The sequence below is a fragment of the Oryzias latipes genome, chromosome 21, assembly GCF_002234675.1.
Source record: "Oryzias latipes chromosome 21, ASM223467v1".
NCBI lineage: Eukaryota > Metazoa > Chordata > Actinopteri > Beloniformes > Adrianichthyidae > Oryzias > Oryzias latipes.
Window position 1 is genome coordinate 12,524,185 of NC_019879.2, and position 71,659 is coordinate 12,595,843.

At 40.3% G+C, this 71,659-nt stretch overlaps 3 protein-coding genes and 1 long non-coding RNA gene across 6 annotated transcripts in view; 1 reads left to right on the forward strand and 3 right to left on the reverse strand.

Annotated features, from left to right (window-relative positions):
- The window catches only part of efhc2 (EF-hand domain containing 2), a 16,436-nt gene extending 3,930 nt beyond the window's left edge, over positions 1-12,506 (reverse strand). The window contains exons 1-12 of one of the 3 annotated variants that reach the window (XM_004081636.4): positions 12,313-12,495; positions 8,532-8,720; positions 8,319-8,451; positions 8,001-8,224; positions 7,549-7,800; positions 7,349-7,456; positions 5,019-5,157; positions 4,492-4,657; positions 4,242-4,372; positions 3,611-3,795; positions 3,366-3,499; positions 1,564-1,758 (exon numbers count right to left, since the gene is read on the reverse strand). In XM_004081636.4, the coding sequence (XP_004081684.1) occupies positions 1,564-1,758; positions 3,366-3,499; positions 3,611-3,795; positions 4,242-4,372; positions 4,492-4,657; positions 5,019-5,157; positions 7,349-7,456; positions 7,549-7,800; positions 8,001-8,224; positions 8,319-8,451; positions 8,532-8,720; positions 12,313-12,357 (1,901 nt within the window). In that variant the 5' untranslated portion in view covers positions 12,358-12,495. Of the gene's footprint in view, positions 1-1,563; positions 1,759-3,365; positions 3,500-3,610; positions 3,796-4,241; positions 4,373-4,491; positions 4,658-5,018; positions 5,158-7,348; positions 7,457-7,548; positions 7,801-8,000; positions 8,225-8,318; positions 8,452-8,531; positions 8,721-12,312 lie in introns of all 3 variants that reach the window. The other 2 variants (XM_011489499.3, XM_020713163.2) reach the window with 2 other exon arrangements.
- A 756-nt stretch (positions 12,507-13,262) lies between these two features.
- fundc1 (FUN14 domain containing 1) lies at positions 13,263-18,942 on the reverse strand. Its single transcript, XM_004081608.4, has 5 exons — positions 18,813-18,942; positions 18,259-18,412; positions 16,660-16,735; positions 16,466-16,594; positions 13,263-14,031 (listed from the first exon to the last, which is right to left on the reverse strand). The coding sequence occupies exons 1-5, from the start codon at positions 18,829-18,831 to the stop codon at positions 13,954-13,956; spliced, it is 456 nt and encodes a 151-aa protein (XP_004081656.1). The 5' UTR covers positions 18,832-18,942; the 3' UTR covers positions 13,263-13,953.
- Positions 18,943-32,356: 13,414 nt separating this feature from the next.
- LOC111946742 lies at positions 32,357-33,658 on the forward strand. The gene is made up of 3 exons (XR_002872484.1): positions 32,357-32,536; positions 32,915-32,976; positions 33,619-33,658. It is a non-coding gene; the product is annotated as an uncharacterized LOC111946742 (long non-coding RNA).
- Positions 33,659-37,071: 3,413 nt separating this feature from the next.
- Positions 37,072-59,529, reverse strand: LOC101168409 (frizzled related protein). Its single transcript, XM_011489500.3, has 8 exons — positions 59,171-59,529; positions 53,239-53,487; positions 43,028-43,063; positions 41,433-41,492; positions 41,043-41,105; positions 39,741-39,945; positions 38,374-38,437; positions 37,072-37,882 (listed from the first exon to the last, which is right to left on the reverse strand). The coding sequence occupies exons 1-8, from the start codon at positions 59,376-59,378 to the stop codon at positions 37,823-37,825; spliced, it is 945 nt and encodes a 314-aa protein (XP_011487802.1). The 5' UTR covers positions 59,379-59,529; the 3' UTR covers positions 37,072-37,822.
- Positions 59,530-71,659: the final 12,130 nt, after the last annotated feature.

Below are 71,659 nucleotides of genomic sequence, written 5' to 3' on the forward strand. Positions count from 1 at the left end.
ACCACACCCAGTCCAAGACTAATTCTACCTTACAGCTTCATTTATTCATCAAGATGTGGATGAACAGAGACCATTAAACATGAGTTAAGAGGAAAAATTAGAGTGTACTTACAAATTACATGTGGATAATTTATCAAAAGTAAAAATGTATATTTAAGCAGTTGGTCTGGAGACACATTAGTGTTGATCTTTGCTGCTATTTGTGTATACTGGAAGTGTTACTCTAAAACTGTTTGTGGTCCATTATTCCTCACTCAAAATAATATTCACAGACTGATAAAACCGACTGATTGATAAAACACCTGCCAGTTGTTGCAGGCGAGCGCATTTCTTCCCAGGGTCAGGTGGGCTGGAGCTCAGAGAAGAAACAGAGAATCCCTACAGCTACATCATGGACTGAACAGACTTCAGCCAGAAGGCTGATTGTTGAGGTTCATGACCGTACAAATTTAAAAAGACAGAAAGATATTTGTTTGGAGAAGTTGAAAGGAAAACTTTTTCAAAGACGAGACCAGCTTTCAAAGTGTTTGGCCAAAAATGCTCAGTGTCTCATTAGTGGACAGCCAGGATTTCAGAACAAAAGGAGGAAAACTGAAAAATAAACTGCATGCATGCACTGCTTTTTGGTATAAATATTTAGAAGGGAGGAAGGACTCCAAAGAAACATGTCCTTCCTAAATGAGGCTTCATTGGTTGAATGTTGAGACAACCAAAACCTGCCACATGCTGCTGTATTGGCTGCTTCACTGTTGGAGATTCCTTCTTCCAGAAGTTCAGAACGTCGTACCAAAAAACCCCAGCAAAGAAGAAGGTGATTTGGGAGTGGAGGGAGGGAGGCAAAATCACATTTAGAGATTCAGCAAAATTTGAATCATAACCTTTACACCATGTTAACTGTACTTATATCAAGATTTAAAAAACACACAAGCCATTGTAAGTTCCCTACAAGAAGTCAGGATTAGTTCCCACGGTAACCAAAACAGATAGAATGGAGAGTTCCTTTAATTAACTGAAGATTCTGGTTTAGTGTCAGCAGAACTAATTGATTCCCCCTTTAGTCTCATTTTTCCAGTTGATATTTTAATGGTGGTCTCAAAGAAGGAGTGCAGAATTGTTTTTATCCTCAGTTGTTTTCCCAGAGCATTGTTGTCATGCCATCTTAATTTAAAGAACAATGTGCAGTAAATGAGGTTGTCAACAGCGCCGTTAACAGATGCGTCAGTGTGGCGCTGCGTGTTCCAGCTGTCCATGCTAGCTAAGCTGCAGACCTCCTGAAAGCACACAGAGAAAAGTAGAACAGAGAGGAACGCAGAGATGAAGGAGGGTGTGTGTGTTTACGTCCTCCAGAACAACATGCTGGTCTTCTGCGTCCATCTGGTTCCACTTTTTCCTTCATGTAAACTTGAATTAAATCCTGCTCTGAGGAACAGCGCCACTGGCCTCATGATTGATTTACAGTTGTGGAGCAATTACCCTGTTTTTGTGTTGGTGAGTGTTCTGTGGTGAAAACATTTATCCTCACACTAAAAGGCACGTGAGTGACGCTGTGTGCACATCACTTACTTGAGTGGGTCCTGTTTGTTAAAGGCTAGGGTCAGGCTTTGGAAGTCATCGTAAAGCTTTCTCCTGAGTGTGTCCTGTGCCACGGCCAACATCAAGGCCACATCATCCTCAGGCTGCTGCTGCTCGGAGAAAGTTCTACCCAGAACCAGCACCTCGTGGTCCACAAGACCACAGTCTAGATCCATCAGCATATTCCTAGGCATAGAAGCACAGAAAGAAATTTGCACAGAAAATCTGAGACAAAACTAAATTATATTCAGTTTCATTTGTATTCAGGTTGCAGATTCTTTCAGTATTTTAATCAGGGATGGGGGATATGGACAAAAAATAAAATGTCCCATTTTTTTCCAGACCAAATTCAGTGTCCAACTTCAATGTTTTTTGTCTCCTTCCTTTTACTCTTTAACAAACATGACAAATGACGGGATATATTTGACTGTTTTATTTCAGGGTCTCTTTTGGAAGTTGGTCTGAATTCAAAGTGCAATGAAATACAAGCTGTCATAGGTTTGTGAGCTGCCGCTAGCTTGAGCATCTCTCAGAGAGCTGCCCTTTATCTTCTTGACAGAAGGCTTCTGTTTCAGGTGTGGAAAAAAATTTGCAGTACTCCCTCTTTTGGTAACAACAGCCTTCACAACAACAGCCTACAGCAAGCTATTTGTAGCGTCAAGTATGAAATCGCAAAACTAAACCAGTTCCATAGAACTGGGACTTAGAACCTGAACACACCATTGTACACTATACGCTCTGTTTAAATCCTGAGATTGGTGTTCCACTTGATTTTTCTCCAATGACAAAGCTATTCTTGGTTGTTTTCCATGCTAACCGCAGGCTTCCTCGTTCAACAAAACACAGGCGGTTAGTGTCTTTGCTCTCACGACTTTGAAGTCAAGATATTAGAATTACCTATTAGGTTTTTTTTTTTTTTTTTTTTGTGAGTAAACAGATTTATATTAAAAGGATTAAAGCGCTCATTGTGGTAAATGTGGTAAAGCTTTTCTTATATGAGCAGGGTCATCTGACATTAGTCAGTTCAGTTGTTTAGAAACCTGAATGAAATTTGGCTTTTGGTTAAGCACCTTAAGCACATTTTTATTATTTTTTAGTTCCTGTATTGGCAGGTCTGTTTAGAGCCGATAATACCATTTTTTTCTGACTGACATTAGCAGGCAACTTTTTACAGTTCCTACAATGGAAAAACTGAATCTGAAAAAAAAAAACTTGTTTAATAAAGTTGTCTTACTTTCTGTCTTGCAAGAAAAATAATCCTTTCAAGAAAGTTTTTCAATAGAAAATAGTTTGAGAAAATATGTATTGGCGACTAGAAGTTTTCTATTAAACAAACAAATTCTTTTTCTACCACATTTTGTGTCTTTAAACTCTGATGTGAAGGTTATCTGTTTATCTTTTATGTTAGTAGGTGTCTTCAGCTTCCTTTCATCACTTTGAACTGAGCCATGGATCGTAGATAATCTTAATGTCCAATCTCCTCTTTGTTAATGATGAACACAAACTTAACCCCTTGATGCCTTCATTTATGTCCAGCTATGAAAAAAATACTTTCATGTAGATGCCAAACTAATTTAGTCTTCAAGCTGTAGTGATTTGATGCATCAAGGGGTTAATACAGTTTACCATAATACAGCAGATCTAAGCTGTGCTGACTGTTCTGGACATTTGTTTAAAGGATTTAAAGACCCACACGAATTGTTTTCTTCTTACCTAAAAACAAGTTCCTGAAAGTGGAAAAAAGCCTTTGGTTTGGGATAGAACTGTTCAAACCCCCCTTTTTATGACTGTACCTGAATGACTCATAGGAGATTAGGCCTGTGTTGTTTGGGTCACTGAGAGTCAAAAACTTCTTGATTTCACTTTTTTTATCCTCAGGGATGGACCGCAGCTTGCTGAGGATGTTGCCTGTGTTTGCCTTGGAAAACTTTGGAGGACGACACACAAACATGTGCTCTTAAACCATAAATGGCACTTGAAAAAGATCATTTACGGAGACAAAAACCACAGCTGAGATCGAGCAAAACAAACATTATACCTCCTCTGCATGCTGCTCCATGTACTTCAGCGTGTATTCATCGGCATTCACCAGCATGAAGGTTTGCCCGCTGATATGGAGCTCAGCTCCGACATACAGATCCTGGGCCGTGTAGCGCTCAGACGGTTTGCTCTGGCCTGGCTTCTTCACAACACTACGTCTCAGAAACTTCCCCCCAGGCATACCTGTGAGAGAGATGCAACTCTAAATATGCAGCAAACCATTACTTTATATGACTGAAATCATTTTTTTTTTATCCCAGCATTGCCGTTTACATTTTCTTGGCAGCAGTATGTATCATACAGATGAGACAGGTAAAGAATATTGAGGTTTTCTAAGAAAACTTTTTTTGTACTGGCTCACTCCTTGACATTTCTGTCTCCGTCCAGCTGCACCTCACAGGTTAAACACTGACTGTGATGGGAAGGAGCACAGTTCACTTTAAGAACCAAACAATTGGTTTTCAAATTGCATCTCACTTAAATCTGTTGACTGAACCCTAGTATTGTATGTCATCAACCAACTAAAAGTCTGCCAATTCCGCAGAGTTCTAGAGCTGAACTCCAGAAGTCAGAGCCAGAAACGTGCACTCAAAGTATTTGTGGAGCCGCTGTTCTGCAGACGGTGGTACCTGAGCTCTTCAGTGAGAGTTCGTAAACACTCATGGTACCATCACAGGGGTAGAAGGAGATGACAAATTTCCTTTTTCTTTCATTGCCGTCATCGGTCTTCATCTTGGCGCGGAACTTCAGGACAATGCTGCTAAGGCCAGAAGCATGGAGACACATCCATGGTGAGGGAGGTGGTGGGAGGGGGGTCACCTCACTCGCAGACAGAAACATTTACATGTGTGAAATAATAACAACTGTGACCCATCGCACCTGTCTTTTTCCAAAAAGGATTGCAGATCTTTCCTGGGGCGTCGCAGCTGTATGCCATAACAGGAGCTCAAGGAGTCTTCCTCTGAGCCAAAGCCATTGTAGGGGGGTAAAGTCTTTGGTGGCTTGGGGGTTGGGGGCAATTTGTACTTGACTGGAGTGAAGTCCTCTAAGAGAAAGAAGAGGGATAGAATAAAAAAAATTAACAAAAAATAAACTTTCATGGTTTTATGGTGTTTTGGAGAGCACATAAAACATTTTAAGATCTGTATCTGAAGATATGCCTGCTTTCTCTGATCTCTAAAATTATTCTGAGGCGTTTGAGGTGGGAATGTGAAGTGTTCCTGCCCCCTGGTGTTCACAGAAGGTAGTACATTATGTAAACTGCACTTTAAGAACAGGTCAGGAAGCAATCAATTTGAAATGATAAATATGCATTTATAACCTAATGATTTTTAAGCTTAATGTAAACAATTTTTAGCTTTTGTAGTAATTGAGCATCTCAGCCTCTGGAGCTGCAGGAGCCTCACCTATGCCATATTTGAAACGATAGTGTTGTTTGGTGAACTCATCACAGTCAGCGATGACAACTCTTCTGCCCCACACATTCACTTCCCCACCAATACGAAGGTCACAGTCCTTGTAAAAGTCCTGTTTTACAGCTCCGGTCTGCAGGAAAGGAACAGAGCAAAGACAGGACCAGTCAGTGAGAACAACCTGCATTCAGAGCAACTTCTTGATGTTTCTGACATGCATGAACCTCCTCTGAGGTGCAACAGATACAAGATCTCGTAAGGTTCTGAAAACGGGCTCAGTGATTTTTCTTTTTGTTTGAGTTGTGTTGCATTATTCAGAATAAACAAACATCAACATCTAGAGATTTTCAGCTTAAGATCACTGTTCAAAGCTATTTTCAAGTTGATTTATTATTGTCTGCAAAAGCATTCCAGTGGAATAAAATCAGTTTGATGGCTTCATGATGCAGACACTTCTTGTCATTTTTGCTGTTAAGAGCTAAACAGGAAGTTGTGGGAGGAAACCTGAAAACGTTGGACGGGTTTATTCAGACATTTTACTAAGCTCTAACAAAAATTAGCAGCAAAGACTGCAAAGAATTTAAGGTCAATACCGATTTTCAATTAAACAGCAAACAGCAGTGCTTTTGATTTGTAGAGAGTATGTCTGGGATTTTAAGTGACTCTTCATAAGTTATGTTATTCATATAGCAGAAGTCTAAATTGAGTGTTTGAAATAATCCAAATGCACTATGAAAATGATACCTGACTTCCATAGGTCACCGTAGATGGTCACCTGCTCTGGATTTAGTTTCTTCTTTCCACAGTCGCCCAATTACATCCTCAATACAGAGGAATATACTTAAAACTCTTTGACTTGTTTGTTTTAATGACTTTGATCCAGGCCATGTTATAATACAGTAAAGAGAATTTAGAATTATTCAGATGATCTAAAATTATTTAGAAAAAAGGAATCTTAAATAATTTGCGGTGAATTGATTGCGGTGAATTGATTGTGGTTTGCTTTATGTGATCAAGTTAGATATTTCTTGTGTTCTTTGTGTGGCGTCTTGAGATGACAAAAGTGTTGAACTGGGGCTTTGTAAAAGAATTTGACTCAAATTTCATTTTTTTGTTAACTTTAAAAATAATGTCTGCTTTTTTGTTGAGTTTTATACAGCTGTATTGAGCTGGGAGAATTTCACTCCTCATAAAACAGAATTTGATGGATTTTGTGGAAAAAAAGGAAGATAGTCAAGAGCTCTCCCACTTTCGGCCTAAAATACATTAATGTGAGAAGAAGAGAGACATTCAGCAGTAATATTTGACCGTGAAACAACTCATCATTTCTTCATACCTTTAGATATGTTTTCAATTGAATTGAAATATACTGTTTTCTCCGGGAACTCTGGCTTCCTAAAACAGCCAAAAAACATGCTTCAAAGGTTAATAGGTGATTTCTAAAAAAAAGTGTCACATAGGTGTGAATTTGTGTTTCGTTGCGTGATTCTGTGATAAACAGTGGCACCCTGCTTTTCTCAAACAGTTGCCGGGATAGGCTCCAGCAACCATGTTCCTCTATAGGGGACAAAATGGGAGAATGAATGGAAAGATAGATGTATGGAGGGAGATATGGATGGGAGGCTGGATGGAGGGATGGATGGATGAATGTAATGATGGATGGATGCAGAGAAGTGTGGATGGATAGAGAGATGGATGAACGGATAGATCAATGGCTTGATGGATGGATGGATGGATGGATGGATGGATGGATGGATGAATGTAATGATGGATGGAGGGAGATATGGATGAATGAAATGATGGAAGGATGCACGGAAGAGTGGATGGATAGAGGGTTGGATGGATAGAGGGATGGATGGATGGATGAATGAATAGATCAATGGCTGGATGGATGGTGAGTGAATGAAATGATGGAAGGATTCATGGAAGTGTGGATGGATAGAGGGATGGATGCATATATAAATAGATTGAAGGCTGGATGGATGGGTGAGTGGATGGATGGATGGATGAATGGATGAATATAATGGTGGGTTGATGCATGGAAGGGTAGATGGATGGATAAATAGCTGGAGGGATGGATGAAGGGATAGATGGTAGATCGAAGGCTGGATGGATGGTGAGTGGATGGACGGATGGATGGATGAATGCAATGATGGATAAATGGATGGAGATAAATATTGTATTAACCAGTGAAATTGAGAAGTTTAAGTTAGCAGTAGAATAATATCTTGTGTGGAGGACAACAACTCTTTAAGATCCCTTGCTGACAGCTCCGAAAACATCCCATTGTTTGTATTTAAACGCTCGATTTAAGGCAGACCTACTTTGAGCCTATCCGCCATGAAGCGATTCCCCAGACCATCTGAGCCCAAAACGTTGAGCAATATGGATTCTGTGTCTCCTCCCAGCTGGTCAACCTGAGCAGGAAGACTCTGCCACCAGACATTAAACAAATTAGATGAATCAAACACAGAACATATCACAAACAGCTGCTCTTCATCACGCATCTTCATCTTTTTATCACCTTGGGTAGTTTTCTGCGCTGCAGGAATTTGACAGCAGATTTATTTCCCGCCTTTGCGGACGTCACCTCATGGATCTGAATGGTGTCATCAAACAGGAAGTAGTGCAGAATGAGTTCTCGTGGCTTTGCAGAAGGGTTTTCTTGGTCATTCCAGAAGCAGTAAAAGCGAAGCACTTGGCGGTCATAATCCAGGAACTGCCTCAGCTTGTTGTTTTTCTCATAAGGCGGAATTGGGTTTGTATTCTTCTCAAACTGAAAAATATTTGAAAAACAATACCATGTAAGGGAAAAAAACAAATCAAAAGCAACTTTTAGTGTTTTGACCAAGATCAAGAACTCAGAAAAAAGATCTAAAGATGGATTTCTAGAGAGCTTAGTTTGACAGTAATGACGGATGTTAGTCCCTGTGTTGATATTAACTGTATTGTTTATGTCGCTGCATGGTGGTTCACCTGTTGCCGCTGTCTGCTGTATGGATCATCTGGAACTGGAGCAGGATCATTCAGCTGCACCCCAAGTCTGGTGAGGAAGTTCCTCGTGAAGGTGTCACAGTTGGTCAGGGTGAAGGTCCGAGAGTAGAACACCACCTGCTGGTTGATGTTGAAATGGAACACCTTGTAGTATTGGTCATCATTTGGAGGAGGGAGGGGAATGCGATGGCGATAAATGAGTGTGCCTGCAATGCGACAAACGCAGAGGAGCTCATGTTATTTCAGCGTATCATTGAGGCTGTTTCATTTCAAATCTGATCCACCAGACACCACAGACACCTTGAGGGATGCCGCTGTTCTTGCACACTGGCTCCACCACCTTGATGGTATCATCCTCTGGATAGAAGTAGACTTTACACTTTCTAATCTGGTAGGGCTCCTTCTCCTGAAAGTAAGCCTCAAAGCAAAGAACCTATAGAGACACACGAATGGACAAATGTTGAAAATAATCAGGTTTTGTCACAGAGAACCATAAACGTCTTATTAATCTACCTGTTTGTCAAAGGCCAACCATGACGGGACGTGACTGCCATCTACTTTGGGATACACAGAATGTGCTGCTTTTATCTTCTGGCCTGGTAAAGGCTCTCCTCCAATCCCTGGCTTCTCCAGCCCCACCAGCTTGGGCAAACCCTCAACAAGGGCAAAGTGTTGGGATTTGTGGAACCTCTCCCTCCCCAGCTGCGTAATGCAACAAAACAAATCATTTCTTAACATCCATCACAAAAGCAGCAGAGCTGGAGGACAAAAATAGTGAGGAGTTTGAATTCTGAAGAGAAATGTGACGGATTGCAGTATTTTATATACAACCCCATGTAATCACCTCACAAAATGCATGGCATTTAGCAAACCCTGTTCACTGTTACATCATTTAATAATTACTTCTTAATTCAATTCACTCCAGTTCATTATGTTGCTGCACTTCTCTGTTCTTGTCATGAAAATTGATTTGAAACACGGAAGCTGACGTCAGAAACAGCAGAAAATCAGATACAATATATTTATGCGTTAACCAAGAAAATGTGAATAATTGTTGTTCACTTCTGTGACTTAACAATGAGCCTTAACCTTAAAGACCCACTCCACTAACTTAAAACAGATAAACATTTTGTGTTTTTCTGGCATTTTGCTGATAATTGAAGACAAATATACAGAAAATTGAGCTTAAAATTACATTTCTGAGTTTTTCTTTATTCAAATAGTTGTGCATCAGGACCAAACAAAAAATGCAGTTTCAAAAAAGACTATATTTGCGTTATAGAATACGCTGAGCGAGCCACAAGCTCCCTGCTCCGCTCCATTCTGATCCACTTTTAGACAAATAGATCCATGCACATTTTTGTTTTCCTTGTCTCAGCTGCAGTCTGGCTCTAAACTGTACGGCTGATAACTTCAACATTGCTCGCCATTTTTGTTGCACCACTAATGTTAAGTTGGGGTTGTGAGGGGCCTTTAAGCTAGTGGGAAAGTATGTAAACTGAGAGCTCTCAACAATGAGGAGGGTAAGGTGGGCTGGGTTACTCCAACTGTCCCAGACATACGTTTTTAATGAACTCCCTGTAAACTTTATTAAACAATAACAATGTTTTTTATTTTGGCTAAAAACAGCATAATCATAATTAATCACTAGGAATGCTCTTACAATAGATCGAAAGATGATCGGAGTGGGACTTTAAAATTGTATGGACAGCACCAACACATTTCCTAAAAGAAGTATAATTTAGAAGTACAAGTACCTGAATATTGAGAAAGAAAAAGACTAGTGACTCCACTACATCTCTACAAAGGTGCACAGCTTGCTCCCCCGTTGACAGCCACCTTAACGTGGTGGGGGAGTTTGAGAGCTCGAGTGATCCCAGGAGCTAGGCTGTCTGGGGCTTAAGACCCTGATAGGGTCTCTCATGGCAGACAGGTCCTGGGTGACGGGTCAGACATAGAGCGGTTCAGAAGCCCCTGATGAAGAGTAATACCAAGGAGTCAATTACATCGCCCGGATTGGTGTCACCGGGGCCCCACTCTGGAGCCAAGCCTGGGGTTGGGGCTCGTAGGCGAGCGCCTGGTGACCGGGGCTCTTCCCACGGACCCCGGTCGGGCTCAGCCCAAAGGAGCAAAATGGGACCACTCTCCCATGTGCCCACCACCCGTAGGAGACCTCAAAAGGGGCCGGTGCAATGTTGCTTGGGTGGCAGTCAAAGGCGGGTGCCTCGGCGGCCCAAACCCCCGTCATGGAACTTGGCTTTTGGGACATGGAACGTCACCTCTCTGGGAGGGAAGGAGCCGGAGCTTGTGGGAGAGGTTGACAGGTACCATCAAGATATAGTAAGGCTCACCTCCATACATAGCATGGGCTCTGAAACTCAGTCCTTAGAGAGGGGTTGGACTGTCTACCACTCTGGAGTTGCTCATGGTGAGAGGCGGCGGGCTGCTGTGGGCTTACTCGTGAGTCCCCATCTCAGCCGCCAAGTGTTGGAGTTCACCCTAGTGGACGAGAGGGTCATGTCCTCCACCTTCGGGTGGGGGACAGGTCTCTGACTGTGGTTTGGGCTTACGTGCCGAACAGCAGTTTAGAGAGCCCGGCCTTGTGTCCAGTACCCCTCTCGAAGGGGTACCCCAATGGGGGACTCTATTGTCCTCCTGGGGGCCTTCAATGCCCACGTGGGCAATAACAGTGTGACCTGGAGGGCAAGATTGGTAGGAATGGTCTCCCTTATCTTAACCCGACCGGTGTTTAGCTATTGGACTTCTGTGCTCGTAAGTTTGTCCATAACAAACACCATGTTGGAGCACAAGGGTGTCCATCAATACACGTGGCATCAGAACACCCTAGGCAGGAGGTCAATTATCGACTTTGTAGTTGTATCAGGAGATACAAGACCTTTGGCCTCGTGTCTTGGACACTTGGGTAAAGAGAGGGGCAGAGCTGTCAACCGATCACTACCTGGTGTTGAGTTGGATTCGCTGGCGGGGAAGGAGGCCGCAAAGACTTGGGAGACCCAAACGCACTGTGAGGGACTGCTGGGAACATCTGGCTGAGCCCTCCGTTAGTGAAGTCTTTTACTCCCACATCCGGGAGAACCTCAAACAGATACCGAGGGAGGTTGAGGACATTGAGTCCGAGTGGACCAAGTTTTCCACTTCCATTGTCTCTGCCGCTGCTCGAAGCTGTGGTCGCAAGGTCTCTGGTGCCGGTGCGGCGGCAACCCCCGAACCCGTGGTGGACACCGGAAGTAAGGGATGCCGTCAAGCTGAAGAAAGAGTCATACCAAGCCTGGCTGGCTGGTGCACAGCTTGACATGCATACCCAGCACCACAGTGAAGGATGATCCTGCCTGATCTTGAACCAGCAACCTTCCAGAGGTCCACATAATTAACCCTTTAATCACCGCTAGTTTGTCAAAACTACTATAATCATCTTTTCTTTAGCTGTTTTTGAAAATTCATATTTTAAAATGATACAAGTTCCCTTCAGTTTCAATGTAACTGAACAAAATTTTAAAAAATAAATGTTTTAACCAAGAAAATCTTTTTTTAATGTATTAATCCAACCATTATCACACAGGAAGGTCATAAAAAGCCAGCTCTTGTTGACCAACTGCGTTGTGTGAGTAAGAGGTCAACACATGTGTCCATTGTAATGTAAACACACATGTATCTCCATGAGTCCTTTCTTTCCTATGGCATGGAGAGCCTCCAAACAAAAAACTATGACCCAGTAGGACTTTGACTTTTCCTAATCGTGTGTATATTTTGTTCTCACGTTGTTTTATCATTTTAATTTTTTTTAAATGCAATAGAGATCTGAGTATTTATACCCCGATTGACCGTAGCAGTCAAATTGGTTCCATGTTTTTTTTTTACAGGGGGTTTCAGATTTCACAACATTTTCTTAATTTTTTCTCCTAGCTTTTTGTTTGTTTGTTTATGCTCTCTGAAACCAACATAGTTTTCTTTTTAACCCAAGAGAAACAAAAGTGAAAAATAATAAAAAGACAGGGGATGCCATGAACTGGAGAAGGCCTGATAAGATGAATATTAGGCTGCAATATTTTGGTAACAGTGGAATTACATCTTTTCATTTAGCATCCTGGTGTGTTTTTACTTATTACTACCTCTTATAAGTATCATAATCCAGATTGTATACAAATAACGCCAAGCGGTCAACATGACTGCCTTGGTCGTCAGTAGTACTGTAGTGGAATTCCTTAACCGAGTGCTTAACCATCGCGTTTGACTCTGAAGTCGAGCCAAAACTTTCAGACATGAATCCACTTACATGAAGATCGAATGAATTTCCGGGTAGAAACGGTAAAGACGACATGACGACGACAGGAACGAAGCGCTTTTCTTTCTAGAAGCTGCGGTGGGCAGAAGCCTGCTGTCCGTTGTTGCCGGTTGCTATGGAAACGTCAACTGTTGCTATGGCTCATAACGAACGTGTATGGTATATTTAAATGCGCACAAAAACAAAACAAAAACTAAAAGATAAAGGAAAGAAAGAAAACTGACGTTAAAGATCCATTCATGTATTGATTTTCTAAACCAGTTTTGGTCCCTTCCGGGGTCAGGGGGCTGCCGGAGCATAACGCCGCCACTCGTGGGCGAAGGCAGGGGACATCCTGGACAGGGCGCTAGTCTGTGCAGAGCCAGTTTAAGTTCCACACTAACCTTGTTTTGAGCCACTGTAAAAAAATGTTCACATTGGTAATTTGTAAAGATTCTGCTGTTTAAAAAAAACAAAACGTGTTATTTTCTAGGGCTTACAGATAAGCCTCCGCTGATATCCCATCATTCCATTGTTTACACTCTCTCTTCCACTAGCTTACAACCCCTCACAGTCCCAAGCTAACATTACCAGTGCAATCAAAATGGCGAGCAATATTGGAGCTATTCAGCCATCACATTCCAACTCAGACGAGGAAAACAAAAACGTCCATGGATGCATTTGTCTTCAGGTGGATGCATCGGAATGAAGCAGAGCAGGGAGCTGATGGCTAGCCTTTCTACCTAATATTCTCTCTATCAAACATTTTTTCATCAGCTCCTTATTCACAACAATTTTAATAAATAAATACTCATACAACTTTAGGTTCAGTTTTCTTTACACATGTCCTGCATCATCAGAAAAATACCACAAGAACATGTTAAAAACACCAAAAACACTGGAGTGGGTCTCCAATAAAACCAAAACCTTCAGGAATGAAAAATGTAAAAGAAAAAACTTAGTTCTGTTTTTTGGAGATGTTTTATTTAGATTTATAGGTCTTCAGTCTTCATAAATTCATCATAACAACAAAAAACACAAGAGGCAGAGCAGGCAGACATGATGACCCATGTAGCACTTTACATGAATGTTCAAGCTTCCACTCTTAAGCTGACTGACGCCTGCAGATCCAATGACGATAATGGAGAACAGGGTAAAAGGGTCTCTGCCACTCACTGCAGAAACGGAGTGCAAACGTTTGGAATAATATCAGCTTGGTACAAATAAATAAATAGAAAACATTCTGGTTTACTTTGATTTTAAAATTAAATCTGTGTGACAGGAATCCTTTAGTTGAGTAAAAGTTTTGATAGTCTAAACAGGTTCCTCTTTAACTCATCCTTCCTGTAATAATGTATAACGATTAAAGTTCATGGAGAACATAAGTTGGTTAAATATGAAATCCTTAAAAATCAAACATAGTCCTTCAGCTGTCTATCATAAATACCTTCATATATCGTGCTTAAATGATGCAAAGAAAAGAAAAAAAACTGCATTTATTGTACTTTCTGAAGCAACCCCTGCCAGTGAGGAACCTTTACCCAATCATTGATCAGCTGTGTTGCTCTGTCCCGCTGACATCAAAAGCTGAAGTGAAAGTGGCCGCTTGCAGTAGAAACGCCCCAGCACTGATCTGGAGTTGAGAAGATCAGCCTAGGAAGCCAGACCCAGCAGGAACCCTCCAACGAAGCCGCTGGTCACCACAATGTTTTTCTTCACAAACTCTGTGGACTGAAAAGACACATCTTTAACTTTGCTGAATCACACGGGACTTTCCTCCATACTCAAATTAATCTAAGTGGAGCTTTATCCTAAATAATAAGGCGTACAAGCTGACTAACCGTAGAACCCCTTAGAGTTGATGATGAAGGGCTTTTCCTGCAGTTTTTCTTTAGCTGAACACCAATTAGAGTGCTGTAGTGTTAACAGTAAGCATGGTTGTAAATAAATCCCAAATCTCTGAGCTTTTTTTGGGAAGTTTGTTTTGGACTAAAGGATGAAAAAGTTGTGCTTTTTAATTTTCCAATATTTTTCAGAAGCGAGGTTAAGGAACAACCATAGACTACAAACAAGAACTTGACTGACTGACTGAGTGTGATGTCATCCATAGAAAATGGATCCAGCTAAATGAAGACAATTCAGTCGATACTTTGTTATGATATCAATGTTGCCATGTTGGAGCCAGGCAACGTCAGTAAGCTGTGCTTGGTCCAGTGAGTGGTTTCCATGGCAACCACTTTCACCAATCAGGAGTAAGCTTGCTGGCAGTCCACACCCCTGTCACTAAAAGTGGGCTCAGGAGAATCTGTCTAACGTTTTAAATGTTGGGCGTGTGGGGCCAGCATACACCACATACTTTTGAAGCATTTGATTGGTCAGTTTATGTAAGTATGTAATGCACACACTTCAAAGGCCATTGTCCCGCTTACACCATGATCACTTCCAAAAGAAATAAATTAAAATCAGTTACACTGTGACTTTAAAACCAATCATTTCTAAAGGAGCGCCAAGACTTTTTACATTTACAGTAGACAGAATAATTTAGATGAGCATAACAAATGTCTTTCCCTTAAAGGATAAAGCTTTACAGTCTACATAAACGACACCAAACACACTGCTCGGATAACGAAGGAGTGGCTTCGTAAAAAGCACTTCAAGGTCCTAGAGTGGCCTAGCCAGTCTCCAGATCTCAACCCCATAGCAAATCTTTGGAGGGAAATGAAAGTCCATGCTGCCCAGCAACATCACTGCTCTAGAGGAGATCTGCATGGGGGAATGGGCCAAAATATCAGCAACAGTTTGTGAAAACCTTGTGGAGACTTACAGAAAACGTTTGACTGCTGTCTTTGCCAACAAAGGTTATTTAACAAAGTATTAAGTTAAACTTTTGCTATTAACCAAATACCGGTATTTGTTTTCCACCAAAATTTACAAACAAATTCTTTAAAAAAAATCAGATAATCTGACTTTTTGGATTTTTATTTTGCCTCTCACAATTGAGGTTTACCTATGATGAAAGTGACAGGCCTCTGTCATCTTTTAAAGCACAAGAACTTGCACAACTGGTGGCTGACTAAATACTTGCTCAGTGGTCTTAACCATAGCAGAGTTTGAAATGTGACTGTTTGAGGTCGTGGACAGGTGTCCACTATATAGATAACGAGTTTAAACAGGTGCTATTATAACATAACGAGTGGAGGACAGAGGATCCTCTTACAGAAAAGGTACAGGTCTGTGAGAGCCAGGAATCTTGTTTGTTGGTAAAGATAGATTTCACAGCAATTATTTGGTTAGATTAAAAATAAATTAATTAGATTACTCAATTGCAGACAGGCTCAAAAATAGCCAGTTCCCAGGGAAAATTCACCACCTCAGAGTGAAGCAGCACTCTTTGATGATGAGCAAAAGTTTTATTTACAGCCTCGCAGCTAATAGTCCGTGACTGATGTAAGAATCATTTCAGCGTTTGGCGGATGAAGCAACGGAAACATGCAGCTAATTTTAACAGGATCCAGAAACAACAGGAGGATAAATCTGCTGGATTTACAGCAGAAAACAGGAAGTTCAATAAAAGTGTTGATTTACAGACAGCGGTGACATTTGATACAGACTACATACATCCTGATGCTAAGACTTCAATGTCAGACAAGATTTTCACTGACTGGACTTTAAGATGTGGCGGATAAATACAACATAAATACTGTAATGTCAATAATGCTTTTGTCTTTTTAGTTGTGTTGACATGGCGACCGTCGAAATCTTAAGGGTCTCAGCAGCTTTACATTTTGGCATAAATTACAATATGTCATAGGACTGTAAAACTGTAAACTAATTACTATTTATGATGTCTATTGGGTTTGATGAAATAAAGATTTTTAAACTCTTCTAACAAGTTAAAAACAGGGTTGCTAATCAAGATGCTTTACTTTAGGAAAACAGCAGCGACAGAGTAGAATTTTAGTATTAAATCCCTGTTCTCTATTGCTATCAAATCCGCTGAAAAAATGCCCCAGATGACTGGAAAATGAATATAAATGGCTCTTATTTTCTAAATTTTCGTGCGGAAGGACCCAAACCCCCCCACCCAGTCAATGCATTGCACCACTACCGGACTATTCTATTCTCCTAAACTTGACGTGGGCTTAAAAAAAAACAGAAAAGTTACCTTTTCAAAAATTGTGTTTAGCTCTGGAGCTGCTCTGTCCGTTTCCTTCTTCAGTTGCTTCTTAGCTTTGTTGACATCCTTCTCCACTCTCTTCCAGTCCACCTGGATGTAGCCGCTGTTGTTCGCAATCTGGACAGAGGCAGATCGATGAAACGCCACGTAAACCAAACATGTTGCTGATGGTTGGAAATTACCTGGAGGAGCAGCAGACCTCCTCCTACAGCTGTGGCTGCCACTTTTCCAACCTTCTGGAAGAGGTAACCTGCACACCTACATTCAATGCCATTAGTCATTATTTCTGCATTGTATTAATACTTTTTTGATTTGAAACAAATGAATTACACACACAGCAAAAAAATAAAATGAAGCAAATGTTCTTGCGTGACAAAGGTAAAGTTTTGATTTGTGTCCTTAATATGAGAAGCAGTCTTTACAAACAGACAAATATGTTAAAAAGCATCGTATCACAGATTTTCTGTTGCTATTCACATGGATCCAGTCGTCTACGAGTGGATACATCGTAATAGAGCAGGGAGCTTTTGGCCCAACCAGTGCATTTTCTGTCAAAAATACAATCTTTTTTTTTAATTGATTTTTTTTAGTCTGCTTCTGATTCACAACGATTAGAATAAAGAAATAATTAGAAATGTGATTTTGATCATTATGTTCTTCATACGTGTCCTCCGACATGAGAGAAATGAAATCAAACTTTATTTAAACAGCACTTTTACAACTAAGGTCACTCAAAGTGCTGTGCATAGAAATATAGTCATATTTAAAAAAAAAAAAAAAAAACGGGACAAGACAAATAAATGTCTTGTTTAAAATCCTCACACAATACCCCCCCCCCGCCCACACACACACAACATGATAAAAATGATGCAGTGTACTTTCATCGGACTGGATCTTTTACAGTTAGATTCCAAACACTGGAGTAGGGCTGCACGATATGAAGAAAACTTGCGATATGCGATATAAGTGATCAATATGGCGATAACGATATAATTTGCGGTATATAAACAAATAGAAAAATAACCAAAAACATCATTCCCATTTCATTGCAACAGTTTAAAAATTATACTCCAAATGACCCTCATCGACATAGGTGTCAATCGTCTAACATCTGATTGGTAAAGTATGGGTAGGCGTCCATCTGATTGGTCAAAACATAAACGGATTTATTTAATGCGTTAAATGCTTCAAGCTGCCATAACATTGTTTTATCACATTTTGGGTTTATGATTTATTGCGATATTCACCGTCTTTTGCGATATGCATATTGCAGAGCTGGATATTGCGATAACGATAAATTTGCGGTATATTGTGCAGGCCTACACTGGAGTGTGTTAAATGATTTTAAAAAATGGGACATTTGATAATCATTAATGGCACAATATAAGTCTTACAAACTAAAAACTTTGTTTTTTTGCAAAACACTATATTATGGAAGTAATTTGGTTTTCAAACAGTGAATATTTATACCATTTATGTCGCCTCTTTTATTTTTAAACATCTATTTGGTATACAAAGAACACTAAAGTGTCTTTTTATTTTTGATTTGTGATTTACCAGTCACATTGATTGACATTATGTTACAGGTAATATTCCTGTTATTCATGACATTATTTTGATTTTCACACTATAATAGACATACAGCTCATGGACACATCAACATGTAAACTCTAAAACCAGGAATCGAACCACCAGCCTTTAAATTGAATTAAGAAGACCAAATGATCCCAACGTGAGGTCCTTAAATGCAGCACGGTGCGTTCACGGTTCTGTATATTTACCATCCACTCGCTCCTCCGATTGCAATCTGCGTGGCAACAGAATACTTTTCTGCTATGGGACCAGAGTTCTTTCCGAAAAGACGGTTCCACCATCGTTGACGCTTGGCGTACTCGGTTAGATCCACGACCTTGTCGTAAATCTCGTCTTCCAGTTCTTCGTAAAAGAGAACATGGCAGAACCTGTTAGCCTCGCTTATAGCTATCACTTAAATCTCAAGAATGGTTGACAATATCATCTGCGTCATTCGTTCACGATAGTAGCTAAGCATACACCACTAAAAATTGGTGTCATCAAAAGTAAAAAATCCGTAATTAGCTTGATAAAAAACTTGGTAAAGTTCTCAGGAGTTAGCAGCAGACAACTGACGCTAACTAACTCTCGAAAAGGTGAACACTGATTTTAAAACCAAGCGTTTTTTCTGAAGGAGCAGTAAAGCTTTAAACCATTTAGGACAGAAGCACAACAAGTGCCCGAGGCTTTCCCTTGAGGCATAAAGCTTTACAATCCACACAAAACCTTTTCATGTGTTCGGAGTGTCTTTAGGCCTCCTTACCCTTACTGCGATTCGCCATTTTCTCGGATCTCTAGGACGTCCTCTCGTTATTTACATTTGAACGACGCTGAAGTTGGCTTCCGATTCGTTGCTTCCGATTCATGAGTGCACTAAAGGAACATTCCACAGCTTTTTTTGCACTAAGATCACTTAGAACCGGATCCTGTTCAAAAACCGCTGAACCTGGACAGCTCAAACCTGGAATAAATTAAGATTTAGATACTAAAGAATACATTAAACAGTTTCTGATTTGTGAAACAAATCTCTGATTTGTGAAAATGTGAAATAGGATGGTTTTTATCACATTTTGCGCACTGAGTCCACCTTAAACCAGGTCCGGTTCAAAAATATACATACATACATACACGCATACATACATACATACATACATACATACGTACATACATACGTACGTACATACATACACACTTACGCACACACATACACACATACATATATACATACATACATACATACATACACACACACATACATACACACACACACATACATACATACATACATTTTTTGTTTTTGATATTTGAGTGAACATGTGAATACACAATTGCAAGCACACACAGTTACACACGAAATGCATCGTATGAGATACAAATCAAGAATTATGCACACACAAATCCGGTGAGACTCTTTTCTCTCCATACTCCCGGGCTACTGGAAGAAAGTAGGCACAGTGCTGCTATCTGCTGGACAGAGGTACTGTAGTGGGAAACACTGCAGTACAGTGCAGCTGTATATTACTCAAATATAGTGTTGTTAGTGTTGTTGTGTTTTCATTTTAACTAGATCCAGAGTAAAACCTAAAAGAAAAAAATTTAACGTTTATCAAACCATGTTTAATATTTTACATTAAAATGTGAAGTAAAAAAAATAATAAGAGAGCATTACAGTAGTTACTACCCTATATCTTAATTTTTTTTACCTATTGTTGTCCATCAAGACAACGCAGTTCATTCTTCGCCACTAGAGGGCAGTGTGACACAAGGATTTTTCTGCACTTAAAAGGCCCGTCGGGGGAAAAACTGCATTTAGCCCTTGTGCTATTTTATGGGGTCAAGATGGCCATTGACGTGTTCTCCTTACCATGACAGAGGTGGATAAAGGTGGAGATGATTTCATGTAATCCATGACAACAGGGAAGATCTCAAATCATTAAAGAAAAAAGTTCAGCACAATGTCTTGTGGGGTCTAGATGACCTCACTCCCAATGTCAAAGTGCCTAGGATAGCACAAAGGTTAATAGAAATAAGTTAAAGATTGGTGTTGTCAAATAATTGCAATGATCTTTTAGATTCAGCATGAATTAAAACAGTTTACAAAAACAGTGTCAGTCAGTTTGAAGGCACTGCTTTCTAGATAAGCCTTATGAGGGATTATGCAAAACAGACTTTGGCCCTTGTAATTTGGTTATTGTTGTGTAAATTGTTGTTTTTTGTTTAAATAAATCCCAGATTACTTTTATGCCTGATGTCTTTGTGAGGGTTTTTGAGTTTTTAGGACATTTCATTTGTTTTTCTTTCCTTTGTGTTACACCATCCCCTAGACAGGGCTGTAACACAGCACCGTTTTTTTTAAACTGAGACACTTCAGACTTTTCCCAAATGGCTAAAAGCAGTGAATTAAATTAAACTAAAACCAAAACATAATTGTTTTTTCTTATATATGTCATCAGCACACTGTTAGCTTGAAACAGGCATATTTTCCATCATTAGAGGAAGTTGTTGTTCACCTTTCGGCACATCCTGTCAGGGATTCGCCACAACGAATCATCTTTCACGGATTCTCACAGGTGGTTTGGCAGAGATTTTTTTTACTGATAAATAAAGCAAAATAAAATGACCCAATAATTGGTATTTTGTGAATATAAAAATAAGCGTGAATCCATCGTGTCTGCATCTTTATTATTGTGAGATTATGTGAAACATTCGAGTCAGTTGCTGGATATAAGCAGAGCGACTTGGTTTGTGGAAACAACTGTCTCCATAAATCCAGACGTCGATGAAGACTTCTGGTTTTGTCTGTAAACAGCAGCTTCATGTTTCTTTAAAGTTGAAGGCTCTTCTTCAGTTTCTTCGCTGGCTCTTTTATCCCCAAAGAAACTTTCCAAACATGTCTTTTTGTTTGGCTTTTGTTAACTTTTAGCTTTGGGCTTATAAATTAGCTAGCACTCATAGCGAGCAGCTGCTTTATGTCACGCAACGTGGCAAGGCAGGCAGATGTGGTAAACAGAATCCAGTAGTTTTCCAAAATAAATCTTCCTTCTGAATCAGAAAACAAAAAAGTGGAAAGAGTCAAAGTTGGCGTTTGCATTTTTTTCCTGTCTGTGGCCCGGTACCAAACGGCCCTCGGACCTGTACTGGTTTGTGGCTCAATTATATTTGGCAGATAAACACTTAAAACGTACACATAGTGATATACATGTTTCTCTGTGTGACTCACAAACACAGTGTGCTCTGAACAATCATGCAAATAGAGTAAGCTTTGCTGCATTAATACACTCACTTTTCTCCTGAACAGAAATTAAGTAAATGACCTAAAGTACTTTCCATTGTGAGATCAGGACTTCTCCGTGTGTTTTGTAGGCAGTTGGAAGTCAGTACTGACGCAGCACTGGCCCATAAACAACTTACTGTGTGTTTTCTATTGTTTCATGATGTGAAATGGAGCAGCAACCCTGGCTGAAGAACTGTGGGAACCAACCCGTGAGTCCTGAGTGTGTTTGGATGATGATGTCAGAATAAAACCCTTTCTGCGTTTTGATGGCTGGAAGTCTGGCTCTGGGGGTTCAGTTGGAAAGCAGTAACCACATTTTGCTTCTTCCATCAGAATTACAAGGCCAACTAGCAGCCAGGAGCTGCTAATCAATTGTTGCAATCAAGTGATGATCAGCAGGGGTAACCACCTCTAACAGTAGGTTTTGTACTGGCACAGGGTTGGTCTGTAGCTCTCAGATGTGTGTTCACTTCATGCCAGAAGGCGAAGTTTTCAGTAATGATTTTTGGGAAGCAATCATTGTTGCCCATCACTCTAGGAAAAAATGCAAAAGCTGATTCTAAACTGTTTTCATTATTATACTTTGAGAAAGTGGAAAACATTTGGGCCTGTGCTGTATTTTCCCAGGAATGGTTGTCCAAGTACGGTAAATCCAATTGAAGGTTGGAGCAATGCTCAGGTCTCAACAAGCAAGTCAAATGCTGAGATGCAAAATTGTTATTTTTTGTATATTGGCGGCTCCTTTCAGGGATCACCACAGTGAACCATTTGCCCATATCTAACCTCCATCCTCCTAAAGAAATTTACCTTCTAGCCCTAAATGAAAATACCTCAAAATGAGGCTTTTCACAGCAAATATTAGGTTTGATTAAAAATAAATTAATTATAGGTCACGATAAATTAATCATAAAAGGATTATACAGCACTAAGTAGTTTTGTTGACTGTGGAGATTGCCTTAATGACTTCTTATTAATGATGGGTAAAGTAAAGCATTTTTCCAGACGGAGCAGACTGTTTTCACAAATGTCAAAATTGCCAATCTATGGAGTTTTAAAAAAAAAATAAACTGTGAAAAGAATCGTAGGGATTGCAGTTGAACTTTTCATAACTTGAAGGACTTTTTCCCTAATGTTGGGCATAAATAGAGTGAATTCTCCAACACTATCTGCACCGGATTCAAAAAACAATACACAAAGAGCTTACTCTGTAAAATACAAATTTGAATACCTAAAATACAACAAAAGTGTCAATGTGGTCACAAAGCTTTTCTCCCAATAACAGGTTTGCAAAAAGAAAAAGACATGAAGGTGTTAAAAGCTTCCACAGAGCTTAGTGAAAGTGAGTTTATTACGGTACTATGGATGTCAAAAATACAGATTCACTATACAGTATTACCAACAGTATTGGCTCACCTGCCATGACTCGCATGTGAACTGAAGTGCCATCCCATTCCTCACCCATAGAGATCAATATGATTGGGTCCACTTTTTGCAGCTTATTCAGCTTCAACTCTTCTGGGAAGGCTGTCCACAAGGTTGAAGAGTGTGTTTCTAGAAATTTTTGACCATTCTTCCAAAAGCACATTGGTGAGATCACACACTGATGTTGGTGGAGAAGGCCTGGCTCTTCTCTAATTCATCCCAAAAGTGTTCTATGGGGTTGAGGTCAGGACTCTGTGCAGGCCAGTCAAGTTCATCCACACCACACTCAGTCATGTATTTATGGCCCTTGCTTTGTGCACTGGTGCATATTCATGTTGGAAGAGAAGGGGTCTACTCCAAACTGTTCCCACAAGGTTGGGAGCATGGAATTGTCCAAAATGTTTTGGTTACCACGAAGTATTCAGAGTTCCTTTCACTGGAACTAAGAGGCCGCCTTGGTGGCCGCCAATTGGTGATGTGTGGCTTGGATGCAGCTTCTTGGCCATGGAAACCCATACCATGAAGCTCTCTGTGTACTGTACTTGGGCTATCAGAAGGTCTCGTAAAGTTTGGAGCTGACAATTGACTGTGGAATATTAAGGAAATTTCACGACTGGATTTGTTGCACAGGTAGCATCCTATGACAGTTCCATACTGGAATTCACTGAGCTCCTGAGAGCGGCAGAATCAGTTGAAAGATATTGTCAGAAGTCAGAGCTTTGTCTCCCCCTCTGGTCACCAGCGGGAAACATCTCCCAGCAACCCCAGCGCACACTTTCTGGAGGCTGCCCACTTGACTCTCAGAGCCTCAATCACTCACAAGCATACTTAAGCACAGCACTGAGCCTCACTAAGTGCGAAGTATTGTTCATATCTGTCACAAGAACAGGCAGACGGTTGGTTCCAAATTCAGCCGGTTTACTAGCTCAGCTAAGAGTCCAAAAAGCTAAACTCAGGGTCAGGCAGGCAGGGGTCAATAATGGGCATGAGAGCATCAGAGAGGAGACCGGGGTAGTTAGTAATGATGGGTCTGGCAACACCGATGCGTCGACTCACGCGTCGAGCTTACAAAGTGAAACCCCGTGTCGGTGCGCGTATCACTTCAGGAGAAGTCACGTGACCGATACTGCAGCTGTGTCGGTGCGTCCCAGATGAGCCAAACAGTAAAGCGCGTCTATCAGCAGTGTTGCCAGATTATGTGGTTTTCCATCCAATTGGGTGGGTTTGATTTTGATTTTGAGGAGAAAATTTGATTTGAGCGGTTTTCGCCTCAATTTAAAGGGTTTCAGTTAGTTTTATCATTAGTCTCTAAGCAATTTTTTATTTTTAAAGATATTTTATTTTGAAAAATTACTGGATTCGCTAGGTTGTATTACTGTCACTTCGGTGCTAAATCAGTCCAGCGGTGAGTTTAACAGAGTTGGGGAAAAAAAACAATTTTTGATGCCTCGGATGCGCGCCCAGCCTCCAGCTGTTGAACGATTCTTGTGCTCGTGTGCCCCCTTTTCCCACCTGTGTTTGACGTTTTATTTTACTGAATCTGTGATGAATGAGGTTCGTGGAATTTTTAAATAGTTTTAATAGTGTTTAATAATGTTTTTGGCTTATTTGTTTCTTCTGTTCCTTTCAGTTTTCGCTTGATCTAGCAGAAAACAATTCCATCTCAAATGGACTCTTATTTGAAATGAATCATTTTATGTTTTGGAGGTTAGATGTGGCATTTGTTCTGCAGAACTGTCAAATTTAAAAGCGCCTTCCCAATGCTGGTGCATTATAGAGCGAGACATGGGAATGAGTTAACTGCAATGACAAATTTTGTGTTTAGATTAAATTTAATCAGTATATCAGCAGTTTCTTAACTTGGTGACCTGCAATGACGTTTTTGGTCTAGCAGGCGTCAGTATTGAGTGACACAGTATTAATACAGTTTGGGTAATGTTAATACAGTTTGGGCAATGTGCCGAAATGATTCACGAGGCCCCATGTACCCATTACTAGTAGTTAGGATTGAGGCGAGAGTCAGGGCAGGCAGCAGGCAAACAGAATCAGAAACAGGGTCAGGAGACAAGATCAGGTCCAAATACAACGCCTGTTAAGGGAGGCAGAGTAGCACAAACAATAATTCACACTGAGCGCTGTGGTTGATGAATGAATGAGAGTCAGGTGTGGCGCATCCGAGAAGCGGGTGCTGGGGTTGCTGGGAACTGTAGTGTGGCCATAACTCTGGAGACAGTTCCTGACAGTGACCAGAGGGGGAGACAGAGCTTCTAATATTGTTGTGAGTGAAAATGTAAAAATTCCCTAACGTCTCAAATAATGATACTATATACTGTATATCTCATTAAAAAAAGCATATTGCACATAAATGTGGGGTTCATCTAAGGGTTTAATAATATCTTAATTTAACACTTGAGAACCCATGGGGTCAAATCTGGCCCTCGTTTTTTCTCTCTCATTTTTTTGTTTAATTTCCTTTTAATTTTTTGGCTGCTGTTATTTGCTGCGTCGCAAAATGAACAAACAAAAGACAAATTTGTATAATTAACTTCAAAAGCCCTCAAGAAAATTGTTGTTGGGTTCTCCAAGGTTAAAAAAGTCGAATTTACTATCAATTTATCTATGTATTGGGTTTTACAGAGTTAATTACTGGAATTTCTTTTGTTTATGTGAGGTGGAAAAAAAGGCAGACGATCCTGGACTCTAGGGAGGCACAGGAGAAAAGCCAAACATCATCACCCAAGCTGAGGCAGGATATATACCACTGAATTGTTCAATTTTTTTGCTTGAATGTACCGCAAGAACAATCTTGGTCTTAAAACCAAATCCTGGGGTACTCCATACGGTTGATTTATCACCAGGGCTGAAAGTAAGTTGGTTTGGTCCAGTACTGCGTACCAGTATAAGATCTGGCGGAAGTATGCCATACCGGCTGGAAGATTAGCTGTGTGGCCACTCTTTAGTGTTGTAACACATACAAAAGTAGCTGCGGGCTAAAACTGCCACCAAAACAATAAACCACGCAGCACTTTCATCATTTTAGCATCTCTGTGGCTTTTAGTGTCTTATCATCGCTACAAGAAATAGGGATTTTTGTCCCTCTCTACTTCCACGCTGTCTGCTAATTCTCTCCGTTCCCTAAACAAACACATTGAGCATACGCGACATGTCATCATGTGTGCTGTCCATTGTGATGCACTTTGTCATTTTTGCCTTATAGTAAAATAAACCTACAGTGCCTCAATCCAACTGGTATTTTACAAAATCAATTATAATTGATTTATTCCCTTTTGAAATGATCTTTAAATGGCTTAGTTTGATTAGATTCAATTATCAATCAGGTTGGGTGAATCAATATATGGTTGCGCCCCTAATATGCATTTACTATTAAAAAGATTCACGTTGACGTAATTTTTTATAGTTCCGGCAAAAATAAAAACCTACTTTCACCCCTGTTTATCAACCTTATGAGGAAAATCATTTTGATCACGCAGATCATGCAGTTGTTTAAACCATGAAGTAATGGTTGACTGTGAAAGGTGGAAAAGAGATCTAACGCAACAAAAACAGTCTATTTGCCTTAGTCTGCTGAATTTATAATGTCTCTGGGCATTTCAAGCAATGGCCATGCTTTTTCAGTGTCCAAAACCTGGAAGCCATCATAAGAGACATGTGAGTAAACATTTCCTTCAGCTGATTGGAAACAGGTCAGCTAAAGTCCACACATTAATCTGCGGGTTAAACAACCAAAGGGGACAAAACCTTGAGTGAGACAAAGGCTTTTTTTTTTGTCTTAAGAGGAGGTGTTGAAAAATCTTTTTAAATCAGTTTCACCGCTGAGGAGAGCCAAAATAGCCAGAGTGTGGCTGTTGCTGTGTCAGCACTCCGGAATATGAATAGAGGCACTCAGCGTCCAGATACAGACCTCACCTTATCCCAGAGCCAGGTGTGCTTTTTTTCAGTCAGCTGAGGGAACGGAGGAGGATAAGAAGGTGTGAGAGCAGAAATTTCAAGAAAACATTTTCTCTGCCCTCTCATATGGAAACTGCAGCTGAGAAAACACGGCTGGAAATTAGCAGGCAGGAAACCCTGGAAGTAAGCCTACATACACAGAAATTGCTCTCACACACAAAAACATACACACTGGCTCAGGTTTATGCTGCTGCTCTGTTTTCTTAATTGACCAAACTAATCAGTGACATGAACTGGTCTCACAGATCCACACAGCATCTGGATTTGAGCTTGTTTTACCTTCAACGTTTTACTAGTTTGTCACAAAAATAAAATACACTTGTTAAAACATCAAACCAGTTATAGTGCATTGATTCAAAGCTGACATTGTTTAAGGGGTAAACTAGTTGTGATGACTGGATCTTATGTTATGCTGATTGGTGGATTTCCTTGGGGACGCATGCGTCTAAGTCAGTACTCCAAAAAAGATTTCTGGTGTTTATAATTCATATTTTTCTGATGCAAGAGTCTGGCTGTTGGATATACTGTTAAAACAACAAATTGTGCTGCAACCTTGGAGCAGAACTTTATTTTGAGCTGAGCTGCATGCTAACTCTGACAACTCCTCCCTTTTTGCACCCTTGAAAGTGCAAAACGTGCCTTCTTTTGGAAAGAATAATGTGTGTTCACAAAGAAAAACAACATTCATTTGAAAACGTCTGGGTCCTGTTTCTGACTTTATCAAAGACTGTGACCTACGAGCAGGGGTGTGGACTCGAGTCACATGAATTCAACTCAAGTCATGACTTTGAAGACTTTAGACTTGACTCGGACTTGAGCTCTTTGATTTGAAAGGACTTGCTATTTTCCCAACTCCCAAAGATTATAAAGTATGTTGACAGAGACCGTGCAGCGGTCCCTCTATCTGTGTATGTGTGCATCTGTGTGCATCCGTGTGCGCTGTCGGACAACATCCAATCAAATTAGGTCCACGTTGGTTTGAACTTATACATCCAACCAATCAGATTGACCAATGAAGACAATTTGTCAATCAAAGCACCAGTGCTTAAACAGGCCCATGTTTTACACAGAGTAGTTAGGAATATGAAAGAATATGAAAGGCTTTATCCTTTATTTGATTCCCATTCAAGAAACTTTGATAGGAATGACTGTGGAATGTTAATATAGACTACAGAGTTTCCTTTTTTCAATTTTTTGTTCAGTGGCAAACCTTGGTATTTTTATAAAGAAAAGAAAATGGCTTAGTTAAAGGCAGAATTAAATTCTGCCCTAGACCTAATTTAAAGACTATAATTCAAAGATTGACATGATACTGGATTGTTTTTAAGATAAGTTGTGTTCATTATTCTTTGTTGTACGTGAAGTTGAACGGCTATTGTAGTGTTAACATGGCCAAATAATTGTTAAAATGTTTGGCAGGAAGAAAAAACCCAAAAAGAAGTAGTAATTCTTGAGATGAAATCAGTTGCAACTAAATTTTTTATCCAAACTTTCAAGCTGATGTCCTTTTCAGGATTAATTCCATTAAATCTAAAATTGCTGTGTCTGAACTCTTGTTTTTCAGGGTATGCAGACTAAACTCGATCTTTTGTGAAATCAGCTTTTGCACTAAACTCCTTCCTTGTTGTCAAAAACCTCATCAGGGGTTGTTTTAACCCTTGTGCTATCTTAGATGACCCCACTCTTACTTTGACGTGTTCTTCCTACCATGACAAAGGTGGATAAAGGTGGAAAGATTTCATGTAATACAAGGACACCAGTGAAGATCACGAATCATTAAAGAAAAAAGGTTTAGCGCACAGCATAAACAGCATATACAAATAAACTATGCATGTTTTTACTTTTACTGAAGTTTATTTTGTTACTTTTCTTCAACTCTTGATCTTTCACATATTTTTAAATGCTTGAGTTAATATTACTTATTATATTTAATATTTTTGCATTATTTAATGATTTAGGCAAGGGATTATGCAACACCCTTCAGTAGAATACTGGAATATTTATCCTTGTGGGCTTCCGCAGCTCATACTATACCCCTTGTGCCATCTTATGACCCCACCCTAACATTGATGTGTTCTCCCTACCATGACAAAGGTGGATAAAGGTGAAGAGGATTTCATGTAATGCATGGACACCAGTGAAGATCACAAATCATTGAAGAAAAAAGGTTTAGCGCACTGTCTAGTGGGTCTAGATCAGTGTTTTTCAACCTTTTCTGAGCCACGGCACACTTTAACCTTAAAAAAAATCCCGCGGCACACCAGCATCCAAAAATTAAAAAAAAAAAGGAGAAACTCATAGTCTGTATTGATCTACAGCCCCTGCACAATCTCACATGCATTTTTGAGATAATTGTTGCAGAAAAAGCTGGAAACTGCAGCTGTTTTTTTCTAAAAGATGCAATAAAAGTTTAGTTAGAAGATTTAAAAACAGTTTGTGTGTTCGTTAGTTTCAAGACGTTTAACAACAGATCTCCTTTTGCGCTGTCACTCTCACAACCCAATGCATCATGGGAAATGTAGTGCATAAAACAGCCGAAGATCGGTTTTCGGAGCTTCATTGTTTTGTTCACTTGTTCCACGGTCTGATACCGGATTCTGTGGAAAGCTACACCGCTAAAGACGAGCTTTAGCTGGTATTTCTGTTAGAACTGAGCGACTTTACGAGCTAAATCGGGACAAGGAAGTGAAGACTTTAAGCACTTCTGATTGGTCAGACCGATGACATGTGATTAACCCCCCCAACACAGTACTTTTCCAAAATACAGCCGGAGCTGCAGCTGAATCGCGGTACGTCATTCTTATCAAAACGTCTTTAATAAAATAAAATAAACGCAAAGAAAAGGTATTTTACGATCTTTTATATTCCTAACTCCTCAGTGCTTTATCAGGATGTTTGGATGAACAGAGAGCTAAAATCCTGGAGATGGGAAATGTTTTTAGATCAGTTAATGAGGGCAATTTCCCACGGCACACTTGGCCATCTCCCACGGCACACTAGTGTGCCGCGGCACACTGGTTGAAAAACACTGGTCTAGATGACCCAACTCCCAACGTTAAAGTGCCTAGGATAGCACAAGGGTTATGCATGCTTTGCAACAGTATTTTTCAATCTTTTTTGAGCCAAGGCACACTTTATCCTTGACAAAAATCCTGTGGCACACCAGCATTCAAAAATTGAAAAAAAGGAGAAACTCTATAGTCTGTATTGATGGACAGTCCCTCCACAATGTCACATGCATTTTTGTGACAATTGTGGCATAAAAAGCTGGAATTTGCTGTTTTTTCTAAAAGATGAAATACAAGTTAAGTTAGTTTTCCGTGATCATTTTCAACTAAATTATTTGTAATTTTACCCTCGTAGTTGTTTTTCCCTTCAGTTTATTAACATGCGATTTTATGTAACCTCACAAAAAAACAAAAGTATTGTTTCTAAATAGTGATTTATTTATTTATTATATTTATTTCAATGTTAGTGCAAAGACAACTGCAATTTTTTGAACAATTGTATGATCGCAATATGTTTGATAACATTTACACAAAAAGACTAGCATTATATTTATGTTTTCTGTAGCTACACAAAAAGTAAACATGTTGACGTTTTATTAGTTTTTCTCTTGTCTTAATCAAAGCTGAAGTCTTTGAAAACTTTAACAAAAATGTTTTATTTCTTTTTAGATGGTTAAATTGTTTCAATTTAGTTTAATTGTGTCTGTTGGCCACTTCACCTTAATCCTGTTTCTTAAATGTTGTTATTACTTCTTCTTAAGTTTAACATATAAAATAATCCAGACATTATCAGAAAAGTGTTTCAGTTAGAAAGATGACTTGGACCAAACTTTGGGATGTTTGGCTGTTAATAAACACAAACCTTGAAGGAGAACTAAACTGTTGACCTCTGATTTCATCAAGATTTAAAAACTGTTTGATGTGTGTTTGTTGTAGTTTCAAGACGTTTAACAGGGAAGACTCATTGTACACTGAGACGCTGTCACTTTAACCCAATGCATCATGGGAGATGTAGTGCTAAAACAGTCGGAGATCGCTTTTCTGATCTTCATTGTTTTGTTCACATATTCCACGGTCTGATACCGGATTCTGTGGAAAGCTAGGTAACGCTTTCTTTTACAGTACAGTACTTACAGTGTACTTAAGTGGTATTTACATGGTACTTATAGTGTAACTACTGGGTACTTTCAGGGTACTTACATGGTACTTTTTGTGGAATTTACTGGGTACTTACAGTGTGTTTACATGGTACTTTCTATGGTACTTTACTGGGTACTTACATGGTACTTTTTGTGTCTACTCTGTACTTACATTGTACTTACTGTGTATTTATATGGTACTATTTGGTTCATACCTATGTGGTACATACTGGGTATTTATAATATTCTTACTGGGTATTTACATGTTGTGCAAAGGTGTCTTTTATGGTACTTACCACATGTAAGAACAAGGTAAGTACAAATAAAGTACCTTGACCTTTAGGTCTGCACTCGCTGCACGTTTCATGGTATTTACCATGAATTTACCACAGAAACTACCCCTTAAGTACAGTGAAACTGTAACTGTAAAAGAAAGTCAGCCCTATTTCCACTCAACTACATGGTACTTTCCTTACTAAATACTGGGTATGTTCACTTGAATAGTACTTGGTACTTACCTCTTAAGTACAGTGAAACTGTAACTGTAAAAGAAAGTCAGCCCTATTTCCACTCAACTACATGGTACTTTCATTACTAAATACCGGGTATGTTCACTTGAATAGTACTTGGTACTTACCCCTTAAGTACAATGAAACTGTACTGTAAAAGAAAGTCAGACCTATTTCCACTCTATTACATGGTACTTTCATTACTAAATACCGGGTATGTTCACTTGAATAGTACTTGGTACTTACCCCTTAAGTACAATGAAACTGTACTGTAAAAGAAAGTCAGACCTATTTCCACTCTATTACATGGTACTTTCAGTAGTAAATGCTGGGTATGTACACGTATTACCATCCCGTACAGTGTACATGAACACACTTGGTCTTCTGACCTCACCACATGAGACAATGCTAACCTGTTGGTAAGGGTAAAGTAACTACATTGTAAAAAAAAATATACTGGCCTGATTACTTCTTGTAACATGAGGCAAGTTTAAAGAGAAACAAGACAGCTGTGAAAACAACAATCTTTAATATGATACATGTCTGCAGCATACAAAGTGTCATCACAATGAAATAGGTTTTAAGTACAAAACAGTACAAAGGAGAATTCTAAAAAACACATTATTGGCCTGAGGGTCGTGCTTTTTGTCCAGTTTGGTAAAGGTGCAGGACTTCTTCAGGGTTTGTAACTGCAAGAAAATTCACAATATGAGCTCAAGTGAACATAAAAAGCATAACGACTTTGATGAAATACAAAATAAATTTTACTTATTTAATCATTTCTGTAATGAGTTTGATAAATCTCTATGAATTTTTTTATCGCTTTGACTGTAATGCTTGAAATTAATCAAGTACTATCCTCATTTAAAAACATGATAATAAATTATTCAAAACTTAACTTTTTTTAAATATTGTTCTAAAAATGAACTTTTTTAAATATATATTATATAATGTCAGGAAAATATGTAAAACAACAAGGCTAAATAATTAGTTTTAATACTAAAAACACCCCGAGTGTGTGTTTTTGTTAAGTATGGCAGGGGAAGTAAAGTTGCAAATTCCCAGCGCACTTGAATGCAGCACAACTACCCCCAAAGTGAACGTGCAGATTAATCCGGAGAACCTCGAGGCGCGCGCAACAGTTTGAATTTCTCTTCATCTGGCAGGTAAGCCAGTGGTTTTTTTTTTTTTAAATATTGGATAAATTACATGTAAATATTTAAACTGATCAAACTTTATAAAGAAGCTAACCTCGTGATTTCAAGCCGCTATCTCTGTGTTTGAAACGTGACGTAAGAGCCTGTCTACCTTGCTGCAATAATTTCAGTTATTTCATGTATACATTTTCAAAGTTTGTAATGAAAATCTACAAACATTTTTGTTACTTACCAGGAGAGAGGCACCTGTAAAACAAGCACGTAGCCTAAATGATAAAGTCTGTTGTTCTGTGGTCGTTTGACTGAGCGCACGTCTTTCTGGGAAAATCAAAGAAAGGCGTTTATTTAAAATAATGATGACGTACTTCCGTCTTTTTACCGCTTTAGATCAGCTATGGTGAAGAAGACATCCCAGACGAATCCGTGAAGCCACAGGAGAGTAAGCTAAAGTAAGCTAAATCCTCCAAGTGGACATATTATTTACATTAATGAAGAGTTTAAATGCCGTTTCCCCATTTTCTTTTCTTTCGCCGTTTTTATTTTATTTTTATTTATTTATTTATTTTCAAATATGATAGAGACAACAATACCACCCAACAGTGAATGTAAATGTTTGAAAATTAAAACATATTTTTGTGAATAACTGTGTTGAATTTGAAATTGCCTATTTATTTATTTTTTCCTTTTCTTTTACACTGCAATGTTTTTCATGCTAATGCAAATTGTAGGTGCGAATAATATTTATAAAGAATAAATACACACAGCAATTGCCAATTAAAACATTGCTTTTGTCATTCTTTGTCTAAACAAATTTGATTTTTTATGGCAATTTTGATTTTTTTTCTTTGATTTCTTTTTTGTTGTTCTTGTTTATGTAACTAAAATATAAAGTTGTGAATAATTTATTGTCATGTTCATAAATGAGGATAATTGATTAATTTCAAGCATTACAGTCAAAGCTATAAAGAATTCACAGAAATTTATCAAACTCATTACAGAAATGATTAAATAAGTACAATTTATTTTGTATTTTATCAAAGTCGTTATGCTTTTTATGTTCACTTGAGCTCATATTGTGAATTTTCTTGCAGTTACAAACCCTGAAGAAGTCCTGCACCGTTACCAAACTCTGCTGAAAGAATTTTGATGGACAAAAAGCACGACCCTCAGGCCAATAATGTGTTTTTTAGAATTCTCCTTTGTACTGTTTTGTACTTAAAACATATTTCATTGTGATGACACTTTGTATGCTGCAGACATGTATCATATTAAAGATTGTTGTTTTCACAGCTGTCTTGTTTCTCTTTAAACTTGCCTCATGTTACAAGAAGTAATCAGGCCAGAATATGTTTTTACAATGTAGTTACTTTACCCTTACCAACAGGTTAGCATTGTCTCATGTGGTGAGGACAGAAGACCAAGTGTGTTCATGTACACTGTACGGGATGGTAATACGTGTACATACCCAGCATTTACTACTGAAAGTACCATGTAATAGAGTGGAAATAGGGCTGACTTTCTTTTACAGTTACAGTTTCAGTGTACTTAAGGGGTAAGTACCAAGTACTATTCAAGTGAACATACCCAGTATTTAGTAATGAAAGTACCATGTAGTTGAGTGGAAATAGGGCTGACTTTCTTTTACAGTTACAGTTTCACTGTACTTAAGGGGTAGTTTCTGTGGTAAATTCATGGTAAATACCATGAAACGTGCAGCGAGTGCAGACCTAAAGGTCAAGGTACTTTATTTGTACTTACCTTGTTCTTACATGTGGTAAGTACCATAAAAGACACCTTTGCACAACATGTAAATACCCAGTAAGAATATTATAAATACCCAGTATGTACCACATAGGTATGAACCAAATAGTACCATATAAATACACAGTAAGTACAGAGTAGACACAAAAAGTACCATGTAAGTACCCAGTAAAGTCCCATAGAAAGTACCATGTAAACACACTGTAAGTACCCAGTAAATTCCATAAAAAAGTACCATGTAAGTACCCTGAAAGTACCCAGTAGTTACACTATAAGTACCATGTAAATACCACTTAAGTACACTGTAAGTACTTTACTGTAAAAGAAAGCGTTACCGAAAGCTATACAACTAAAGACGAGCTTTAGCTGTTATTTTTGTTGGAACTGAAATACTTTAAGAGCTAAATCAGAGCAAGGAAGTGAAGACTTTAGCCACTTCTAATTTGTCAGACTGATGATGTATGATTAAGCCTCCAAGAATGATTGGTGGAGACAGTTAAAGGGACTTTTCCGAAAACGGCTAAAGCTGCAGCTAAATCGCAGTACCGTCATTCTTATCAAAATGTCTTTAATAAAATCAAATAAACACAAAGAAAAAAGTAATTTAGGATCTTTCATATTCCTAACTACTCAGTGTTTTATCAGGGGCTGTTTGGATGAACACAGAGCTGATATCCTGGAGATGGGAAAAGTTTTTAGATCAGTGAAAATTGGTGATTTCCCATGGCACACTGGTTGAAAAACACTGATTTACAACAATTAGTAAATATGGTTGTGTGTAGCTGCTTGGCGCAAGGCTTTTAATTAACAGATTTTGTTATTTTATCGTACAAAGAAAATAGGTTTTTGCTGAACTTTAGTGAGGTAAAATGTGCTGCACATAAGGGAAGTTTCCCCTTACCTAACAGCAGAAGCCTTTCAGAGGATTTTTTTCTTTTTACTGGAACTCCATATGTGGTGCCATAATGAAGGAAAAAAAATACACAACTTGGAAAACTGAGATATTGTAATGAGGTATTGCAAAACAGAAACCTCATCTCAACCCCGCCTAGTGAAACCCCTGGGTGAAAGTGAAATTCAGGACCAAATGCACAACAGAATGAGACTGAAATCACATCAGCATTCAGTTTAATATTAAAGTGAGATAACAGGTGTAATCTGTTATGGTCTACTCAGCAAGTTCAATGTGTCAGTGAAACACATACTGGTATTTTTTTAGGTTTGAATGACAAGAAAGGGAGATGCAATGAATAAAAACAGAAAGTTGTGTGTCAAAATAGCACACCTAAATGTCTTTACCCAGAGAACAAAAACATGAAGAGTGGGAGAAACAAAAAAAGTTTTACCTTTAGCTCATTTTAGCAACTTTTATTTTGATTAAAAACACAGTTAACAATAAAAAAAAAGCTTGAAACTTTATTATGATCACTAAAATTCACCTGTACCAAGTAGTAGTGAATGCAACTGTGTGTACAACGTGAAAGACTAAAATTTTGAAAAGTAAACAGTTAAATGTAACCTTTAGTATCAGCATCATAGTTTATGCACCGATCTGTAAATTTGAAAATCTTGACAGAACTGCAGAAGGTAGTTCTACCCTTAAAAGTAGTACACTTGAAATCTATTTTTTAAGTCTAACTACACATTTGGACCATTTATGTGTAGCATATCAACCTATTAATTATTTAGACTAAATTGGAACATTTTAAATTTACAATTAGTAAATAAAAAGTAAATTTCAAGTTTACTGACTCACTTTTAGTAGCCCATAGGCCAAGTACACTAAGTATAGTTGGACGCACTCTAATTAAAATTTTATTTTTGGTGTTTTTAATATGTTATTACAATATTCTTCTCACAATGGAGGACATATAGAAAGAAAATAAGGATTAAAAATGCATTTCTGAGTATTTCTTTATTCAAATCGTTGTGAATCAGGAGCAGACAAAAAATGTAGTTTAAAAAAGATTGTCATTGTGTTATGCAGAAAATATGCCGGTAGGATCACAAGCTTTCTGTTCTCCTCCATTCTGATGCATCCACCTGCAGAAAAATAGATCCATTTACGCCTTTGTTTTCCTCGTCAAAAGTGTACGCCCGGACTGCTTTAATATCACTCGCAATTTTTGTTGCACCGCTAATGTTAGGTTGAATTGTGAGGGGCTGTAAGCTAAGCTTACTCTCTGCCAACAGTCCCACCCAAAACAGAGGTGAATTTTTAATGAATACCTGCTGCTCTGCAAAAACTATGTCCTAGAAAATGACTGTTTTTTTTAAACATTTTGCCTAAAAAGGGCATAATCATAATTAAAAGACCACTGGAAACACTGACTTTGACCCTTGTGCTATCCTAGGCACTTTAACATTGGGAGTTGGGTCATCCAGACCCACTAGACAGTGTGTTAAACCTTTTTTCTTCAATGATTTGTGATCTTCACTGGTGTCCATGGATTACATGAAATCTTTCCACCTTTGACATGGTAGGGAGAACACGTCAATGTAAGGGTGGGGTCATCTAAGATAGCACAAGGGTTAAATAGACTCCTTTTTGCGAAAGATCACCAATTTTCTCATTGTGTTTAGAGATGTCGCCACCTGTTGGGCCATAGAGAGAATGCCGATTCCATCAAACTATTGATCATTTGTCAAACAGCACAAACCGAGCTTGGCACACGAGTCTGCGCTCAAACACAGGGGATGATCGTGATCCGTGGCCGTACAAAGGTGATTCCAATGTCCGTGATTACTGTTTGCAAAAAAAAAGCACAGCAAGGATGAAAACCTGTCTTTGTGAATTCATTTTAATCACTTATAACACAATGCATAAGATGAATTATTCGGAACTACTTTAAACTTTTTTTTTTAACTTGTTGGTAAAGTATTAGGCTACCCAGGACAACAAAAACAGAGGGGGAACCCAGAAAACAGCCACAGTTTCTGCAGTCATTTACGATTTAAAAAAAGAAAAAAAAAAGAAAGATTTGTTTCATTGAAAGCTCAGTCATGTTGGTAAAATATTCTTTTGCATAAAAAACACTTTGAAATTTCGAAGTAATAACAGAAGGATGAAAAATATTCTGCAATTTTTGGTAAAGTTTCATTTGTTTGTAGTAGAGGAACGTTTTATGTTCATGTCTAAGCAAAAATGTCCTTACAGTCGCATTAATGACATCAAGAATGATTGCAAACACAAACCACAAAAAAGAGGCAGTGCAGAAAAAAAAAACTAACACTTCCTCCCCATCAACTTTTTGGCTTTGCGTCCACGCAGTCAGCATGGTGCTCAAAGTGTATTTACAAACAAATATCAACACACAAAAAAAATACACTACATGTTTGTGCAAAGAAAAAGGATGGCAAAAATTGGATTACAACAGTTTGATACGTAAGGAGATGAACTACATTCAGCTACAATAGCCTGCGATAGTGCAATATCTACACAAACACACTTTAATCCACTCACTTGGACACACACACCTTCACATACACACACATACAATCACACACACACACCTTCATGCACACAATCAGGTCTTAGGGGCGACTCCGGCGTACAGCTGATCGGGATTTTCCCTGCAGGTTCTGATCCCATCTCTGAAAGACATGGTGACAGTTTCTGTTAACACACACAAGAAACAGCACCACCAGCTGGTGACAAATATATAGTTCTGGTCCAGGGGCGGAGCTACATTTTATGTTGGGAGGTGGGCTGAAGACTTTGAAAAGGGTGGCAAATTAGAACAGCAGTGGACAGCCATTTCAAATAAAAGGATCAAATTTAGGGAGCTCAGGATTTGAATTAAAAATATTGATGTTATTTTTGCATTGCCTAAAGAAGCTTGTATTGATGATTTCTTGTTTGTCAATAATGACACAAATATTGGCTCATAAATCGGGGAACATTTATGCTCCACCTCTGTCCCAATGGCATTAAAGTATCGGTACTGAGAAGCTCCATTGTCTGCCTAACTAAAGAGGCTTTGAGAACGCCATAACTTCAAAAACAAAAGAAAACCGTCCTTTTTTTTACAGAGACACTGTGCTTTTATTTCAGTGTTTATGCATGAGGATTATTCCATACACACCTTTACCTTCCTGCCCATTTTATCCTTCCACTTTTGAGCTATGGAGCTTTCAATCAGAAGCAACCTGCAACCAACAAAAACAAACCACAAATACATTTCTAACTCAAAACACATTTAGACCCATGGCAGAAAAAAGATAAAATTGTTGTTTTTAGTGGTACATTTTTACTATACAGCGGGGCAAATGGAGAGTTTATTTGTACAATGGTGCAGAAAATAAGTATCTATTACAAGAGTTGTCTAAGGATACCAGGGTCATAATTGTACACCTGGACAAGACCAGAATGAACCAATCTACAATTACCAGGCAGCTTGATAAAAAGAAATCAACTATTAGAAAATAGTTTCTAGAACTATCAAATAGTTGCTTCTACGTGGCTCCTTCATATCAAGAGGAGCCAGTTGAGGTGGCTGGGGCATTTTGGTCCTGATGCCTCTTGGACACCTTCCTGGGGAGGTGTTCCGGGCATGTAGACCCAGGACATGCTAGTGAGACTCCTCACGGTCCCCTCCAGAGGAGTGGGAGGAAGTGGCCGGGGAGAGAGAAGTCCTGGATGAAGAAGATGAATACATTGACAATCTCTCTCCACCTGGAGATAAACGCAAGATCTTACCTAGTGGGGTACAAATGATCTTAAGAAAGGTGAATAAACAGCCCATACAGGGGAACTGGTCAATGACTTGGGACCAGAGCTGGGATCCCAGAAAAAAAAGGTTACTGTAGTAACATGAAGTGTTACTATTCTGCAGTGTTGTTATCCTGCAGTGCTCCAAAGGCCCACCTGCTTATGCCTGCACATGCTCAGACCCATTTACAGTTCTTCAGAGACCATCTGGATGATCCAGAGGAGGATTGGGAGAATGCCTTGTGAAACTAAAATAAAACTGGTATAAACACTGCTCGCCGTGTTAAGGAGACAAAATGCTGAATTACGTCCCAAGAACACAACACTTACTGTGAAGCATGGGGGGTGGTAAAAATCATAGTTTTTGCCCGTGTCTTCTGCAAGGGGGGCAGGATGACTGATCTGTATGGTGAGATTTTGGACAAAAACCTCCTTCCATAAGTGTTGAGGATGAAACGGGCCATTCAAGCTAAATAAATCTGTGAAAGGAGTTGAAAGTCTGAAAATACTTATTTTCTGTTCCATTATACAAATAAATTCTTTAAAAAAAAATCAACCAGTTAGATTTCTTGGATTTTTTTCTACAGCTCCAATGTCCATACCTTCTGAAGATTTTGTGAAATTAAACCTATCTGGCCGTGGTTCCATCTGTAAAGTGCTAAGTCATATTTAATACAGACATAAATAATAAAATATGTTGAACCAGTGCTGTAATGTAGAAGAATGCAAAATGCCCCCCACCTGGACCTCTCCTCATCCTCATAACCCATAATGACGTATTCCTCTCCAAGTACCAGAGGAGGACACAAGCAGGAGGATGAATAGTAGAGAGTCTGCGCCTCCTTGGGAATGTTAACCAGGGAAGATTTAAGCACCTCCTTCACCTCAACCACCGCTGTGGGCTCCAGGCCTCGATTTCTCACCTCCCTGACCCTCGCGCGGATCACTGGAGGTCCACACATGCAGATAAAAAACATTAGACTGTTATAAAATCAGTCAATTTAACTCATAACATCTGACACAGGAAATTCAGAAGGAAAAAGCAACAGAAGTTGGTTAGACTCATTTTAAGAGAGAAGCTGGTTTTACTGGCTTCAAGAAAGTGAGGACGACAGCAGAAGACCAACATCTTATCAGATACGATCACAGAACATATAACCAAGCAGGCCCCTAAAGTGAAACTAGTGGTGATAGTGAGAGGGCACCGTCTTCTTCATGTAAGCATATTCTTGTGAATGTAAAACTTCAGAGCCTGAGTTAGGCCTTAGTCACATGCACCTGTATGGGGTTTGACCTGTGCAGGTGTTATGATTTTTTTGGGCTGTTAGGGTCAGTGGAGGGTCATCTTAAACATCTTAAAAGGAGTGCTGGTGTGTCTTGCAGTTCCCTTGTGGCTCATGGAGCCACCTTAAGAAACTTCAGGAAAACGGTATGTACCATTGTCGAGTGTGTGGTAAATGTACTGTGAAGTATTTGTAAGGATGATACTGTGCCCTCGCGCCGCACTCCAGTGCTTGGTGAGGTGCGTGTGCAAATGCTGCATGCATGGGGTGTGCAGGTGATAGTGCTTATAAGACGTCCGTAGTATACCACACAAACTACAAACTAATGACCTAAATTCCTAATTTCTAACAGTCAGTCTGCAGCACAAAGCATGCAATGAGCACGCAAAGGAGCGTGCACTTGAACAGCAGTAAAGGGCCCCTTGTGCAGTGAGTAGGATTGGGGTGGGCGTAAAAATCTAAACAAAATCTGTATGACATGCCTGGGTTTCACCCCTACTTACCCTTACATGTTGCTAAAGCTTTCACTATGACGTGTCACTCGCAGCATGCCCGTAGGAAAAATGTGTATGAACATTTTCGCTCTATGGGTTCACCGAGTGGTCTACAATTTTAAAATTTCGTGCAGGTCACCAATGCTCCCCATACTGGTTTGTACATTTTTCTTCCACAGACAGCCCGGATCCATCCGTAAAGGTAGTTGTGACTAAGCCAAAAGCTGTAATGATGCAGCTTTTTCTTGGAAAAACTGAAAGCTTACCGTAGTTGTAGTTGTTCCTCAGGTACGTTTTCAGACTCATTTTGACCGTCTTACATTTGCAGCCTAAAACAAAACAAACAATCCAAAAAACAGAAATGTTTATTCAATGAAACAGATCTGTTTCTGAGTATATTCCTTTGTTCAGTATGAAAGGGATTGTCACATTGAAAGTCTACATATGTTTAGGTCAGTTAAAAAGCTGATAAGGACCTAATGAGTATTAAAGCCAAATAAACGACAAATAGTTTGATGTTTGTGCTTCGTTAAATGGGTAATCCCTTTTCCCAGTGCATGTTCCACCATGGAGAAAGAGTAGTCTGATGTGGGAGAGGGGGAGGGCACAGCCGGGCAGAACTGATAAGTGGAAGGATGAACCACAGTTAAACTCACCTGCATTTGGTCCTCTGCAGTGGAAACTGTTGGAGTCCATTGGAGAGTCTGGACTGGATTCTGTGGAGGGAGAAAAAAACCCAGAATAATTTGTAACGCTGGTTTGCTGGTTACAGATATTTCAATTATCTTGAAGAGAATAGTGATTAGTTCCCTTTACTTCTTCATGACCAAAACTGCATTGCTTAATAGTTGGTTTATCTCTGTGTGACAAAGCCCTGGATTTGTCTCAAACGGCACCACACAAAAACTGGAAGTTTAGAAACAGCAGGTGTTTTGGTCAGTTGTTGGCTTTTCTTTTTATTTCTTTAAAAGGTCTCGTGCAGCATTATGCATAAAATATTTTTGCAATTCAGTTTGATTAATGCTGTCATCTGTTAAATAAATATGTGTTTGTAAAAGTCCATATCACTAAATTCCACCTTCTACCAAATAGAGATGAACTCTGCTGCTACAATCAGAAAAACTCCTGTGGTCTTCTTTGACATTCAACCAAACTCTGTGACGCCATTTTTCCAAAGTAAGAAACATTCCCTGGTGCTCTAATAATCAGTCCTACCTGCCCATATATCCATCATGACATATCTATCATACATAATGATAGATACAGTCATCCAAATGTCCTAATTTATCAGATAATCCCACCTACTGTGTATAAACGAATAAACAGTCATGTTATGTTGGGTCACAAACACAGCAGGGTAGGAAAGATTCACGGGGGGGATAGGACAGATTCGGGGTGGGGGGTGGGGTCCACAGTTTCACGAGTTATAGTATGTTGTCCACCCGGTGGTGTCGGGTGCAGGTGGAGAGTGAAAGAAATGTGTGCAGCTGTTAGTACAGAGCTGTATGGAGAAGTGGCATCAGTGTTAAAATGAAATCATCCAGAAGATCTGCAGCAGATCCGTTCCTGTCCGCGCAATGAATGTTTCAAAATCTGTGGGGTCTTTTGAACTGGACACCATGAGCGGAATATGGATCTATGCTGGAACTGAACCGCTCAGCCAAGGTTGAATTCAAATTCCGTGCAGCACTTACGGTGTTCGGTTCAAAAGACCTTACTGATTTTGAAGTGTTCACTGCGCAGACCGAGAGATACAGATCTGTCACTGAGTTATGGCGCAGTGTGAAAACAATGACTCTCAGAAGCTAAGTAGTGAGCTAGCCTCAAAGTTCAGAGCTAAGTTAACAAGTGTAGCATTGCATTAGTTGCATATAGCATATGATTTAATATAACCTAAAGATACAAATACGGCAAAAAAAATACTATAGTAACCACTAGATAGAAGAGATGGCACAAATTTATGGGCCGTCCGCCAAAACAGAAAATTATGACGTAATTTTAGATTGTGCTTGCGCTTTGAGTGCTTGTAGGAATATTTAATTGGTAGGAAGGATCTATAGAACACTGGCAAAAAATATCTGCTAATGGGATAAAATGAGCAGAAGAGTCCAGTTGGGCCCAAATCTATTCTTAACTTTAATTTATTTCTGCTAAGTGTTGCATGTCAAAATGCTAAAAAAAATAAAGAAAACAATTCCTGGAAACTGCTGTCAGCCAAGGAAAGATGAAGGAGAAAAGGACTAAGTCTCACCTGGATTACATCTGGTCAGGTCAGTGTTGTAGGGATCTGCAGAGACACAGACAAGGACAGCTGTCACACATGGAAGGACAACAAGTCTGCTCTTTTATTGACAGAGTTCAAAAAGAATGGGACATGTAATGTGTGAAACAAAAGACAGTAACGATGTATCTATAAAAAGCTAAGTTCATGCAGAGAGTTGATTGTACGGGTAACAGGTATATGGGGTTGCATGTGTAAAAACTATCCCTACATGGAGCTAAAACGAGATAAAAAACATCAAAACATGTTAAGTCCAATTCAGCCCAATTTCAGTTCAAATTCAGACCAAACTGTTGTATTTCAGCATTAGTGGGAAAAAAAGTGAAGATGAGGAATCAAATAATTGTAAAAAGTTGGTTTTCAGAACAATTTCTTCCCTGAGCGTGCAGAATCGCCCTTTACATCGAAAACTTTAATAATAATGATGGGTTGGATTTTTCTGCACTTTTCCAGATGCTTGAGGTGCTTACAAAGTGTCCATTATTACTTCATACTTGGTGATGGTAAGCTACTAAAGTAGCCACAGCTGCACTGGGGCAGACAGACAGAGGTGTGGCTGCCAGTACACGCATCACCGGGACATTCACACGCATTCACACACCAGTGAAGCCACACTGGAGGCAGGGCGGGTGAAGTGTCTCGCCCAATGACATTACGACAGTTCACTGGGGGGAAATCGAACCACAGATCGATCGATTATTGGCCGACCTGCTCAACCACCTGAGCCACTGCCAATGTGTCTAAAGAACTTGGTAGATTTTATTTCTAAGTAGAAATATTTAAAGGTTTTGAAAAAGCAAAGTAAATGTAGTGCCAGAAAAAAGGTTTATTGATGCGAAATTATTGGCCAACTTACTGAGTAAAGTTTAACCCGCAATTACCTTGAAGATGTAACTTCAAAAAATAGTTTAGACACTATAGATGTGAAAAAACAAACTCAAAACTGAAATTTGGGGTTTTCTTATTTTAAGATCCATACTTGTCCTGCAGAAACTAGAAGTTCTCAGAAAATAAGAATTTTAGCTGAAGTACATTTTATTTTATGACACTTGCTGAAGTCACGGGAATTAAAGTTGTTGTGTTTTTTGCATTTAAGAGTATTTTACTTTTTTTGGCAGTGTAATCAGAGGGCAATTGTCACAACCAGAGTCATTATAAGCCATCTGACTTGACTGGTTGGCATCAAACAAAGTTCAGCGAGCAGAGTGAGAAAAGAGGTCTAGAGCACCACAACATGACACCAAAAGGCTATACCAACACAGTATAATTAAAAGTCTGGCTCAGATTTTCAAGAAAAATGAATATACATCTTTAAAATATGGTAGTTTGTTCTTCATAGTGAGAGGAGAATATGTCTTTTATTCTATGGAAGCGATTCTGTAGCATAAATAAAAAGCAAAGTCAAAACCAGAAATGCTTTTTCATTTTCAAAATGAAGCTGCATTTTTTGACTCAAAAATAAAATGAAAAAGCAATCCACCAAAATGCTTTTTCTTTTCCTTCCTCAACACAGCTTATTCTGTCACTTAATTAAAATGATAATGAAAATGGTATTTGACATTTCATTTTCAAGACGTTCTCTGGTAAATGTGTAGCATAATTCATTTAGAAATGTTTAATTTGACGTTTAAAATAGATTAATAGAAATGCTTTTTAATTTTCAAAATGAAGCTGCATTTTTTGACTCAAAATTTAAAAGAAAAAGCAATATACCAAAGTGCTTTATCATTTTATACTTCAACACAGCTTTTTCTGTCACTTAATTAAAATGACAAAGAAAATGGTATTTGACATTTCATTTTAAAAAAGGTCCACGGTAAATGTGTAGCAAAATTCATTTAGAAATTTCTAATTTGACAATTAAAATGGATTAACAGAAATGCTTTTTAATTTTCAAAATGTAACTGCATCAAATGAATCAAAATTCAAATGAAAAAGCAATATTTCAAAATGCTTTTTCATTTTATACTTAAAACCGCTTATTCTGTGTCATTATTAAAACGAAAATGCAAAGAGGGGACATCCACCCTGGGAAACTTGTAGCAATATTCATTTCTTAAAAGCATTAGCAGAGGGGAGGCGGGGCGATGACGTCACTGCTTTCTCCGTGTGTACTATCTTCATAATGTGCTTTTATTACTGTCATGATTATTATTAAGGGCCTGCTCTGCTCGATCATATGTTTTTAAATCCGTGCGGTCAGACGACGCTGAAGAAGTTGGGTTACGATTCACAGCTTCTGATTCGCGAGGGAGATAAAGGAACATTCTGCTGCATTTCTCGCATTAAGATCCAGGTATCCAGGTTTGAGCAGTCCAGGTCCAGCGGTTTGTGAACAGGACCCGGTTTTAGGTGATCTCAATGCGAACACAGACACACCAGGTCTCTCAGCGACAGCGGCCGTACACACGGAGAAAGCAGTGACGTCATCGCCCCGCCTCCCCTCTGCTAATGCTTTTAAGAAATGAATATTGCTACAAGTTTCCCAGGGTGGATGTTAAAATGCAAATGCAATCCCCTCTTTGCATTTTCGTTTTAATAATGACACAGAATAAGCGGTTTTAAGTATAAAATGAAAAAGCATTTTGAAATATTGCTTTTTCATTTGAATTTTGATTCATTTGATGCAGTTACATTTTGAAAATTAAAAAGCATTTCTGTTAATCCATTTTAATTGTCAAATTAGAAATTTCTAAATGAATTTTGCTACACATTTACCGTGGACCTTTTTTAAAATGAAATGTCAAATACCATTTTCTTTGTCATTTTAATTAAGTGACAGAAAAAGCTGTGTTGAAGTATAAAATGATAAAGCACTTTGGTATATTGCTTTTTCTTTTAAATTTTGAGTCAAAAAATGCAGCTTCATTTTGAAAATTAAAAAGCATTTCTATTAATCTATTTTAAACGTCAAATTAAACATTTCTAAATGAATTATGCTACACATTTACCAGAAAACGTCTTGAAAATGAAATGTCAAATACCATTTTCATTATCATTTTAATTAAGTGACAGAATAAGCTGTGTTGAGGAAGGAAAAGAAAAAGCATTTTGGTGGATTGCTTTTTCATTTTATTTTTGAGTCAAAAAATGCAGTTTCATTTTGAAAATGAAAAAGCATTTCTGGTTTTGACTTTGCTTTTTATTAATGCTACAGAATTGCTTCCATATTATTCTCTTATTTCAGCAAAATGTAGGAAACCTGGTGCATCAATTCTTTTGATGACATGTTTATTTTCAGAACTGTGACTTTCTGTGTCGTGGATCACTTTTTAAAAGATGGCTTGGGATAGATTGATGAAAAGAAATGACAGTAGATCACACGTGTTTGGAGAAAAAATGAAAGCTAGAACTAAAAACAAAGATAAAAATGCAGACAACAGAGAAACCATCCATCCCATTTCAGGGACATTAAAAAAAGTATTTTAAAGGGGTTCAGGTTTGCTGGGATGAGGAAACCTTTACACTGCTATATGTGTGCTTTGTGATATCAGTTTTAACTAGGATATTTCTCAGGTTTTGTAGAAGACTGTAAAATATACAAATCTGCATTGTTGTATTTAGTTTAGCTTCTTTTATTTTGCTTTTATTTGCGCAGATCGCTTTACGTTTTGTTTTTTGTTCCATGTAAGTTCATTTTGTATGAATAAGTAAAATGTCAATAAAATATGAGAAATAAAAAGGGGCACTTTAAAATCAAAAAAGGAAATTTGAATATTTTTGCCATCTTCAGAAAATTTCAAGATGTCCTACTTTACTCAGAGGGAGCTAAAATAAAACATGCTTCAGACGAGTGCCACTGAACAGTTTCGTTCAGATTCACAGGTTTTTCCACTGTTGCGGATTTGGTGAATTAACCTTCATATGAGAACTGGACTAAGTGACTCCTCCCCCTGTGCCATTCCAAACAGGAAGCACTCGTTGACTTCTACAGAGAAATGAACCAATGTTTTCAGTCATTTTACTGGTCAGAATAACCCTTCTTGCTCTGATACCTTTAAATTAACATGTTCTTGATCATCCCCATTTTTTTCACATTTTTTCTGTAGAGCAAGTTATTCAAGTTTGAAACTGACCAATCAGGTTTAATCTCATGTTGAACATTCAAAAACATTTGACAGATTTCGTGTAGCCCACTTTCAAGTGGTAGGGGTGTGGACTTCCAACAAGCTCGCTCCTGATTGGCAAAAGTAGTTGCCATAGAAACATTGAAGTAAACCATTTTTAGTGGGTGACGTCACACTCAGTCCAGTCCTCATTTACAGCTAAGAGATGGGTGCCTTTTGTGAAAAAATACATTAAAAGCTATTTTGGATTTTCTTTCAAAAAACAAAAACAAAAAACCTTTTGAACAACATTAAGGTCAAAGTCTCTCAAGAAACAGAATCAACTTCAGTCCATTTTGACCGGAAACTCAGCATATCAGAAAAGATAGAAGAAAAAAAAACACTAAAGGAAAAACTCCCAAACTATTGGAATTGAGCCCAGACAGCTCAGGGATGCGTGGGTGTGCCAATAGGAAGGTCAACGAGGGTTTAGATGAAGAGTTTTTTTTTTGTTTTTTTCAGGACCTTGTCCTGTTTGGAGAAGCAAAGGACAGTGAAGGTTTTATTGGGTGTAAAACGAGTGGGCCGCTTGCATCAAGGCGCTCTTTGAGAAAGTCAGTGGGAGTGAAATCAGAAGGGAAATGACTCACGCTATCTGTTCGTGAGGGAACGGCAACAGTGTAAGGGAGCAGGAACTGCCGAACACACAGACAGGGCTCAACTTGGCAGGGTAGACGGAGCACAGAGGATCATGTGGGAACGGCCTGGAAACATATTTTAATGTTCCTTTCAAAGATTTTTGTGTGGTTATAAGTTAATGTTTTATTCAACACTTGCTTCAGCAGTTCTTAATTCTGTAAAGGCATCTGAGATACACATACCTAAGTTTTTTTGGCATGACAGCTCTCATGGCTTTAGCATGCTTTCACTGGGGATCCTCAACCACCAGAACTGACTTGAAAAAATAACAAATTTTTCTGGCTGACACTGGAATCAAACCTTCATCCAGTCAGGCTGGGAGCCAAAACTCTCCTTCTCAGAGCATGCTCAGGGTTCCTGAGTTTGCCCTTCAAAGAACAGATGATGAAAGATGAAAGGTTTTTTGGATGTTTTTAAATCAGCACGTCAGGGAAAAAGTGTGACTGGTAGCAATTTAAAAGGTCATTGACACAGTTTGTTTCAAATTATTTAAGCATTTTCTGTTTATGAACCAATTTCTTATTCTGTGAATGCATGCCATAGCAGTTGGATTTTATTTAATCATGCTGATATCATCCTGGCCTAACTTTTAATATGGAACTTGTTCCAAACGTGTTGCATTTTCTCCAAAGTCCACCAGAGACAGGTTTCAAAAAGGGTTCACGACCTTCTGATTAGTATAGTGATTTTACATCTAAAACAAATTCATTTACAGTTTTGCATCGAATATATTTTACTGTTTTAACCGAATTTTGTTTCCATCAAACTTTGGGTAGCAGGGGCTAATCTAATTGGAACTTAAACCTTTGCATTGTATTCTTTGTATTCTTTACTTTGTCCCTCCTGATGGTCTTTTTTTAGCACATTGTTGGGCAGAGTAAATTCTGGTCAGTAAATTTGAGCGACTGGATTGCTCAGTTGGTTATTCCCAGGTTCATGGGAAACCAGGGTTTCATTCCCAGGGGGCGTGATGAGCTTCATCCTTCGGGTCCTTGGGCAAGACCCTTCAAGTTACTGCCTAACTATTTAGCCACAAAGGGACCCAAATCTGGGCCCCTCCTGTGCTGATAAAATACAGGGTTGTGTCAGGAAGGGCATCTGGAACCCTCTGTGTGAATCAGTTAAAGCTGAATTTGCTGTTGCAACCCCTAAAAGGATATGCTGAAAGGTGAATATCATTTTTTTTTTATTTGAGAGCACAGTTTAACAATATCATGTTTAGATATTATTGTGAGGGCTGCACAATGGTGCAGTGGTTAGTGACATGTAGTAAGCCTACCCCCATTCCCCTCACCTGAAGAGCTCTCTGTTTACACACTCTCCTGCTAGTTTACAGCCCCTCACAACCCCAACCTAACATTGCTTATACAACAAAAATGGCAATTTTTGTTTTTTTTTGCCGTATTTGGCAATTTACAGTTTTGAGCCAGATGCCAGCTCACACAGATTTCCAGTTTGAGTTATTCACTTTGCTCTCATTTGCAGCTGCTTGCTTTAAATTCCTCGAAAAATGATAATGTAATAGGTCAGCTGGGTCTGCCAAAAGTCAAACTAAAATCAAGCAGAAAGATCTAATTTCAGAGAACAAAGAGAGAGAGCGTTGGGATGGACAAACTGTGTAAGTAAGAGTCCAATTCAGGAGAAACACCAACAGAGCACATCTGAACACAATACTTGAGCCCACTATTGTCAAAGTGTGGTCTTAATTAGAGACAAGGACCTCATCTTATAAACGTGCCTTTTCCATTTTAGTGTTTTGCATGATTTAACACCTTCTTTCTGTATAAAACCATATAAATGTAATCAAATACCAACTTTGCAGTAGCCATATAGAGCGCTTTAAACGACTTCCCTGATAATGATGTTTCTGTGCTCCTCGTGGTCCTTAGGAATAAACGAAATAAGCAGAAAGTTGATGAGCTGAAGAAGCTGGCATTACTGAGCAATAAAAAAAGAAAAATTAAGTTACTATTCTGAAACTACGATAAACTCAAGCCATGTTTAGGTCTGGATATGCTTCAGCTTTGTCCAAGAGTTTATAGAATCTAAGAGGGTATTCAGACTGGACACATTTGGTTTTCTCAAAGTGAACCAGAATTCGTTTCCCTTGATAATACAGAACAAATTTTCAGTCTGAATACACCCAAGTGGATCCTGGTCCGGGACCAGAAACCGCTCTTTGACTCATCTTTGGAGATGGTCTCGGTTCATTTCCAATAGGACTGAGCTTCAGTTCGCTCTGAGATTCCTCAGTCTGAACACAATCCATGCTGGAAGCGAAACAAATGGTCCAAAACGTCCACTGTGGCCAGTAGTCACATGATCTAAACACAGTCAGAATGCAGCAACAGATGAGCTGCGGACAAATGTAAAGCAATGATTGTCATTTTATCAAAGAAGAATAAAGGGTCCAACTCCTTATTTGTTAGAACATTTATTTGAATACAGCTGAAAACGCTTCTTACATGCTTTTCTGTCTCTCATTATGCTGGATGTGCCTGGCGCTGCTGTGACATCATCCTAAAATCTACCTTGTAGTTTCCTTAACAGAATCACAACCACAAGACCCAGCAACTCATTGAAATGTGGTTGAATGAATGCAGGCTTGTTAAAACAGCTTTTAAGATGATGCACATTGCTTCTTACTGTTTTTCTAACAATCTATATGTCATAAACACTTATCAGCGTACCTTCATACCCGACGTCTCCTCATCACTGTAGTTTCTAGCATTCTCTGAGTTAAAGTACAAACGGGACATCTCCTTGCCAGTAACCGCCTTGCAGCATGGCTCGCCGTACCAAAGTAATAAGTAAAAAGTGTTGTTCCCGACATTCAAAACTGATAATCCAAAAATAACGTTTTTAATAAGTTTACTATCCTGAAAATGATTTTACTATATTGATCAGCACGTTTGTCTTTAGCTTGTTGTTTTGCCCCGCCCTCGTAATTCCTGGCCAATGACTGAAGACATCTTTAGTCACGTGGTTTTGTTTTCAAGCTTTGGTCCATAACAGAATGGTCCGCTTAATGCCAGTCTGAATACAGACCAAACACAAGCTTCAAGACTCAAAGCATTTTTCAAGTCTGAATAAACCGTTAGTGTTTTGTTTTTGTTCGTTCACAACTGAGATTTCTATGTTTGCTCAACTCGTTTTAACAATGTAAATCAACAGCAACAAACCAAATCCGCTTCTGGCTTAAAATCCTTTTAGCTTTTAACAAACAGCCGATAGTTTACTAAACCTTCTCAGCTCTAAACCATCTGACAGCTGACAATATGATGAATGAATGGAATGAATGGATAGGAGCTCCAGTCTCACACTCAGATCCTGTTTGTGCTCTTTTCCTGAAAGAGGATTTGGAGATTTCTTTTATGTTAATGTGTTAAACTACATTTAAAATTACATTATGGCAAAACACGTGCAAAGCTGCAGAGCAACATAAAATGGATTTCCTGCTACTGAAATATAACATTTTAGTGTCTTTATCTCGCTTACTCTCATTACCGGCGATCATAAAGGGACCTCCAAGATGCTTTCTTCTTCATATTTATCAGGTTTTCTACAAAACTCATGCAGAGTCTTTTCAGCCTTAAATATTACTAGAGTTTTCAGTTTATTTAAGTAAGCGTGCATACTGTCACTTCACTCTTTTATGGAACCATAAGGACAGTTTGTGTTGCCCTTTAAAAGACTAGTGCAGGGCTCTGCAACACTTAAAGAGCCATTCGGGTCAATTTCCTGCAGACAACAACCCAGTAGGAGCCACAAAGTCTTTTTTCACTATTTAGAAGCACAATACACTACTTTGTATTTATGTTATTTTTATTGCCTAATAAATATGATACATATAAATCAAATGATGTTTTTTTTAAGAGATGGAGAAAAATAGCTTTTTTTCAAAATATTAAATAGTTTTTAACTTTTGACAAAGGTTCACATACTTTGTTTTAAAAATGTGTCACAGAGGTAATACAATGTCAGCAGAGATTGGAATTATAAATAATTTACTGTTTGTGGTGCATCTCAGCCAGAGATTTGTAAAACTAAAATGAAATCAAAGCTAATTAAACGACCTTTATTGTATTTTTCAAAAGAAAAGTGCACTTAAAATCCTTGAATTTGTTCAAAAATAGAAAATCTGGTGTGCCTTATCAGACCAGACTGTGTTTACTGACCTCCGATTGATTTTCTGTGGTACATGACAGCCAAATTGTTTTTCTTCGACTTATGATACGTACTGTCATTTACCTGTTTGTGAGTTAGTTGAATACAGTTTGAATTAAAAAAAAAAAAGAAAAAGAATACAGTTTGATTAAGTTCACTTTAATTCTTTTTTATTTACTTTACTACTTATTAACTTTTTACTTTACAGGTAATTTTTGGGCAAAAGCTAAAAGTTTTCCATATTTAAAAATTCTAACCTTTTGCTTTTAGTTTAACCAGAGGAAAATAATTATTTTAGAAAATAATATTAAAAACATGCTTTATAGGTTAATTGGTTACTCCACATTGTCGCTAACCTGTGTGAATGTGAGCGTGTATGGGTATGTGACTTGTGGCCCTGCAACAGACTGGCGATCTGTCCAGGGTGTACACTGCCTTCGCTGAAAAGAGGGTCCGGCAGCCCCGTGACCCCGAAAGGGACAAAACGGATTTAGAAAATGAATGAATGGATAGCTGGTTACGTGCAGGACTGGCACCTGCAATGAGTTTTTATCCATGGGTCTTGGGCAAGACCCTTCGTGCTACTGCCTACTGCCTATGTAGCAGCAGGATTGTGTCTGAAAGGGCATCCGGCGTAAAAATCTCTAACCAGGTGGTTTGGCAGAGATTTCCATTTAACCAGAGAGCCAGAATGTAAGAGAAGAAGAGCCACATGAAGAAACACACAACCTTTGAAAATTTTCAAATGATAATCTTAAATCATTTAAATAATTGTCAAGGTCTGAGAGATAATGTTGAAACAAAATCAAGTTCACCATCTAAGTAAATGAAAGATAGTCTTAATTGTGTCAGAAGCCTGATTTTGTAAATAGGAGTATCTGTCAAGGATGCTGCTCTGGAGTGTGTAAATATTAGATCTGTAAGGATATATTCTATGCACAAAACAGTTCTGGTAAAAGCATCACAGGATTATTTCCTAAAGAAACTTCTAAACACTCCAGTAGCTTTTGCTACTGTATCTCCCCGGCTTTGCTTATTCTTTAGTGCGTGTGTTGGTAAGTAAAACGAGGCAGTGACTCTAATCAGGAATTCTGCAAACCATTAAGCAAGTTTAAAATCCATCTCCTCCACTAGCTCTGACAAGATAAAGACAACTTTGAATTTGTTCAACACTTAAACTTAGAGCAAACAGTGAACGTAAAACAGGAAATAAGACTCTTTTGAAAATCTGCTACATGATGACAACAACTACAGGAACGGGACGACTACCTGGTCCTTCCGCTTTGACGATGGCTTCAGGTGAGATACAGACGCCACGGTCGTACAGCGGCAGCTCGCTGCAGTCCAGGCTGTCGGGCCAGCTGTGGTTGTAGCGCTTCATCACCGGCTCACAGCCGTACTTGGCCCGTTCACACACCGCCTTGCATGGCTTGATGGGCTCGTGCTGGAAATCAATGGTGCAGATGGGGGCGTACATGGCACACAGGAAGAAGAGTAGATCAGGACTGCAGCCGGTTCCTGGACAGGCGACATAACACAGACACGCTTCAGATTTTTCTGTGTAAAAACTGATAACATTCAGCAACACTTGATCATTCCAGCAGCTCAAGGAAACCCACTGAGCTCTAAAAAATAAACCCCTGAAAACTGCAGGATATTTTCAGCTATATCTATTAAAAATGGTCAATTTGTCTCAGACTTTCTCTTGGTTATGTTAAAAAAAAACTTATAAAATAACCCAAATGACAGTGAAAAAGGACCAACCAAACATTTAAAAAAATATCTTATTACACAGAGGATACGCTGGGTGCGCCACAAGCTTCCTGCTCCGCTCTATTCTGATGCATCCACTTTTAGACAAATAGATCCATGGACGTATTTGTTTTCCTCATCTGAGCTGGTATCTGGATCCAAACTGCACGGCTGAATAGCTCTAATATCGATCACCATTTTTGTTGTAAGCTAGCGGGAGAGAGTGTAAACAGGTGGATGATGGGGATGGGGGTAGGCTTTCTCCCTGCCAAAAGTCCCACCCACAACTCAAAGGTGAATTTCTAATCAACTCCAGTCTCTCTGCAGAAACCCGTTCCTAAAAAACAACACGGGTTTTTTGGTTTTGGCTAAGAATTAAAAGACAACTGGAAATGCTTTTACCATAGATCAAATGATTATTAGAGTGGCTCTTTAAATTAAAAAAACTTTAAATTTTTAAAAACTTTTTCTGCTATGGAACCATCTTGGATGATTGAGCCGTCATCGATTTCATGATTTGATTGTGTTCATGGTACATCGCTTGTCCTGGGAGAGGATCCCTCCTTCATGTGGACATCCCTGAAGTTTTTCATTATTTTCCCGCTTGGAATCCATTTTTAAAGGAGTTTTTCCTTACCAAGAAGGAGGGTCTAACAGCAGGGATGCCCAGTTTAGCCTGTTTAGTTTAGCAATTACCTATTGAATTTTATGACCTCCTTTTTTTTCCTATTGAATTGTATGACTTAAGTTCATGTTCTTATACAATTACTAATTTGAAGTGGTCATTGAGACTACTATTGTTGTAATATTGGACTATATACTGTAAATAAAACTGAATTGAATCTCAGCTCTCTCCTTTTATGTCCATGGATTTGGTGTTATTGACACAACATGTTTAAAAGAGCAGTTTTCAACTTTAAATCAGCTCATATCCCAGCTGGTGCTCTGTGGGTTTTCTGACAGCTATCATTGTTGCAAAAGCCTTTGTCTGAAAGAAGTTGCCAAAGAAAATCTTGTCTACGAAAAACAATAAAGGTCAGGAAAACACATCACAGCATACCCATGCTATTAAATGAATTACCATGTAGTCACAGTATTTTCCACTGAATTGAAGTGGGTTGTGAAGTGCACTCAGAGCGTAAAACCTGTACTTTAGGAGGTGGAATGCAAGGAGACCATTTTCCAGCAGCATTAAACTCTCACATCTGTTCAACAAAGTAAAGGATGCTTGTTCAGTCTCAGCTCAGTTCATCTGAACTTGAGTTGTTATTTTTTTCTCAGCAGGACTCACTCCTCTTACATCAGTGAGGGAACGCCGTGTTCAGGAACCTCTGGCTGACCACACATTAGATGTGCATCTGAATGGATAATGTAGATGCCATACGACCGTCTCTTTCACAGTGGATGACACGAGACAGAGGTCAACGGTGGTCAGAAGAAGCAACCAATGTTCTTATAGTTGAGGAGGCTTTGAGGTTTGGCTGTACTGCTTCTCAGTGAAATATTGAACTTGTGAACTGAAACCTGGTTTTGGCCTGCAGGTCTTTCATTAAGACATTTTTCTGGTCAAAGTCTGCAGCTTTCTCACTTTGTCCCTCAGCTGAGCTTTGAGTCCTACCAATCCTTCAACGTCTGGATCAGGAATCGTCATTGAACTTTAAAAGACAAACGTGGCACGCTTACTCATGGTTTTACAGTTCAGAATTAATGTTAAATTCATGGGAACTAAAATATGGCAGAGGAACAGTCTGTTGTTTGAAGATTTTGGTTGCTTGAGAAGGTACTTTATGAAGGTAAAAAACTTAAAAGAAAGAAGTCTAAATGACAAAGTAAAGTGAAGCCGATTTCAATTAGCTGGTTAAAAAGCCTCATCTGGCTGTGAGCTGGATCCCTTTCTCCAACGTCTGTCTAAACTCCAGTAGATGTCGCAGGTGTCGCCCAAAGGTCAAAAGCCCAGCATGATCAATGTTAGGAAGTACTGCAATGGATGAAATTACACCCGTACTTACATATTTTGACATATTACACAAATGTTTTACCTTGCTTGAAGACCCAAAGCGTCAGTGTCTTGCCCAAGGACACATCGAGAGACAGCAGTGGTGCAGAGGCAGAGTGGTCAACCTCTGATCTGCAAATCCCAGGTTTGGTTCCTGCTTTGCCTTGTGTTGAAATGTCCTTGGGCAAGACACTGAACCCCAAATTGTCCTGATGATTATAGGTTGGCAGCAGCGGAGCCACCATAAGTGTGTAAGTGTGTGTGTTTGTGGATGAATGGAACTGTGACTAAAGCATTTTGAGTCTAAAAGCAAGGTAGAAAAAAGCTATTCAAGTACATGGGGCAAGGCAGGAACCGGACCTGCATTCCTCCGGTCAGAGGCTGACCGCGCTACCTCTGCACCATATCTGTGTTGTAAAGCAAAAAAATAAAATAAAATGTATTGCAGGAATTACAGTATTATGTGCTTTGAATACATGTCTGTAAAAATACAAACATTACATGTCAATTTTTCAACAAAATAAAAAAGTACAATTTGAGCCACATTGGTCTGTGTTCTCTGCAGGGTCAGAAAAAAAAAGCTTTAACCTAATAGTGGATTTTGCCCCTTAGGGTAATGGTCAATAATTATACATTAGTCTGTAGTTTTGTTGAAATGATAAGAGTATTCCATTTGTCTGGAAACTCCCTGATGGAGCCTCCCTGAGGCTCAGACAGGAAATCCAGACCAGAGCCAGTGTTCAAGGCAAATGGGAGAATGTGTCCACCAACTCCACGCATCCACCTTGGCTGGTTCAAGACCAACAATACAAACCTGAGGAATAAAACCAAACATTTGCTTATCTAAGAGGAAGGAGTTGGTAAATACCAAGTAGCTACAGAAATGATAAAAAACCCTGGAGAGTTCAGATAGTGACGCAGCAGTGTGTGTACCGAACGTGCAAATCAACACCCTAAATACTTCAGATTGTGAAATCAGTGCATTCCAGTCCTGTGGGGAGAGGGGGGTTCATTAATGCAGTCTCACTCCATGTATGTTTGAGTGCCATCCATGAATTTTATTTATTTTTCTTTACATTTTCCTTCTGTCCTGGAGAAGAAGAGGAACGGTTGTAAACTACTGACGATACCAACGGCTGAAACCAATTCCTTTATTTTGGCTCAAGAAAGTCTTTCAGTCACTTCACTTCTCCAGACCATTTCTCCTGCCGAGGAGCACCCTTATGCCTTTCTAGATGGAAATGAACACACACTTATCCACATCAGAGTCTGGGTTCTTAGAAATCCCAGAGAATACCAAAAATGTCATAATAGTGAATGTGGAGTAGAGAAAATGTGAAAATGTCTTCAAAGACCCACTCCAATAAAAATAGTCTTTTTTGTGTCTTTAACACTTTCTTGTACCATTTTTCTCATACTTGAGGACTTTGATAAAATAATTTATGATTAAAACTGTGTTTCTGAGTATTTCTTAATTGAATCACGTTGGATCAGAAAACCGGATGCTTGAAAAAGCTAAGACTAATTACAGTTACTGAAATGGCCGTTCCTCTGCCCCCTTGTGCACAACCTGGCCTGCTCGCCCTTAGGTCTGCTTGGCTCAAAACTGTACGACTGGATTGATTCGATATTGCTTGTCATTATTTTTTCGGCACTAATGCTACTTTGGGACTATAAGCCTGCGCGTGAGGACGCAAACAAAGCTCCCAACCACAAACCAGAATTGCATTTTCTAATGAGCTACTGCGACTGGGTATAAAATATATCTTGAAAAAAATAAGAGAGTATTTTTGACTTTGACTAAAAACTGCACAATCATAATCAAAGGGACTACTGGAAACGATTTTAAAAAGAAAAACATGGTTGGAGTGGGACTTTCAAACAAAGAACAGTAAAAGGACTATTGGGAGTGGCAAATTTTTGTTTTCATTTGTTGTTCTTTTCTTTCTGGATTCAACTTGCCACTTCTGCCCGCTGCAAATGCGAATAAGAACTTGAGGGTGCATAAAAAATAAGTCTTATAGGGATAGTCAGTGATTTTTTATGTATTTATTAATCTAGTCTAATAATTCTATTTCATTTATTTTATTAGCATGTTGAAAGATAAGTATCTGTAGAATGAGCAGACATCAAACAGACAATAAAATCTATCCCTCTGTAAAACATATATATAAAAATGCATGGTTTGTGTCCAGCTCAAACATGATGATTAGGAATTCATTTTTGAATTAGAAAAAGAAAAAAATGATATATATATATATATACACGCACACACGCTATTGTTGTTCAATATTGCAGGAGTGGATGATGAATACATTTTTATAACCAGTTTTAATGTAATGGATGGGTTAAATAGTCTTCTGACAATTTGCTTTTAAACAAGTTCATTCGTCATCAGGAATCATGGGTAAACTGAGGCTTATATCTAGTTTCATTTGACTTTTTTTAAACATTTTCTTTCAGCTTAAATGAAGGTTAAATCTATCTGAGTCACACAGTCAGTCACATTAAGTCAAACCCTGAGCTACTGACCACCTTTCAACCCAGACAGGAACAATGTCATAAAATATTTGCAAACAATGTTGGTCCTAGTAGGCATTTATTTACTGATGTTCCATCAATATAAAAATGAAATATGCATAGCCATGAGATTTGTTTGTGAAGGAGGTCTTTTCCTATAGTGAGGACATAATATCTATTTTTGTTATTTAAAACGATCACTTAGTTTTCATTTGAATTTTTGTAACTTCTGCAACAACCTTGACTAAAGACAACCCCCCACAAAGTCTGTGCATTACTATCTGTGGGGCGAGGATGTGGAATATAGTGGTAAAAATGTAACACAATAAAAAAACAACACACACACACATACAAACTGAACTTTTTGGAAACAATTAAATGGAAAATGAGATGCCTAATGGGACAATGTACGGACTTGTGAAGTTGTTTGAATTTAAATCTTCTGTGTTTAATGTGTAAAAATGCATCCATACAAATCCTTTCAGAGCTGAGGTTGCTTTATTAGATTTTTACCACGTAGAAGTTCTATTGTGCATTTAACTAAAATGCTGTGGGTATGTTTGTGTTAAACAATCAGCAGCTTGGTGTCACTGTACAGTATGGTGGTAAAAAGGGTTATAAAGGAAAGAAGATCTAGTTTGGTGTTTAGCTAAATGTTATCAAATGACAAAAAGCACAGTATTGAAAATCTTTGTCAGAGGATTTCTCTCATGAGAATGTATTGATTAATTGACTAAACCATCAACTGAACGGGTGAGTCATCAATAAAACTTTATCCAAATTACTTACTAAAAAGTTTATAACAATTAGTGTTTATTTTATTGGGTATCTTCTGAAGTTAGAAGGTGAAAGCCTCCTCCTCCGCAGCGTCTTTCCGCGCGCAGGAACTGGCTCCATTGGAGGAGTTCATTCTCTAGCGCGCGCGGGACTCACCCAGCAGCCCCTCGAACTGCTCGATGGCCAGCACGGCGTTGTCTTGGGTGCTGTGGTGGAGGTGGTTCGGCATCTTGGTCATGTTCCACGGCATGGACCTGCACAGGGGGATCCGCACCGGCTCGCAGGACGCCGCCAGCACCGAGGCGGGCAGCCACAGCGCGCACGACGCGGCCAGGAGAGACACGCAGAGCGCAGGGGGGAGCATGACTTCACGCAGGGTGGGTGCGCGGCGAGGACACGGCTGTCCGGGGACGGCTCAGTCATTCACGGAAAGTTAGATCCCGTTCAGGACAAGATTCCTGCTGATTGGTGCTTTTCTGCAGCTGCCGTCCCGTCCAAGAGAGCTGGAGGGTGGAGCTGCTTTCTTATGCACACATCCACCTCCTCTTCTTCCTCGATCCCTCCTTCTTTTCTACTACCCTCCACCCCCGCTTCTTTCCTCACCTCCTTTTCCCCCTCTTATCATCCTTCGTGTTAAGACAGATTCCTTTTAGATGAAAAGTCAACAGAGCGAAAGCCACTTAAGCTCTTAGACATTTGTCTTGTTATTTCATGGAATAGGTGCTGGATTTACTCACAACACATGGGAACGTCAACAAGCACCACTCCACCCATTCTGCTGCAGTTTATCCAAGAGACTTTATTTTGAGAGTTAACTTTGTGGTTGCCAGCCCCCAAAGGCTCATCACAGAGGTTTAAAGACCAACTCCAGATAAGGTTTTTAACATTGTGGCAGTTTTCTGAAAGAGGATATGCATAAAGAAAATTCATTCATCTTCTTCTGCCGTTTTATCCCTTTTGGGGTCACGGGGTTGCTGAAGGCAAAGGCAGGGGACACCCTGGACAGGTCGCCACTCTGTTGTAGGGCCACAATCACACACCCATTCACAGTCACACCTAAGGACAATTTAGAGTAACCAATTAACCTATGAAACATGTTTTTGGACGGTGGTAGGAAGCCGGAGACCCCGGAGAGAACCCATGCATGCACGGGAGAACATGCAAACTCCACACAGAAAGGTCCCCCATTGATGTTCTGGTTCAGGTCCCCCAGCCAGGACTTGAACCAGGGGCCTTCTTGCTGTGAGGCAAGAGCGCCAACCACTGCACCACCATGTAGCCTAAAAAATTAATCCTAACATTGAATTTCTGAGTTTTTTAAAATTATTTTATTTTTATTTTTTGTATTCAAATTGTTGTGAATTAGGAGCAGACAAAAAAATACAGTTTGAAAGAACATCGTATTTGTGATATAGAAAATACGGTTGGCAGGCCTTAAGCTCCCTGCTCCACTCCATTCTGATGCATCCACTTGCAGGCACATAGATTCATGGACGTCTTTGTTTTCTTCCTCTGAGCTGGTATCTGGTTCAAAACTGTACATATGGATGGCTCCAGTATTACCTGCCATCTTTGTTGCACTGCTGATGTCAGTTTGGAGGTATGAGAGGCTGTAAGCTAGGGGCTATAAACCTGGGTGTTTAAAGGCATCTCAACGAGCTCTCAAATATCAACATTTTTCCAACTTATTCTAATTTTTTGCCTTGACTGTTCGATGTTTTTTGTTCTGCAAACTTAGTTCTGTTTGAAAACACAGAACTATTATTCAAGACCTTTCCTAAATATCCACCACCCTGTGCGATTTCATTCCAATGACCCCCCAGTGTGTGGGGAAGGAGTCTGACTGGGGTGAATTTTTACAGTTAAGCCTTCATCACCAAAGTAACGCAAGAAAAACCCTGTTTCTTTGGCTCTGCTGAAACTGCCAGGGTATTCTTCTAATTCTGCCTCTAAATTGCCTCTGGTTTCTTTTAGGGAAGAAAACGATCGTTTGAACCCCTGATTCTCATGGATTTCCACTGAACAGCAAAGATGAAATGCTATAATCTGTCTTTGCTGCTGTGGGGGACTGCAGCCATGTGCAGGGCTGCCTGGGTGTTCCATGCCTTCACACACTCACACACACTCCGTGCACTTCACAAAATATTTGTTACAGTTGTTTTCCCACAGTTCATGAGGCTGCTAACCTTTGGTAATGTAAATAAAGCAAAGGTAGCTGCTGGTATGCATCAAAAACTCTGACTGATTAAAAGCTCCTCTGACGAAACACCTGTTTGGCCTCTGGTACCATCTTTCCAGCCTGCACAAAGGTCAAACAAAGGATAACAAATTAAAATGCTACCTTAGCAGAACATATAAAATAGCAATGAATCTAATGGCAAATAAAGTATTATGTACAGTACATACTTTGAAAGTAATTTAGAAATTGTGTCTTAAATTGTGTTTCAGTGGGTTAAAAAAGGGCGGGGCATAAGCAGGAAATGCGAATGTTAATGTTCGCAGTCTGGAGAAATGACGTTGGTGCAGCAGCACAATGGGTTGGAAATAACAGAAAAAAGGATCAGTGAACACCATTTCTGAATACTTCACGCATTCAGTGCAGTCTGCTAGCAGTTGGAAAGAAGCTGTGATTCTCCTCTGTCCTCCACCGTGGTTGTAAAGCTATGTTCACACCACCCTCAGCAACTTGCATTCAAGCAGACACTTCCACTGAAAAGTCCATTTTGATTTCTGAAAATGACTTTTTTATTCTGATATGTTTTTTTTAATGTTTTGGTTTCTGGAATTTTGTTTTGATTTTTAAAATGCATTGTAATTTTGTAATGAGTGATTTGTTGTACCTCAGGGCCACCATAGCTCAGGGCCACAGTCAAATGCAGGTGTGAGATGGACTTAAACTTGTTCTGCATCCTCCTCTCCCCTCCGCTATGGAAGGACACAGCTGGATCTCTTCACCAGCCCGTTGCTTTTAAAATCCAAGTCACAAGATAGACCCACACTATAGTTTTTTAGTAGTTAGGGATTAGGGTGGGAATTTGGACATAGCCATGGAACATAAATGAGATCTGGACTCAGTGACCCCTCCTCCATGGTGTTCCAAACAAGGAAGTACCCACTGGCTCCAAGAAGCCAAAATCCTATAGACTTCTACAGAGAAAACAATAGCTATTTCTCAGTCATATTCATCAGAATTTAAATTCTTGCTTCGCTATCTTTTTTAAATACTCCCAATGAAAAGTGTGATTTGGGTGTTTTTAACATGTTCTTGTGAGGTCATTTTAAAAAAAAAAATTAAGCTTAAAATTGGATTTCTGAGTATTTCTTTTTTCAAAACTATACTCTATGCTATTAGAAGCAAAGGAAAATATGCTGTTTGAGAAAGAGCATACTTGTGATGTAGAAAATACGGGGGGGGGGGGGGGGGGGGCATGTCCGTGCACATTTTCATTTTCCTTGTCTGTGCTGGTATCTGACTCAAAACTGTATTTCTTGCCTTTTTTTTGCACCTGTAATGTTACGTTGGGGTTGTGAAGGGCTGTCCTTGAAAAAAATTGTGGTGTCTATATCACAAAAAAATGGTTGGAGTCGGAATAAGTCATTTTCTATGGATGACGTCATACTCAATCGATCCAGCTCTCATTAACAGTCAGTGAGTCTGCAGAATCATGGAGGAGCACTAAAAGGGTTGAGTGCCTGATTGACCCTCTGACCCTTATAATTGATCACACTGACAGTTTTGTTGTTGGTTTCTTGATTGGGAATATGATGCAGAAAGCTACAAGCCTTTGGATGTATTGATATAGCAGTAATGGCTGTCAGATGTTGGAGGATTTTCCATGTTAAGGTTGACTTCCAGTTAACACATGCTCCCACCGTCTCCCTGGGTTTTCTGACTCATGGATCAACATACAGCAAACTGATTCAGCATTTTGCTTCCACACTTTCTGCACTATTTTCTTTCCATCTCAACTTCTCCTCTTGGCACCATTTACTTGTTCTCATGATTTCATCTCTGTTAGCCTTTCACAGCTGGCAAGAACATCTTATCAAAGGAAATAACCCACACTTTTACAAACACACACACAAATACAGACTCCACCTCTGCAGAAATCCACTGCCTCTCTCTTGTTGTTTGCATTTTTAACTCTGACATTTTCTTGCCTTGTTTCCTCGCACATTCTCTTCTTCTGTGTTTAGCTTTCTCCAGTTTTCAGTTGTGATGATATTTTCACTCTGATGTGTTTGGAACTGACTTGTGTCACTCGTCACTTCTGCACAGACAAGGGTTTAAACCTAAGAGCTGAGGAATGAAAAAAAGGTTCAGTTTCAGCCTCAGAGAGAACCACTTCTCTGTCAGTGTGGAAAAATTCTTGGAAACTGCCAGAATCTTTTCCAACAAAAATAAGACTGCAGCTGTGGACACACACCTACACACACACACACGCACACCCACACACCCACACACACACACACACCCACACACACACCCACACCCACACACACACACAGTATTGAGAGAGTGAAAATAAAACATGATGATTATTTCATTTTTTTTTCCCCTTCAAGTCTCAAAACGGACCCTGGGACTGTTTTACCCAGAGGTTGGTGTTTGAGAAAAAGTCAGAGAAAATATCTTAAAATGACATGAAAGACTCAAATATAACCTTTGACCTCACCAGCAAATGCATTATGTATCACCAAAAAATTTTATCCCACCAGTTCCAGGAATATTCTAATAACTTCCCGTTTGAATTAATAAGTGACCGTGTTCAAAAGAGCTTGTGGCCGACATTTAAAGTAAAAAACAACAAATTAATAATAAAATTAATCCTTAAACAAAGGAAGATTGCACCATACATTTGTTTTTTAATATTAAGGGCAATCTATCTAATAATTTCTTAAACTGCAGCTGCTTTCTATTTAAAGGGGAAGACACATTAAGATTACATTTAGAAAGGATGCTTAGAAGAAAAACATACAATGGGAAAAAAAGTATTTCTTCAGCCACCAATTGTGCAAGTTCTCCCACTTAAAAAGATGAGAAGGTCCTGTAATTTTCATCATATGTAAACCTCATCTATAAGAGAAAAAAATAGAAAAAATATCTAGAAAATCACATTTTCTGATTTTTTTTAAAGAATTTAATTGTAATTTATGGTGGAAAATAAGTATTTGGTCACCTACAAGCAAGCAAGATTTCTGGCTCTCACAGACCTGTAAGTTCTTCTGTAAGAGAGCCTCTGTCCTACATTTGTTACCTATAATAATATCACCTGCTTGAACTTGTTATCTATTTAATGGATACCTCCACGGCCTCAAACAGTCACACTCCAAACTCCACTATGGCCACAATGGGCCAAATTACCAGCAACAGTTTGTGAAAATCTTGTGATAATGTTTGACTGTGGTCATTGGCAAAAAAGGGTAATATAACAAAGTATTGAGTTGAACTTTTGTTATTGACCAAATACTTATTTTCCACCATAAATTACAAATCTTCTTTCACTTTTGGCTTCTCCCATCAGGGGTCACCACAGCGAAACAACCCCCCCTCGAGGATGAGTCGCATGGTAAACTTGGCAGTGTTTTTACGCTGGATGTGTCACGGTGCCTCCGGCGAACCCCTCCTCCTCATCAGCTCCACCTGATGCCTCCAGCTGCGCCTCATCATCCTCGTCAGCCAGCAGCCTCTTAAGGAGACCACGGACCTGTAACCGACGCTAGTTCGTTGTACTCCTACGGTGCATCTCCTGGCCTCTCTTTGATTCTTGCCCTCGCCTGTCTCATGCTCTTTGTCTCTGCATTCATTCCAGGACCTTGCCTTCTTATGGAACTTACCCGATTACGGTTCGTCTCTCGCCGTCCCGCTCTGACGTTCTCCAGCCCCGTCACGGATCACCCGGTTGCTGCCAGCAAGACCCTCCAACCTCTCCTTGGGTTATCTGGAAAGATTCTGGAACTCAACTCTATCCTGACTATCTTATTAAAACCTCATTATTACTCACCGCACTGCCTGTCGAGTCTCCTTCCGGGTTCCAGCACCTGAGTTGACCACGCTTGTTAACCATGACAGGATGCCCTTCCTGATGCAACCCTCTCAATCCAACCGGGCTTGGGACCGGCACTGCAGCAGAGAAGGGAATAGGGAGCAGCCCAGATTTGAACCCTGGTTTCACGGACGGAAGGTGCCGCAAACCATCACGAGCCAAACCGGCCCCACCATAAATTACAAATACATTCTTTAAAAATCAGACAATGTGATTTTCTTTCTCATTTTATCTCATAGTTGAGGTGTACCTATGATGAAAATTACAGGACTCTCTCATCTTGTAAATGGGAGAACTTCCACAACTGGTGGATGACTATACTTTTTTGCCCCTGGGTTGATACTTTAGGACTAAATCTGCAGCGGGATCATGGAGCCTTTGAGATAAAATCAACCAGTCATTGATTATTGCAATATCACATGGTGGGCCTGTTCCTATGGTTACAAGCTTTGCTTGGCTATTGGATGATGCAGTGTGTTAGTGAGATTCAAGAGGAACTTTTTTCCCCCCACACAAGAACAAAGAAGAACTCAGACTCTTTTGGAGTTGCACTTATAGTGTCATGGTCGAACTCTATGGAGACCCAGATGCTGGAACCCGGAAGAAACTCAGGAGACGAGGCAGAGTCAGAAGTTTTAATCTGAGAGGGGAGATGAGAGTTGAGATGAGAGTCATGGACGAAGAGGAGCGCCGAGGACGGCGAGCACAGCTTGGAGCGAGAGGTGGAGCCGAGGACGGCGTGACAGGAACGAGGCGAGGAACCAGCGTGACCAGTGGAGAGCTGACCTGAAGGCATGAGACAAAGAGTAAGTACAAGGCTTGGATTTACTAGAACAAGGTTACTTGTCCAGGCCAGACGTAAGCACCGGAGAGAGTATAACAGACTGGCGCTGGATACTTGTGAGGATCTCCCTTATGAAGGCTGGCAGGGTGATGAGGAGATGAAGGTCAGCTGGTTCCAATCAGGAGAGCAGGAGAGCTGTGTGAGGGGGAGGTGAACTGACAGGCACCGTGACAGTACCCCCCCCTCAACGACCGCCTCCAGGCGGTCCAGGACGGCGATCCGGGTGAGCCCTGAAGAAATTGTCCAGGAGGGAACGGTCCAGAATCATGGAGCGGGAGATCCAAGAGCGCTCCTCCGGGCCGTAACCCTCCCAGTCCACCAGGTACTGGTGACCGCGGCCCCGGCGGCGAATGTCCAGAACCCGACTGACAGTAAACGCAGGGGCGCCGTCGATGAGCCGGCCGGGCGGTGGGGAAGCGGACGGCGGGCATAAGGGGCTTTCCTGGAAGGGCTTGATTTGGGAAACGTGGAAGGAGGGATGTATTTTCAATGCAGCCGGGAGCCGCAGCCTAACACAGGTCGGGTTGATGACCCTCTCAATGATGTAAGGGCCTATGAAACGGGTTGCTAGCTTACGAGAGGTGACCTGGAGGGGAACATTCTTGGAAGACAACCAAACCTTTTGCCCAGGCTGGTAGTCCGGCCCCGCTCTCCTGCGTCGGTTGGCCACGCGGCAGTTACCCTCCCGGGTGCGAAGGAGAGCGGCTGTGGTCTGGCGCCAAACGCGTCGGATGCGTTGGAGGTGATGTTGCACCGAGGGGACAGCCAGATCCATGTCATCAGAGGGGAACAGAGGAGGTGAATAGCCGAGCGAAGCCTCAAAAGGTGACATACCGGTTGCAGAGGAGGGATGGTTATTATGAGCGTACTCGATCCAAACGAGAAATCTAGACCAGCTGGAGGGATTCTGAGCAGCCAGACAACGGAGGGCGGCTTCCAGCTCCTGGTTGGCACGTTCGGCTTGGCCGTTCGACTGGGGGTGATAACCTGAGGTGAGACTGACGGTTGCACCCAGGGCGGAGCAAAAGGACCTCCAGACCTGGGATACAAACTGCGGGCCCCTGTCGGAGACGATGTCTTTAGGTATCCCATGATGTCGGAAGACTTGGTGGACCAGGACGTCGGCCATTTCAGTGGCCGTGGGGAGCTTGGCCAGGGGGATGAATTGAGCTGCCTTGGAAAAACGGTCAACAATAGTCAATATAACTGTGTTACCTTCGGATAGGGGTAACCCAGTAACAAAGTCCATGGATACGTGGGATCAGGGGCGTTCAGTGATGGGCAGAGGATGGAGGAGCCCGGCTGGAGGTGAATTGGAGGACTTGGACCTAGCACAGATAGCACAGGCGGCAACAAAATCCCGGACGTCCTGTTCCATATTGGGCCAGAAAAACCTGCGTTTGATGAGATTAAAAGTTCTATGGGCGCCCCCATGGCATGATATGCGGGAAGTGTGGCCCCACACTAGGACTTCAGAGCGGAGGGAGGTGGGCACGTAGAGTGTGCCTGCCGGAGGAGGAGGATGATCTGGCTCCTCATTTTGGGCTTGTAAGACCCGCGTCTCGACATCCCAAGTGAGGTTACCAATTATATAGGAGGGAGGAATTATGTGAGAGACCTCCTGCTGGTCATGGGGACTATAAAGGCGGGAAAGAGCGTCGGGCTTAACGTTTCTGCTACCGGGTCTGTACGTGATAGTAAAAGTAAACCGATCAAAAAAGAGACACCAACGGGCCTGACGAGAGTTAAGACGCTTGGCGGAACGGAGATACGGGAGATTTTTATGGTCCGTCAACACTACAAAAGGTTGATCAGCTCCCTCAAGCCAGTGGCGCCACTCCTCTAAAGCGAGTTTGATTGCAAGAAGCTCACGGTTGCCCACGTCATAATTCTGTTCCGCAGTGGACAGTTTGCGGGAAAAGTAGGCGCACGGCTTGAGTTTCCCCGAAAACTCCTCGCGCTGGGACAAAACGGCTCCGACCCCAGTGTCGGAAGCGTCGACCTCAACAATGAATTGGCGTTGCGGGTCCGGTTGTATGAGGATGGGAGCGGAGATGGACATACGTTTCAGTTGGTCGAACGCGGCTTGAGCCTCAGGACCCCAATGAAAGGGTTTGTTAATGGACGTAAGCTGAGTGAGAGGGGCAGCGAGAGTACTGTAATTGCGAATGAATCGCCGGTAAAAATTTGCGAACCCTAAAAAACGTTGAAGCTGTTTGCGTGAGTTGGGAGGTTCCCAGTTGGACACAGCGGAAACCTTGGCTGGGTCGGGGCGGATGTTGCCAGCCTCTATAATAAAACCAAGGAAGGAGACAGAGGATACATGGAACTCGCACTTCTCGGCTTTAACAAAAAGTTGGTTCTCGAGAAGGCGTTCGAGAACCTGACGAACGTGGAGAGTGTGGATCTCTTGATTAGGAGAGTAAATGAGGATGTCGTCTAAGTAAACAAAAACAAACCTATTGAGGAAATCTCGGAGGACGTCATTAACCAAATTCTGAAAAACTGCAGGGGCATTGGTGAGCCCAAAAGGCATCACCAGATATTTAAAATGTCCTAAGGGGGTGTTGAAGGCAGTCTTCCATTCGTCCCCCTCTCGCATACGAACGAGATGGTACGTGTTGCGGAGATCTAATTTAGAAAATACACGCGCCTCTTGAACGGAGTCTAAAGCAGAATTGATGAGTGGCAGAGCGTATTTGTTTTTAACCGTGATCTGGTTAAGTTGTCTATAGTCGATACAAGGACGTAGGGTCTTATCTTTCTTCTGAACGAAGAAAAAACCCGCAGCAACGGGAGAGGAGGAGGGGCGAATGTGACCTGACGCGAGGGACTCATGAATGTATTTTTCCATAGAGGTCCTTTCAGGACCGGACAAATTAAATAAACGTCCCTTGGGGAGAGCAGCGCCCTTAAGTAAGTCAATTGAGCAATCATAAGGCCTGTGGGGAGGCAAGGCACCAGCCCTATTTTTGCTAAAAACGGTCTTGAGATCATGATAACAGGGGGGTACCTTGGAAAGGTCAATCTCTTCAGGAACAGGATCGAGATCGGGTGAAAGCGATGGAATGGCGGAGCGAAGACAGTTAGCTAGGCAGTGAGTGCTCCAGTTGATTATGTGGTGATTAGCCCAATCGAACTGGGGATTGTGATTGTGGAGCCAAGAGAAACCTAGGATGACAGGGGACTGAAGAGTCTGTGTAATGTAAAATTGAATGATTTCGTGGTGGTTACCGGAAGTGATCAGTTGCAGAGGCTTGGTACGATGGGTGATGCGGGTGAGTAATTGACCACCCAGGCCAGCAGCTTTAACAGGATGGTCCAGCGGTTCTGTGGGGAGACTGAGTTTTGCAACCAAAAAACTGTCAATAAAGCTCTGTTCGGCTCCGGAGTCAATAAGGGCTTGACATGAATGAGTTACAGACTGGTGACATAGTTTGACAGGAACATAGAGGAAACTCTTTTCCTGGATAGTAGTAGGAAGACCCTCCCGCGGCCTGTCCTCTAGCGGGGGGCTTCTGGGGTTTAAACGCAGATTGCATTGTTGCACATGATGACCTGATTGTCCACAATAGAAGCAAGTACCTTCTTCCTTGCGTTTTCGGCGTTCCTCCGGAGTGAGCTTAGAATGTCCGATCTGCATAGGTTCCTCTGTGGAGCGTCCAACAGAATCGTGAGACATAACATGAACATAATTAGCAACAGGGGAAGGAGGAGAAACACTGGTAAAGGGTCTCTTGTCTTGGCGGGGGCGCTCGGCCTGACGTTCACGGAGGCGAACGTCAGAACGAAGGGCCGCTGTGACTAACTCCTCAAAGGATCTGGCTTCAGGCTGGGAACATAAATGATCTTTGATCGAATCATTAAGGGATTGGTAGAACACCCCTTTAAGGGCTATGTCCGGCCAACCCGCCTCCACGGCTAGAATCCGAAAATCTATTAGATGGTCACTCACGGATCTGTGGCGTTGTTTGAGGGCTAGCAGTCGGCGGGTGGCCTCCTCCTCCTTGCGGGGTTGATCGAAAACCAGCCGGAACTCTCCTAAAAAGCGTTCGAAGGGGATTTGAGAGATGGGATTAGCAGCTAAGTAAGCCTGTGCCCATTGAAGCGCTTTACCCCGGAGAGAGTTCACTATAAGGGTGATTTTGCTGTGGTCTGCATGATAGTGCCGAGGTGCCTGCTGGAAGATCAAACGACATTGCAGGAGGAAACCCCCACAGGCTCCTACGTCACCCAGGAAAGGCTCAGGAAGGAGCTGGATGTTTTCGTTAGCTGTGTTGTCTGTAGCGGGGCCCGGGCTTCCGGTGGTGGAAACCGTGTTGGTGGCTGTGGCGTTAGTAGGTCCTCGGCAGGTTAAATCCATCAGAGTCTGAGAAATACCGTCCAAACGACGGAAAAGGTCCTGCTGGGCGGCGGCCATCTGGTTGAGGGGTTCAGCTTGCCGTCCTAGAGCGATGCCTTGGTGAGTGACGGCCAAGCGGAGTCCTTCCGGGCCAGCTGGGTCTGGATAATGGCCAGTCCGTTCTGTCATGGTCGAACTCTATGGAGACCCAGATGCTGGAACCCGGAAGAAACTCAGGAGACGAGGCAGAGTCAGAAGTTTTAATCTGAGAGGGGAGATGAGAGTTGAGATGAGAGTCGTGGACGAAGAGGAGCACCGAGGACGGCGAGCACAGCTTGGAGCGAGAGGTGGAGCCGAGGACGGCGTGACAGGAACGAGGCGAGGAACCAGCGTGACCAGTGGAGAGCTGACCTGAAGGCATGAGACAAATAGTGAGTACAAGGCTTGGATTTACTAGAACAAGGTTACTTGACTAGAGGCCAGACATAAACACCGGAGAGAGTATAACGGACTGGCGCTGGATACTTGTGAGGATCTCCCTTATGAAGGCTGGCAGGGTGATGAGGAGATGAAGGTCAGCTGGTTCCAATCAGGAGAGCAGGAGAGCTGTGTGAGGGGGAGGTGAACTGACAGGCACCGTGACATATAGATCTGGTTTTCAGGTTCCTCTGTTTGAAGTTCTCACCAGCCCTTCACTACAACATCCAGCATCCTCACCCTAACTTTGACTCACCACCAACAAGTAAAAAATCTTTCAGTAGGATTGATAGTCAATGTTAATTTTAGAACATAGCTTTCATTAAAAATAAAACAACTTGAGAAAATTCAGAATTTTATTTATGAAACGCTCATATCCTGGCTCTGATTTGTTTGACCTGTAACCCTTTGGGATGCACCACAGATGCATCATAACTCAAACAATCAAACTTAAAACAGCTTTTTTTCAATGTCAGTAACTTTTAGGTGAGATAACTGTCAAAAAGACATGTACGCTCGTAGACAGATTCGTGAGCTCTTTAAGAAAAGATATACATATGAATAAAACATTTGGTTTTACATTTAATTTTTCTTTGTTTTGAATATGAAATTTTTCCTGTTAAATTACTGTCAAAACATTGTCACTGGTTCACAGGCATGTACAGTATATCAAGTGACAAACATGCGCATGTGTCCCGATTACAACTAGAGATAGAATGTCATGTCCTGACTGCTGGCCCGACCCGCCAGAGCCTGACTGCTGGCCCAACCCGCCAGAGCCTGACTGCTGGCCCGACCCGCCAGAGCCCGACCCCCCAGAGCCTGACTCCTCCACGCCTGACTCCTCCACGCCTGACTCCTCCACACCTGACTCCTCCACGCCTGACGACTCCACGCCTGACGACTCCACGCCTGACGACTCCACGCCGGACCTG

What these genes read in the sequence shown, in the direction of transcription:
- fundc1 (XM_004081608.4), bottom strand. An exon ending in GAGGTCTGCTGCTCCTCCAG is followed by an intron (nt 16,595 to 16,659) that starts GTAATTTCCAAC and finishes GCCTCTGTCCAG; the next exon opens with ATTGCGAACAACAGCGGCTA. An exon ending in TAAACACAATTTTTGAAAAG is followed by an intron (nt 14,032 to 16,465) that starts GTAACTTTTCTG and finishes GTGTCTTTTCAG; the next exon opens with TCCACAGAGTTTGTGAAGAA.
- LOC101168409 (XM_011489500.3), bottom strand. Translation starts at nt 59,378, where the DNA reads ATGCTCCCCCCTGCGCTCTGCGTGTCTCTCCTGGCCGCGTCGTGCGCG. An exon ending in GAGGAACAACTACAACTACG is followed by an intron (nt 39,946 to 41,042) that starts GTAAGCTTTCAG and finishes GTGGACCTCCAG; the next exon opens with TGATCCGCGCGAGGGTCAGG. An exon ending in AAATGGGCAGGAAGGTAAAG is followed by an intron (nt 37,883 to 38,373) that starts GTGTGTATGGAA and finishes CATGTCTTTCAG; the next exon opens with AGATGGGATCAGAACCTGCA.